This window comes from Scleropages formosus, chromosome 22 (assembly GCF_900964775.1).
Source record: "Scleropages formosus chromosome 22, fSclFor1.1, whole genome shotgun sequence".
Taxonomy (NCBI): domain Eukaryota; kingdom Metazoa; phylum Chordata; class Actinopteri; order Osteoglossiformes; family Osteoglossidae; genus Scleropages; species Scleropages formosus.
Genome location: NC_041827.1, coordinates 15,366,828 through 15,438,916, shown reverse-complemented (window position 1 = coordinate 15,438,916; position 72,089 = coordinate 15,366,828). Strand labels below are relative to the sequence as shown.

The window sequence follows — 72,089 nt, the reverse complement described above, 5'->3', positions numbered from 1 at the left end:
GTAAGTCACCTTGGATGAAAATATATCAGCTAAACTGTTTGTAAGGTGTTTTGGAGAAAAGTGCTAAACTGATAAATGTACATAGCAAGTTCCCTTGATGAAAGGACTCAAATAATGAATAATACCTTAGGTCAGTCTGTGCTTTTCAGTTTCTTCATTTTGTCAAGTACATGTGCAACGTGTTGTCAAAAATTCAGGATGATTATGATCCAAAGGTGGGGTCATACTTCTGTTTTTCTGATTTAAGAAGCTCTAGGCTCCAAATGTAATTCTTTGTCAAACACCTCCACCGTGTGGTCACACTGTGGGAAAATTGGAGTACAGTACTATATCGTATAACATACGTAACACGTTAGTTTCAATAGGTGTATCAGCCATATGGTTGGAAGCAGCAGTTTTGGATTTAAACAGCCCTGACTACGAAATGATGACTAGTTCAGTATTTATAGCAGAACAGAATGAAAATGTGTCGGTTGGGATGATCTAGAAGGGCGCAGTTTGTTGAACTCAAAGTTGCTAACTTGGAAACACAGCACCTGCAAGATACTTTTTAGTGTTGGCTGTGATGCATGTCTCTTTAGCAAAGGTATGAGCAACTACATTTCTACAGATCTGGACAAAAATTCTAGGTCATTAAAGGGGAGGAGCTTCAGTTATACAGACACATGGGAGTTAGTGTAGTGTGTTTCACTAATGAGAGTTATAGGTAGAGTAAAGCAGGGCAGGTTCTTTGTTTACCTGAGAAACTGGCTTTCTAACCATACTTCTGGCATCCTGATTCCCCCTTCCAGGGCTCTGAGTGACATACTTTGACTTGGGTTATTTGTACCAGTTATGGCGGCTTATAAAACATTTACAGCACAGCACATGAACTTTTACATGTACTGGAACTCTCCAGGGCTCAACAATGAGCAGGCAGAGGCTGGGACCAAAACCAACATCTGTGATGTTTCATTTTATTTGTAGATGGCATAGTTCCTTGTTGAATACATCTAAGATGAGTTATTTACATTTACTTAGCTGAGTCTTTTCTCAAGCAACTTACAATCATTACAAGTTTACAATTATTTACCCATTTATACAGCTAGGTAATTTTACTGGAACAATTTAAGGTAGGTACCTTGCTCAGGGGTACCACAGCTGGAGGTGGGTATTGAACCTGCGACCTTTCGATCCAAAGGCCATAACGCTACTGGCTGTCCTGTTATTTAAATTAAGAGCTATAATAAAAAGCAAAGTTAACCAAAAGACCAAACACTGCACTGTCCTAGCCTGAATTTATATATAAAAAAAAAAAAGCTGCAAAATTCCCCTTGAGACAGATGTTTAAATGGTCAGTGTTCAAGTTATTAATATTGAGGCAAACCCTAAGATACACACACCCCCCAAGTGACACACTAGTGCATAGGGATAAAGGGAACATGTACAACAGGTTTTTCCAGCATCTATCTGTGGTATGATTCCAGAGGGTCATTGTCATCAATCATTCTTAACTGAAAATTAAGACAGGGTTGCTTTTAACACCTGAAGAAACTAAAAGTTATTTTCTTCCTTCCTTTCAATTTTATAGTCTCACCATAAGCACAAGTTTTTTGTTCAATAAACAGGCACATTTACTGTTTTGCCTGAATATAACAACACATTTAAACAAACTGTACTTTAAATGTACTACATGTCCTTTGCTGCTGTTGCAGACTGGTCCTTTTAATTTGGTATATCAAAAATGATCCAAGTGAGCCTTTATCATTAAGGATTTTCAGTTTCACATCCCAGAGAAAAGTTTTAGTCAAGTGCCTTATGAGGATGATTGTAAAGAAAATAATCACTCAAAATACACTTCAAAGTCTTGCCTTTTTTTTTTTTGACAAAAAAAAAAAAATCTTCAGAAGATAAAATAGAGCTTTTGCTTTTTTTTTTTTGCTTTGACAATCCAAAGCATTAGTGATTTTACCATCTATAAAAGCCTTAAACATGCAAATAGAGGAATGAAAACAGCACACATTTATGAAAAACTGTTAGAATTCATCCTGAGAATCAGTTTGGTGTAGGTTTTCCACTCCTGACGCTGGAACACATGTAGAGAAGCAGTTAAGATGACACATCAGCGAGGCACTACTAGCACAGACAGGTCTGCCAGTGGGCTGGGGCAGCGCAACGGTCAAGGTGTGGATGCCGGAGGCTTGAAGAAGCCAGTCTTTCGGAAGTAGCGCACAAGTAGCGGCACAGATACCAGTGTGATGCTAATGCGCACGGGTGCAAAAAGCTTGTGCACTGCATACGCCAAGACGAAAGTGCTGGTGCCTGCTGCCATTTTGGACTGGACCACAGTCTCGCTGAAGCCCACCTTGAACAGCAGCGCTGTCATGTCGATCCCACTGCAGAGAAATGCAGACATTTTACAATCTCTTCTGCAATACAGTAAAAATGTACATAAAACATGATAAAGATTTTATAACTATCAAGTCATTAATACTGTTAATTGCAATGTATCCATCAATGAGACCACCTGTAAATGTGTCATTCAACTGCTGTGGAATTATTCACTTAAACACAAGATGGCGCCCTTGTGCATTTCTTCCTCCCTTAAAATACAAAATAACCCTATTTCGACAATGTAAGATAAAAATGTCATCTCCTACCACATATTTTCTGTGACCTCTGGAAAATTAGCATTTCATCTTAGAATGCTCTACCCTGCCCACAGACTTCTTACATTCACTCATTTTTTGTCCCAAGCAACTTGTAAGATACCTACAATTATTTACCCATTTAAACAGCTGAGTAATTTTACTAGAGCAATTTAGGGAAAGTACCTTGCTCAGGCACACTAGAGCTGGAGGTGAGATTCAAACCTTCAGCCTTTGGGTTCAAAGGCAGCAGCCACTAATTACAACATTAATTACAAAAACTTTTCTTGTACTTTACTCCGCTTCTAAAGGTATTTCATGTCAAGGTACAATTCAAATAGAAATATAATTTTAGAAAACTTAACATGCAAAACACGAATATACCTTGTGTATGTTTCTGTAAAGGCATAATTATAACTTTTGAAACTGGAGTTGAAAATATTAAGCACTCAGTGGACACCATTAATATTTGATGGCTTACAAGTTTGTGTGCTCATATAGATTTATGCTTTGAATGAAGAGTGCACATACTTTGTACTCATCTAGAAATAAGTATGAGTTTTAATCATTGTCTGCAGCATCAATAGTTCTTGTCAACCATCATTTCAGAGAGGGGACAAATGTTTTACTTGATAAGCAATGGTGCACTCTTCTTGGGATGCTTTTAAACTGCACTTGTGGCATTTTCCCCGAGAAAGCTGTTAAGGCTGGGTCTGTGCAATTGAGGGTGGGCTGTTTACCTCAAAGGGAAAGGCAAGGCACAGCTGTTTTAACAGCAGGGGGAAAACCTTGAGTTCAACTTACATTTTACACATCAGTGATTCAACTCTCCCAGTACTTTCCATGCTTAAGCATATTATTTGTTATACAAGTGAAATGCAATGCAAAAGTGAACTGTGAACCTAGGCACATTTACAGAAATGCGGTTTGTGGCAAACAACAATCACTGTAGTTCTACAGCAGACTGATTCAACACGGAAGAGATGCGAAACCACTACATTTATAACTGGGGGGAAAAATGAACACATAACTATTTACACAACATCCAGCTGCAGGACCAAATTCCTAAAATGAAAGCTACAGGAACAATACTTTACTACATGTTTTGGCCTCGGTTCTCCAGTTGCATTTTCCCCAGAAAATGCAAAATATTACTGTAGACATTCAATATACAAGACAATAACTGAACTGCAAATATTTTTCCCTTTGACAGAAGTTCATTTGTATTTATGTGTGAAGTAAGGAAGGCAAACACCATGAAAGTATACTTAAATAAATTAAAAAAAAAAAAAAAAAAAAAAAAACAGGTGTCAAAATGAATTCTTGCCAAACTAGGACCCCCTTCTATATTATGCCCTACTAATCTGACACTTAAAATAAAGTGCGTATGAAGACTATATCTATTCCATCACATTTAGGAAGTATACTGAAAACATTTTTGGTAGGGGGCTTTTTGCCAGTGTACAAGTTCTCTCTAGTATCTGAAGCATTAAGAAAAAGTCTTGCATTTCTGTAGCAGCTAGGCTCCAAAACTTAGAAGGGCAGGGGAATTAGAGCTTGTAAAATGTACGGATTGCTCCAATCTCCCATAACCCCAGCAGAGAACAAGGTGTCCCACCTACCTGGAGATGGCTGCATAGCACATTCCCAGTGACATCAAGGAGATGCTGATGTGGAACATCACTCCTACTGCTCCATACTCTTTAAATACCTTCTTCAGCTGCTGTCTCTTGTTAGGCTTTCCATTCTCTGGTTCCTGGGGGCTTTTGCTGGGTACTGTGTTTGTAGACTGAGCTCTCTAAGTAGTGGCAGAAGTAAAGGAGGACAAATTAACATCCGTTTAACTGATTAAAAATATTCACTAATGACTTGTACATTTTTCTTACAATAGTGTTTAGATAAATGTCAGTGGTTTAGAGGCTTGAGAGGTTTAAATTTGCTTTGAATGTAATCCTTTATTTTAGTAAGCTCAAAGATGGTCCAATAATAGCCACTGACAAATAAAAGCTTATTCAAAACAAATTTTCTGGAAATTAGTGAATCCACAGACTTACTTGACTCTCTTTCACAGCCACATTTTTTATTTTATATATAGGATATTTGGCATTTAGATAAGAGGTTCTTGACCCGGAATGAATGGACCCCTTAGGGGTGCGTAGATAGGCTGAGGGCCCATGAGGTACAGGCTTGTTTTGAAAATAGCACCACCTAAATAGAAAATTTAAAAATTTTATCTGGGTGAAGGTAAAATTCCAGTGAAATAAACTGAGTGCAGTAATTTCTCTGAGTTTTCTGGCATTTGTCTAAGGGTCAGGTCCTTAGCACTAAACAGTTACTTTAAGGATTTTGTGGTCTTGAAAAGGATAAACCAGGGGTTCTTACACCACTTCTCACCTGATTAAATGATACGAATTTAATCTGTTTTCTTGACATCTACATAAACATTATTTTACATTTTGAATTTGCAGATACAAATTGGCAACCAAATAATAGTATCTTTAGAAAGTGAAATCTATACCTGGTAAATGTGTTTTCATATTTTTATGTTAACTGGTAATGAATATAGATATAAATAGGTGTTGACTAACAGTGAGAAATCAATTTGCTTTTAACAGGATGTAAATATTAAGAGACTAGTTATAGCATAAAGATGTCAGTTAAACTAAGTGAGCTGCTTGATTTCAAGACTGATTATTTTGACAGCAAAGGGTTTTTTAAAAACCCCACACACACACACAAAACACAGAGACATGGAAAGGGTGCCCCTAGAACACTTGGTCTGTATTATATGGTAGGCTGCACCTGTGTATACATTTACACTGCTTCAGAGGCATCAGGTTTCATGGTGGTGGCAGCTCAAAATGGATTAGCCCTTCATTAGACAACAGATAACTCACTTACAGCGTGACAAGGACAAAGCTAAATAAGATTCTTTTTGGGCAGCAAAGCACTTAGCAGCCCCAATGCATTGATTAGTTCACCTTAAAACATTTGCTTTTGCCATGCTGCAGTCCCTGTAGGTTCCAGTTTTGATTTAAAATAAGCTGACTGGTGTCTTTTTTTTTTTGTATTTTATTAATTTCACTATGCAATAGGTGCATTTCACCGAGTAATAAAGTGCACACTTCTTGTAGTTCTTTCATTTCTCACGATACTTTGAATGGCACAACAATGACTCATTAACTTATTCAAATGTTCCTTTGGGGGGAAATCAAACATCTTAAAGAAAGTATTTTTAGACAATCTCATTTCTAAAGCATACAATAACAGCATAAAAATCACCTACACGATGTACAGTATTATAAGGTAAACAAGCTTCCAATGTGTCTGTCAAACACATGAATGCAAATGAAATGTAAATGAAGTGCTGGAACCCAGTCTGTTTTCTTGTGTTCTGGGAGGGGCACCAGTAACAGATGGAGTTTGTGTCCAGCGAAGGGCTCTTCCTCAATGGAGAGAGAGACACAACCCTCATGTGAACTCCAAAGAACTGTAGTGTGTGAAGGAAATTCCTGGGCATGGTACACACAGTTTAATTATAGAGTGATCCAAGGAGCCACACCCTCCCGAAAGCAAAGCAACACATTCCTATTCGCCAGTGCCCCTACCCTCCAAACACAGCGTCAGTGCCGCTCGCTGTGCGCAGATACGATCCCCACTGACACTGCTACCCCATCGCATGGAGTCCGGTTTGTTTTTGCTCCAGCATCATGGTGGACCTGGGGGACGCTGGCGTGACGACATACGAGCGAGCAACAATAGACAAAAAGCCAGAGAGCGGAGCTTTGCTTTCAAGAGAGAAACAGCCAGCAAGCAGACGTGGGGAGGGTCATGTGAGCATGCAGCTATGGGGATTTGTGCCAGACGGTGTGTGGGAACAGTGGGGCTGCTGTGCGAGATAACAGCCTTTCACTGGCCCTCGCCGGCAGACAAGCACCGAGGCCTAACGTTTAGCTACGCCGAGTGGGAGTGGAGGCGGAGAACCCATCAAGATTTCAACTCGGTCATATCATCATTACTTCAGCCACAGAAAAAAACATACGTGTTTTGCAGATATACTGGTGGAAGAGATTAAAATGGCTGCATTTTAAAAGCTTTCTTGTGAAAAACTAAAATACATCATACATTTGGTGTATTGTTGAAGTGACAGTATCGATACACTATGCCCTTAAATTTTCTAATAATCTGAAGAAATGTTTTTTTGGCTGTCAGGTGCAGGGGGAACATTAAATACAACAGTGTATATGATGGATGCTACATCATGTCAGAACATCTTTGGAACTGCAGGAAAACTAGCATTGAGAACAAACATCAGTAAAATACTTCTGTACTGGAATATGAAGAGGCTGAAAGACAACAGGTAAATACACTAAACTGGTGCATATTCAGTAACTTGTGAATCAACTGGCCATATATGTGCATTTGTGAGAGTGACAGATGTGTGTGTGTAAGGGGTGACTGGAGTTTAGTGTATCTAGTGCTGTAAATCACCTTTGATCAAGTTGTGGACTGAATACAACAATCATTGTACATCCTTTACAAAGCACCCACAAAAACAAACACTGTACAGCTTTTGTGACAACATGTTGAGAACACAGGAGGGAAGAGGAAGGAAGGAAGGAACTGGGATGTTTTACAGGAGCAGATGCAAGGAGGGAGGAGGAGGAGAAGGCAGGAGGCATCTTCAGCAGAAATGATCTTGAAAAGGAATAAATACATATCATCCGTCAACCACTCGAGCAGAAACTGTCATACAAATTTCCAGTTTGCGAAGAAAAAGCGCTCCAACGTCGAGCATCTTCGCAATACCGTTACAGTGCGACTTGTTGGAGGCGCATTCGGTAAATATATGATATTAATAGTCACGAGTGTCGTGTCACGGCTGTGGGACAGTGAGTCACTTTCGGCCCAGGCGCAAACTTCTTGGATTCTCGTCACAGCAGCGCTTATTACTATTTCGCTGTAGTAAAAAAGGTGGTCAGTGGTCGTAAGTCACAGTAAAAGTGGAGTACTGTGTGTGTGTACTGTGCCAGAAAGTGTCCGAGCTGCTCGGGAGAACTAGTAGAAACCGACCCGTGTGAAGCGCTTCGTCGGAACTGAGTCAGTGTCCAAACACGGAGACTATTTATGCTGGTAATTCATGGTACTGGCGCTTAGAAAAGTGTGCTTAAATAGAAAGCGCACCGAAAGACGTGAAAGGCGGGCTGAGCGCACACACTCCTCATGTATCATCATGTGTGTTCGGTACGTCACGTCACGTGTGTTACACCGGGAAAAGACGAACATTCTGGAGCCGCGGCCCCAGAAAAATGGCTTAATGTTGTTGCGTAACGGAGGTTTGTTTGCTAACCAACAGAAAGCAGTAATTGGAGAAGTTCATAGGGCTAGGGAACAAGGTTCTCTTACTCAGACCGGTCAGGACAGAGTAGGAGGACATACTACTCTACGCGTTATTTTACCTTAGAGAGAGAGAGAGCGAGAGAGAGAGAGAGAGAGAGCGCGCTCCGCCGCGGACGAACTCGTTCAGCGCGAACAACACACACTCTAGTCTGGCCTAAAGGATTTACCTCCGGACATTTTCCTGGGACAAAGTTCGGAGGGCGCGGCCTGCGACCCGCGGCTTCAGCTCGGACGATATTATTCCCTCTGAAACACCAGTTGCACCGATACCTTTTCGTTAGCCTGTCTGCTAACAGCCCCCCCCGGCCATCCTGTATAAATTGACATCATTGTTCCTTTCACCAGACACACACTGCTCTCCACCTGCTGCAGGAGTGTTTTCCCCACCAACATACATACATACATACGTACCTTTCCCGCGCTCAGCTCAGACGCCCTGGTTGCCAATCGTGTCGCTGGACACCAGAGCGCGCAGCGTCCGGCCTCGGGCCATAGGAACACGGCAGGTCCAGCAGCACCCGCGCTGCCGAGCCACGCGCTTCTACCAGGACCCGTATGAAGGAGAGTCAGAGTGAGCTTCGGCTCCGGCTGGAATCGGTGACGGCGCACAGCACCTGAGGCTGAGAGAGGAGCATCCCAGGGCTTCTGTCGTCCGCCCGCCGCCAGGCTCCCTAAGCCTAAGGCAGCGACAAAAGGAGCGGAGCCCCAGGTGTTCCCGTTACAGCCACCATGGCTCGTGGTTTCACCTCGAACCGAGGGAGAAGACAGGTCCGCGCGTTTGTTGGAAGAACCGCAGCTGACGCGCGAGCTGCCGAGCACATTGCTACGCGATGCCCAGGTAACGTCCTCGTGCAGCCTCTTCGGTGTAACTTGCAGCGCTCGATAGGAGTGCAAACATCGCGCTACGGGCACGAGTCTCCCGCAACGGAACGACATCGCTCCCGAGCCGCAATTAATGCACAGAACCGTCCGCCTCGCTCACCGAGCACGAGCAGACTTCCCGCGATATTATACAGCGGAGCGCCTAACGAGCACGAATCGCGCTGCGTGCCGCTCCACTCAACCGCCGGTCTGTGTTGTTTTGTGGTGGTGCTGAACGCTCCAGGAGAAAGACACGCCCCCTGTCGATGATTGGCAGGTCTTCGGGTTGCTGGGGGCTGAGAACAGCTTGACTAAAGGTCACAATACTGAGCGTTAGAGCGATACGCTGCTAACGTGACCTTGGCCTTCAGAGAGAATAGCAACAACTGCGAGCACCTGACGTCATCTGATCTCGAAATACGGCATCCCAACGGTGAGAGACGCGCCAGGACTCGTTTGTTTACAAAATATGTGAACGTAACGCCGGTCAGAAGGTGATTTATCAAGAAATTTATAACGTTCACTTTACGGACGACACTAGTTTTACACAGCAGCAGCTTTCCACGGTGACCCACAGCACAGTGCGCCACACCTCTTTTTTCAACCTTATTGCGCGCACTTCCAGTAGTATCTAGCCACATCGCTGACATGCCCAGGCCTCTATCTGATATGTAAGATATGGCCGCTCCTGTTTTCTTTTCTTGGCGGTGTGCGCAGGGTAAAGAGAAATAGTTTCATTTCAGTAGACCCCCCGAAGCCAATGTTTCAGAACCCAGTGGTGCGTTCGCTCTCTTGGTTCTCGCCTCGTTTGCCTCCGCGCGCTTCAGTGAGTCAGTCGGCTTTATGCTGCACTCAGCACTCCCGCGTGCCTCGTGCTCGCGGTGGCGGCGAGCGCGTTGATTGGCGAGAGTGGCGGCTTCGCGAGGAAGCTGGCGGAGCGCCATCCGAAAGAACGTAAGCCGCCTGAAAGCGCACGTCGCTGGTTGTGCTGTGTGTTGTAGAGGTGTCTCTCGAGGCTAAACGGTGACAGAAGTAACCTCTTCCTCCATTCTTTGACAACCTGGACCGGAACAATTCTTCATAATAAGCTGCTTCGTATTTCTGACTAATGCTGCACATGATGATCATAAAAATGCATCACGAACCGCTGAACGTGCGTTCAGATAATGTCAGATATGAACGTACAACAAACCACGAACCAAAACATTGCTGTTGTTGCTAACTTTTTTTTTTTTTTTTTTTTTGAAACTGCATTTTGGAACTGTTGCCTTAGTAACTCACACACACACACACAGAGACTGAAGCCGCTTGTGCCGGAGCCCAGTCCAGCAACACAGGGCGCAAGGGACACACCCAGGACGGGACGCCAGTCCATCACAAAGCACCTGAAGCAGGACTCGAACCCCAGGCCCGCCAGAGGCCAGGACCCAGCCAGACTCCTTAGTAACTAAGTTAGTTCGAATGTGTTCTTTGGAACACAAGACCAGTTTGTTAGTTAACTTTGTTCAGCTGACATGTAAACTGGGGTTTAATTTGGAATACGTTACACAATGGACGCAGACGTGGCTTTCTTCAAGTGTGTATGGTCATTACGGTTTGTGAAAGTCACGAACAAGGACTTTGAGGGACAAGACTGCTGACGGATGCCGTGTTTATATGGTAGAATGATGACAGCTTAGCTTCCTCAATTTGCTTAATCATTTCTGAAACAGGATGTTGAGATTTTAGAATTACTGTCTGTAGGTTACACCCACCAACAAAATACACACACACACACTTTCTGAGCCGCTTGTCCCATACGGGGTCGCGGGGAACCGGAGCCTAACCCGGCAACACAGGGCGTAAGGCCGGAGGGGGAGGGGACACACCCAGGACGGGACGCTAGTCCGTCGCAAGGCACCCCAAGCGGGACTCGAACCCCAGACCCACCGGAGAACAGGACCCGGTCTAACCCACTGCACCCCCCCAACAAAATACTGAATTTTCAAATTATATGCTGGCTATCACTAAACTGTTAACTTTGGCCATTGCAACACAATGCTATCAGCTGGAAAAGTTCATAATAATAATAATAATAATAATAATAAAGCAGTATTACATTTCCTGGACACTACAAGTTGACACTGAAAGATCTAAAAAGTTGTGATCATGATTGACAGCTGAGAATCATGAAGTTATTGTATTCATGTATTGGGATGAGTGCTTAGCTATTCATTACTTTTACTCAGAATGGTAAGTCTTGTACCGTATCACTGCAGCAGCGTGTATTGTTTGTCAACGTGGTCGGCCAGTTGCTCTGTCGCAGGCCCATTCGGCCGCGTTTCCCTGCGTGGCAGCTCAGCACTAAGCTCTCTGCATGGGGTGATGTCCGCAGAGGAGAAACCCTTACACCTCAGCGCCTTCCCACTCATCATGTCAGCTCACATTTCCTACTACAACCACGGTAATTCTCGCATGGAAACGTGCTGGTAAACGCGGTCTACAAGGAGAGCATTGTTCGCTCAGATGGAGGGCGCTCTGGTTGAATGTTGGCAGCTAAATAAGTTTATTACTTAATTTTCTAAATTAATCACAACATATTGGGGCCTAGCTGCCAAGTTAGCAAATTACAAGGTTATTTTTAGAAGAAATACTTTATTAGGATAGTAGGCTTTTGGATTGTTATGGCCTTTTAAAAAAAAAAAAATCAAATTGACAAATTAGATAGCATATATAGTAATATAGACCTTCGTAGCATCGTGTGGCATGGTGGTTAAATTTGCTGCCTCTGGAGTCAAGAGGTTGCAAGTTTGAATCCGACCCCCTGCTGTTGTACCCTTGACCAACGTATTTACCCTGCAGTGCGCCACTGAAAATTACCCAGTTGTGTAAATGGATAAATCACTCTGAGCTGCTTTGGAGGAAAGTGCCAGCTACATGAATATATGTAATATATACAATTTAAATTTCACAAAACTGTAATTCTGAGTTTAAAGAAAAAAAGTCCAAATTAATTTGTTTTTTAGAATTTCTTCTTTTGATAAAATGATATTGACTGTTACACTCAATAGAATACTTAGCATATCTGGCATGTTATAAAGTGTTACATTTTACCCTGTCTATAGCTGTACTGTAGTTGGTTTAAACATTTGAGGAAACAAGAAAAATGAGGAGAGACTGTAAATGAGGCACTGCTTTTCTCATGTATGGGCTAGTTTCTCCCGACAGACATTTATGCACGCTTAAGGAACTTGGAGATATAGTAATGGTTTTAAAACAAAATGTAACCATAATATGATAATGTACAACTCACAAGGGTATAGATCTTTACATAATGTAAAATAATGTTTTGAATGCAGTTTCCTTGCCCTTTGTTTTGAAAGGTTTAAATGACACAGAGGCTAAGCTGGAGTGCTCATGGACTAACAGAGGAGAGCTGAGAGATGCTGATTCACCTCCTTGCCTCACTGAGATGAGCAAAAGCGGGGCGCCTGCCAGCTGGCTGTGCCTGAATGCTCAGTGGGGGTGACGGGGGTCGCGGCTCTCAGCCGTCACAATAAGGATGGCAGGCTAAAGAAATGGGGGGGTGAAGGCAGTTCTCCCATCATGTGATTTATCATCATTGTGCAGCTCTGTCTGTCTGTCATGTGAGTGTTTGCTGCATCTGTCATCCAAATTCATGCACAAATAAAAGCCGCATTCATAAGATCCATTAAGCCCGTTTAGATGGCTTAATGATGCAGCAGGGTTTTTGTGTTTATACATAGAGATTCTGAATTAAAATTTCTATGAAAGCAATTGATCATTTAAAATGTATCCTTCACAACATCAGTTTGTATTTTTCCAGATCTATTTCCTAGTTACAGTAGAAACAGTAATCAATGCACAGCTTCCTTTTGAGTTGTATGGTGTCTTAGCTTACAGCTAATACATTTATTCATTTAGCTCATACTCTTCACCAATACAGCTTATAATGTTAAGCTGTGTACAGTTATGATCCTGTTTATACCAGTTGGCTTTTTCTTTTTTTTTCTTAACTGGAGCAATTGTGGCTGGGGAGCTTGCTCAAAGGTATTGAAGCAAGAGGCAAGATTTGACCCTGTAGCCTCTGAGCACAAAGGCAGCAGCTCTCACCACTACACTGTCTCCTGAGCCACAATATCCACTCCAAGTGGATCATCATGTGTAGGCAGGCTCCTGTAGTCAGGCATATTACGTAGGTAATAATTTAGCTACATACATTAAAACTGATGGTAAAGATTCCGTGATATTCCCTATGAATTCTATTGTAATATTGGTGACTGGACAAGTACTTCTGAAATCTTAATGTGTAAAAAAAAAAAAATCTTTAAAAGAAGATTAAGCGGATACCTTTAGCAGACATGCTTGTACAATAGTGTCATTTTCCTCCCAGTCCTGCTTACTGCGATTTTTACAGTCCCTGCCAAGTGTCAGGCGTGTTCCTCACACTGGCAACGTGCAACTTTTTAGTGTCCGACCCCACGACCCGTGTCCTCGGAACGTGCGTTTCTTTGAGCGGCGCAGCCAATAGAGCTTGATGGCTTCTGCCAACAGAGGGTCCTGCACAGCTGTTCAGTGATGGGGCTTCCATCTCCAGAGAGACACGCTGGGCATAGAACAGAATGGGAAAACAAGCACTTTCCTGTGATGATAAAAAAAGTGACTTGCCATTGCATAAATTACCGCATGCTGTAACGGAGGGCCATTTGAGAATTGATTTCATTACGTATGCACAAAAACATGAAATATTTTCAGCTTTATAATTTGACATTGACTTGCCAACTAGCAGCAGGGGGACACAGTGGGTAATGCTGATCTCTCGCATGGCCTGGGTTCTGCAGTCAGACGTGCATTTAAATGCAGCTCAGTCTATGAGGAGTCTGCATGTTTCTTGTGTTTGTGTGGGTGTCCTCCCGCGGTGCAATGATGCATTTCAAGAGAACTGGTGACTCAACTTCCCCATGTATGTATGTCTGAGTAAACAAGTATGTGTGTGAATCAATGATATATGTGTGACTGCTTTGCTATGGACTGGTGTCCCATCCAGGGTGTATCCTGACACATACTCTGTGCTTCCTGGAAAGGCTCTGGACAGCTGAAACCCTGCCTTAAGACAAGCAGTTATTGAGAAGAAATTAATGGATTTTGCCAACCATTCTAATATATAAAATGCAGAGTACGTAATATCCATTAATATAGAAAGATGTGGAGTACAGCACAACGTACTTTTGAGCTTGTTACACATAAAAGCCTTATTGTCGTGGACATAATTTATAGCATACCTTGTTAAAAACACAACATTTATCCATCAAAAATATTATTTTTCATATATATATATACACCTATATACCTGTGCAGTGTATACTGAGGTCTTGGGAGCCTAGTTCGATGCCTGTTAAAGCCCAACCACTTGCAAAATAATATAAAAACATTCTAACAAAAATACTGAGCAAAATATACAATTTATTCAAAATAGGTTAATACAACCATCAGTATTTTCCAATAATTACAAAATCAGTAGCTTTAATTTTTTTTTTTTTCTTGATAATAATACTAGCTGTATTACACAGTCAGGGGCCAGAAAAAAGTTCAGCAGTCAGGAGTTTGTCCTTCTGACACTTAATCCTCTGGTACACGTAAACAAGCCAAGGTTACAGTGGATAAAATGTGGAAGCAATCCTTTTGAGCCAATTATGCTGCCCAAACGTGTTGTTCCCCCCACCACCCCCCCCATTTCTCACTCGCATGGATTCGATCAACCTTTGGCAAACTCATGAACACGTACAGCCTGTGTGAAATATGCTACAGTGAGTGTGCAGAGCCCATAGTTCAGAGCCATGTTCTATACTTTTTCTACTTCTCTACCTCAGACTTTAGACAATTCCAGCCATAATCATATTTACATATACAAGGTTGTATTCATTTGAACCAGTGCAATCCTTCATTGGGGAGGAAAAAAAAAAAAAAAAAAATCCTAATACGCATTCTTATTTACATGGCAGCTAAATACTTCTAGTACTTATTGAATGTTGTGCATAGTCAGAGTTCAAATTCACCTCTGACATGGAAAAAATTTTCATTATATCAACAATATTAACTATATATAGAATTTCATTTAACAATAAACAGAAGAAATTAAATTTACAGAACTGTACACAGCTTTGACACCACACACAGAGAGAGAGAGGAAGTACAAGTGCAAAAGGGATGATATTGGACCAAGAAAGTTGCTTTTTTTGCCTGCTCTAACACCATCTTTACCCACTACGCAGTCCTTTTCCATTGGAAGACTGGTAAATCACGTACGTAATTCACATTATTCGGCAGCGTGGGACCAGCCTCGAGCTGTTGGCTGTCGGAACGAGAACACGCTGCTCACATGCATCCCACAAGGCCATTCTTTCCGAATGCGGATGGAATCAAGTCGACATTTAAACTGACTTTCAATCATTTTACATTTCACATTTATTCTGGTTGTCGGACTCGTGGATTGCAGTAAAGTACGATGGTCGTTTTAGAAGCACGACATGAATCGGTGGTTTCAGTAATACTGACGACTGTTGGAACGCTTGAAAGTTTTAAGAACTTTTAGCAACTCAAGAAAGAAAATTAGAAAAAGCTGCGGAAAAATGGTCCGTATGACGAGCACCGCCCCAGTAAAGAACCTTCCAGAAGAAAGAGGTGAGAATCACATACATTACAATTGTTCCTAACCAGCATATCACCTTTACTTAATAGTTCCAGTTGCATGAAGGGAAGTGATGGGTGTACTTGAAACAATACGTATGACCACCATCTACGTGTCGTACACAAGTGTAAGGTCCTCACCCATTTCCAACCAAACTCATCTCAAGATTCACCTAAACATATTAAATCACAAGTACTGCCGTGGTCCAGGTAAATGTAATCCCCGTCTGTGAAACGAAGGTAAAGTGATTTGTCCTGTGCACCCCAGGCTTTTACCCATCTTTCTTATTGCTTCTCGATCCTTAACTTTACACCTCTTCTTGAAATAGGCCGCGTTTAAAACTGAAGCATTAAAACAGACAATAAATAACGACTTTGGACCCTTATTCCAGAAATACTGGACAGTAGCCTCTATACATATCTTTTTTTATATATATAAATAACACTGTACAAGTTGAAACAAAGCTTTTTTTTTTTTTTTTTGTCCACTGTTTCTTGCAGTAATCAAAAGGTGCCATCCAAGGAGCTGAGATAAGGGACACAGAGCAGTTTGTTTTTCATACCAGTACGACATGATCTGCCTGAAGAAGCTGTGCTATTTGTTGTATGCGTTATCATATAAAAATAAACCAAGTGTAAAAAGTGGAGGCGCACAGTAGAATTTGATCATGCCACAGATCAGTGCTTCGCTAGTTCATTCATCTGAACTCACCCCAACCAGGATCCGTGCACCGAGAGCTGCGCTAACCTTTGACTCCCTCCCCCGACGCGAGCCCCGTACTTCCGCAGAAGTGAGGTTTCCTGCAGGCCGCCACCAAACACACCTTCCTAAAGGCCTTCGGTAGACACGTTCTTTGTAAACATGGTGTCCTAACACCCCGGCCTCGCTTGATCTGCCCCCCAGCCCCCTCCAGGACTTGCGTTTGTCACCGACTTCCCATGCAAACAGAACCAGTGGTTGAGACACAGCGCGGTTCGGCCTTCTAGGAAAATAATAGCCTGAGCGACTGGAGCTGAAGAGAAAATTAAACACTCCCCTTACGATGTGTGTAAATATTCTAGTCGACGGCTCTCAAAGGTACACATGGAATTGATTTGGTCTCCAAATGATGTGTGACCGCTGGCCCCCCCCCCGTCCCTTATCTGGTCCGATCTCCACAGAGCGCCACCTGCTGGGCCCGTTGCTGGGTTAGGTCACCCAGATATCTGGAGGGAGGGGCAAACCAGGCACACGCGACGGCATGCTGGGACCTCGTTCCTCTGGCCACCCTCTCTGGCGCCGTCCTGTTTCTTTCACGCTATGAGATGCAGCAGCACCCGTGGCCCTTTGGCTCCACCTCCTCTATAGGCTGCTTCAGTCTAAGCAGGGGTGGGTCCCCGCTGGCCGGGGTGTAGTAAACCGCACTGCCGTTGGAGGACACCAGGGGCATGCGGGGGTCCTCGGAACTCGACTTCGTCTCCGGGAGTCCCATGGAGCCGTTTCCCAGGTGGCCGTTCAGCAGGGGGTGGTTGAGGAACTTGGCCGCAGCCCTCTGTCGCTTGAGCTCCGACAACGTCTGGGCTCGATCCCTTGGCCAGGACTCCTCGGGGGGTTGGGAGGAAATCGCGTTCCGAGCCTCCGCCGTCGAAGGCTCTCCGTTGCAGGACGGTGGATCCGAAGCAGCTGTTCCCATGGCGACGGAACCATTCCGCTTCCCTCCCTCTGGAGCACGTGGGGTCCAGGGCTTCTCCTGGACTTTGGCCTGGCAATTAGATGTCAGCGGTCACTGACTGCACAGCTAAATAAACACTCAAGTGCTCATTTAAATACTCGTAGCTCCCACTATCCGTAGCATTTTCAGAATCGTTTCCAAGGCCTTATCCTTTGACATTGTGGATTACGATATTGTTCCTCCTTACCTTACAGCATGATACGACGAAGGAGCTGTTTTTACCCCCCAAAAAATTACACATCTTTTTTCCTTATACATTTTCTAAAATTTCAATTTGTTGCAGAACACACGTGACTTTCGAGTACCCGTGGAGCCGACAGATGGCAGTATAATGCAAGGAAACAGAAGAGGGCAGTAGGACAGCTTACTTCCATTCGCCACATTGTGTACAGCTTGTATTTGTTGTCTGTGAGCGTTCAGATCTCACCTCCTGTTAATACCCCTGTGTAAGGTGGTCACCTTGATTTACTCCAATAAAAGTCACCCAGCTGTATGTATGAATGGGTAAATCACTAAGTAGCACAGCATTATGAATGTCCTTGGAGAACAGTGTCAGCTAAATAAGTAAAATGAGATAAATAAGACCCTCAAAATTAAAAGGGAAAAAAAACAGCGCGGAAACTTCTCAGCTGACAGACACGTTCGCCGCGCTTCATTCGATATTGTTTACGTGGATATTTACTGCAGACGTTCAGGTTAAATATGCTGCTCGAAGGTGCAGCCTCACTACGCCTTCTGGGATTTCACTTCCGGTCGGTTCCTTAACCGCTACGACACCGGAGTGACACGTTCGAACACCGAAGACCTTACTCCCGTACCCCGTCCGTAGGGTTTACTCACCGGCTGACTGTTCTCCTGGTCCGATTCCTTCTCGTGTTCGTCGTCCTCCTCCCGCCCCCCCCTCCACACGATGGCCTCCGTCTCATACTCCTTGCGGTACAGATTATTCCTGTCCGACAGGCTGGCCCTCCGCACGACCTTGCTGCGGGTACACGGGCCACACGTGCGTCATGAGCTGTTCCGGACACACTGCATTTCATACCACCGCGGCGTTTCCGCATTTCGACCTCACGACCAACCGGGGGCGCTACTCACCCACGGCTGCCTGCGCTGGAGCTGCGGCGACACAGCGAGGTCTTGTGCTTGAGCTGCGACTTCATGATGATGTCGTGCTTGTGTTTGAGGTCGAGCAGCATGGCCCGGAACTCCTCGTCCTCGCACAGATCTGGGGTTGGCGAGGAGCGCAGTCAGTGGCAGCGCCGCACGCTGACCGCCGATACACTTGGTTGTACGAAACCAAACCACCCGGTTGCCCTCTATGTCCAAAATGGCAATTACGAAATAAATACGAATACGTCACCCTACGACGCTCACCTTTCTCTTCGATTCTATCAAAAGGAGCGAACCGTATATATTTATGCGCCTTTGGCCAAGAACAAATACCTTCTTTTTTGTTATGTTGCTTTGAATATAAATAAACCTGCTGGAAGCAAATTTTAAATCTCGAAAAATCTAAAATGCCAACACGGAAAATGAACACAGAGCCGCACGAATGCAAAAAACATTTGCCGAGGCATAACATCTAGATGCAGCCTGACCACACAAGCACTCGTTTTATTGGATTTGGAGCAATACTAATGCAAGGTTTGTTTGTTTTTTTTTTTTTTTTTTTTTTTATGGAAGGTAATGCGATAAAACATTATCGGATCATAACAGGGTGAATGACCTTTAGTATTTGCCAGAAACAAATCGACATCTATTTGGTTTTACCCAGACTAATATGTATATCGTATGTGTATTAGGGCTGGTATTCCTTTCTCAGCACACACAATACCTTCAAAACTCCATCTGAAATGTAATACATACGCAGCGGAGGGTAGCTAACATGTGCCACGGAGAAATGTACTGACTACCAGCTGCAGCAGGGTCTTGTGCGACTGAGGTCCACAGTCAGAGAGGGTATGTGATCTATGCCACACACTGCTATTCGGGACAGCGATGTGCGTTAAAGAGACGCAGCAGAACATCTTAGGACACACGTTTGCGCACACAACCGCTTGTTCGTTTCAGGGCAAGAGCATTTTAACCTCACAGCTGACGGACGTGAAAGACTCACCGATGGGGGTCTCGTCAAAGTGGGTCTTGGCAGCGAGACTGGCGCCGTGAGACACCAGCAGCTCGGCCACATGCATCTGCGGATGGAGAGAATGTTGGTCTCTGCGGTGTGGTAAGCAGTGCTTCTGTTAGTATATATATGTGTGTGTGTGTGTGTGTGTGTGTGTGTGTGTGTGTGTGTGTGTGTGTGTGTGTGTGTGTGTGCGCGCGTGTGTTACCTGGCCCCAGCAGGCAGCTGCGTGGAGAGGCTGCCAGCCGTCGGCATCTCGCAGGTCCAGCCGCGCGCCACCCTCCAGCAGGACCTCTGCCACCTGGACGTATCCGTTGGCTGCGGCGATGTGGAGCTGGTGGGGGGGAGGGGGGAGGGGGGAGGCAGGTTGGCCCGAGGTGTGACGGTGGTAGAGGAATTCACAGCAAGGCACCTCAATCAAGGCTCTAAATCAATCAAGATCCCCCCTTCACACTGACTCATACACTTAAAAACACTAATCAGTGTCACAAGTGCATATGCACTGCTCACATTTACATTCACTGCATTCGCATTGTTTAATTAAAATTGTCTGAGCTGCTGTTATATGCACTGGCTGCGAGGGCTGCGCCAACACGCGAACCTGCACAACACCGCCTTGTTTTGAGCCAACTCCGTTGGTCTCGGAAGGTCGCGGGTTCAAAACCCACCTCCTCCTGTTCTACCTTTGAGAAGGGTATTGGCCCTGAATTGCTCTAGTAAAAGCTGTATAAATGTGTACATAACTCAGCAGCTTAATGTAAGTCACTATGGACAGAAACATTAGGCTAGAAGGATAAATGTAAATGTTTCTGCAAAGCTATTTGACAGCATCATCCCTGGTCCATATCGAAGAGTTAAGGTAGCGCAGCTTTGCTGTAGTCCCTCTGTTGTCAACAACCGCTCGTCTCGAGCGGCGTCGCAGCGAGCCGGAGCCTTACCCGGCAGCACGGGGCCGAAGGGGAGGGGACGTACCCAGGATGAGACGCCAGTCCGTCGCGAGGCACCCCAAACAGGGTTCGAACCCGAGACCCGCCATACGGCGGGCACCGGCTAAACCCGCTGCGCCACCACGCCCCCCTGCTGTAGTCCCTTAAAGGTAATTCCGGTGCGGAAAAGCTTGACTAAGTGACTAAAGGTATGTCCCACGGAGGCGTCCAGTGGGTTTCGCAGCATGGGTAAATCCTCGCGTGCTGAACGCCAAAACGCTGGGAGCATCGCCACACCTTCGTCGGTATGGAGCCACCAGAAGGCGCTTAGCGAGATGCGGACGGAGGCGGGCGCATCCGCTCATCTCCCCGTTTGCTCTTAGAATTAGTCAAACTCGAGACGCGAAACAAACGTAAGCGTCCGAGGCACGCGAAACAGGATACGCTGCCAGCGGCGCGGAGGTTCGGCTTACCGGACTTGGACCCGTTCTGTTAGAAATGAAAACCGCGTCGGCGCCTTCGTCTACCGCCCATACCAGGCAGCTCCATTAGAGTCCGCAGACTGTTTTAACAGCTGGAAAACGTGCCAAAGCATCACGGCCGACGCAGGAAAAGAGATTAGGCACGCAAACATTTGGCTGGATGGATAAGGAAGGTAGGAAGCGGGCTGTTTATCTTCATAAGGGCACATTATGGGAGCGTTTATGACTTATGAGGCTCGCGGTCATTAAGCCTTTATTACTGTGCCGAGCTTAAAAACAATAAACAGGTGCTAGTGTGATGCTCCCAGGAGACAGACTGCAAATATTTCACATTTTCCTCACATGAACCTGCAATAGCCACTCTGTACGTTACACTGATCGATTAACAGCCAGCATCAGGTGCACATACTGAACTGTACGTTCTTCGAATTATATCTCCGTGGGACTAAGTGCGTATATTCCAGGCGCGATGCACCAGTCCGCCGCTTTCACGCAAACTTGCCCTTTATCACATCACGAAAACAACCGCCGAGTGTCTCACCAGCGTGGCCCCCTGCGAGTCCTGCTGGTTCACATCCACACAGTCCTGAAGCAGGTTCTGGATATCTCCCAGCATCCTCCTCTCCACGGACGCCCGGGTTTCGTTGATCATCTCTTGGGTGATGCCTGCCGGTCAAGCGCAGAGAGAGCGGGACACCCCGTCAGCGGCGCTGCGCCGGACAGGCCCGAATGCGTCTTCTCCGGGAGAGCACAGAAACGCGGCGCGAAAGGGCGGCAACGACGAGAAGGAAAGGAAGAAGGTCGCGTGCAGACACGCGCCGATGGACATCCTTAAAATACAACTCGGCTCTGACCTTGCAGCGCACCTCGGTGACCCTGAACGATAAGACGGAACGCGATGAGACAAAGGCAGCCTCCGGGAGCGAACGCAGGCTCCGCACGTGCCATCTGAGCGCTCGTTTCCCGTCTTGTACCTTCCTGTAAGCGGGCGTCCTTCTGTCTGGTCGTATAAAAATGTAGATCAATAAAATCTCAACTGTCAATAGCAGCAGGAAGCACCGACGCCTCGTACTTCCTAGGCTGCGGGTTCGGACGTGGGTTCGATTCCCGAAGCAGTCTGTGTGGGGTTTGTGCGTTTTCTCCGTGTTCGAAAAGGTTTCTTCCTGCAATCCACAGATGTGTGTGTGTGTGTGTGTGTGTGTGTGTGTGTGTGTGTGTGTGTGTGTGTGAGAGAAAGGGGGGGAGAGAGAGTGTTGATGAGCATATGATGCACTGATATCCCACTCATTGCGTACCCTTACTTGTACTCTGCGCTTCTGGAACATTCTGAACCGCAATGACCTTTCACTGGACAACTTGCAGTTGAAAATAGAAGAAAATCTCAACAGCAGCAGAGTATTTGTAGTAATTGAAGAAAAAAAGTCATTAACGCCACATCAAAAGTTTGTAATTATTAATTTCCTTAATCACTATACCTAATGACCTTGTTTACTTTTCCTTCCAGGTTTCCTGCTTCCTCGCTAAACGACCGCATCGCGTGAAAAGACAGACCTGGCAGCAGGGGGAGAATCGTTCATCTCGGAACAACCGGAGCACGTTATCATTTACCACTCGAGTTCTCCAGAGCCAGAGCTCCGCTCTGCTCCGCGTCACCCGTCGGTCACGGCAACATCTGCAGGAGCCCCACCCCGGCGACTCCCCGCTCACCGCGGTTAGCCATGGCAGTCTCGATGATGTCCAGCGTGGGGTCATCTTCGCAGAGGTCATAGGGCATGTTCCCGTCGGAGTTGACGGCCAGCAGATCCGCACCGCTGGACAGACAGAACGTGTGGAGATGAGGAGGAGAAAGAAAATGCCAAATCGACCCCCCGGAAACATCATTCCTATGTTCGCCGGATGTGCTTACAGGTACGCGAACCCAGCGAACGCTGTAACGATCGCGGATCGTCAACCGCAGAAGCAGAACCGCTTCTTACACACGAACCGGGCTGAGGGGAAACCGTCGGAAGGGACCGCACCCCGCGACTTACCGACCGATGAGGATTTTGACCAGTCCGGCATGGCCGCACGTGGCCGCGGCATGTAGGGGGGTCCACAGCTCGTTGTCCTGGGCGTTGACACAGGCCCCGCGGTCCAGCAGGATCCTCACAATGTCCTCGTAGTTATCGATGCAGCACTGCGAGGAACAAAGAACAGCGGGACTGTACTCCTCCCACCCGACGATTTATTCGGCATCGCCGCAGTCATTACGGCAAATTGCCATTTATTATAACTCCATCGCAGAATAATGCTGAATGGGAAGGTCTGGATCCAGAAACCCCAGCAGCAAGAGAAGACGACCGACACAGAGCTCCTTCACGCAGCAGCCCAGCCGGATCCCACCGAGTCACATGCCAAGTATAGAAGCCATCCTGTCATCTTACAGGTAAAATACACATAGCGGTAATAAATCTGAATGAGACAAAAAGAGGCCCTACGATGCAGAAGAGATTAATCATCACATGAATGTTAAGGTTTAAAAAAAAAAAAAAAAAAAAAACAAAGAATGCTGCTTCTCTTTAAGGAAGCAAACAGTAAATAATCTTGCAATAACAAAAGATCACAGGAATCATCATTTGGCGCCGTGAGCTTCGACGGCGTCTCATCATAAGGCTGCAGGATCACACCCAGAACTGAGAATGTAGGGGCAGAACGGTGATTTCGCAACCTCTTCGGTAGCAATTCTGGTTTAGTAGGGCATTTAACTTCACTTCTCTAACTGTTTACCGTCTCAGTGGTAAAAAAAAAAAAAAGGCAACAGAATAATCTGTACTGTTCACGTTGTGTCAAATATTAAGCTTCGCACAAGCGACGGCCAGTCTCTGTAAACAAATGTCTCTCTTCGAAATGTCAAAGTTCATAAACCCATATGCATGCAGGCCTCCCTCACCTGTTCCAGAAAAAATCTCTCTTACCATCACTTTAAATGGAAAAAATAAAGTGTTTCTCATCCATAAACGGATCACCAATTTTTTTCCCCCCCAACAAATATGTAAAATCCCTGTCTTTTTATGTCATAAAAGAGAGAAAATCCATTTCAAAACCAAGTTTATATCGGATATTAAAAATCAGAATGACACCGGAGACCTTTAAATCCAGGTTTAAGAACAATTATACGCAAAATATCCCCTTTTCAGCATTTACCGTGTTGTTAATTTTATTTATTCCTTTGTTCATAGTTGTATTTTTTTTTTTTTTTTTTTTTTAATGCTGGCATTTTTTGCTGCTTTATTCTGGTCTTTTTGTGTAATTATTTAAATTGTTTTGCAGTTTCTTTGTTTTAGGGCACCGAGGCAGCACAGCAGGTAGTGCAGGTGTCTCATAGTACCTGGGGTGTGCAACCGAGCATAGGTTTGATCCCCATTCAGTCTATGTGGAGTGCGGGTGTCCTCGGGGGGCTCCTGGCTTGGTGGCACAGCTGGTAGCACGTGTGCCTCTCAGTTCCTGAGCTGTGGGTTTGAATCCAGCTCGCCATTTGCACGCTCTCCTTGTGTGTGTGTGTGTGTGGGTTCATTCGTCATGCTCAGGTTTCCTCCCACAGTCAGAAGATATAAGGTGACTCAGAGTGCTTTAAGAGGCTGCTGTTAAAGGTGCTATATAAACAGATTATCATCAGAACACTATCTAGGCAACTCGTAATAAAACTATAACACTTGTAACCTTGCTGTGCTCAGCTATTTAAGTATTATTTTAAACCGTTTAAGTAGTATCTGTCATAAATTAATAGTACGACTTCAAACTGACAGGTTTTCCTTTGCAGGTCAATATCTTAAGTGATTCAAAACAGTTTTTGCTTTAGGGGATTTTATTATGACAGATGATGGTTTTACAGTGTGATAAAAACATTTATGAAAGCACATGGTTACAAGACAGCTGACATGTGCAGGAGAAGCCACTCCCCCCATGGGGTTTGGGGGGGGGGGGGGGGTTGCGCTCAACGTCAAGGTTTTGCAATTTTCCATTTCTGTTTTTGTAAGGTATTCCGCACCAGCGTCACCGATAGCTCAGCACACAAACCTTAGGGAACGAACGACGAGCCCGTAAATACAAATTCTCAGTGAAAAATTTTCCCGAAAATTGGAGGGGAAAAAAGTAATATTAGTAAATAATAAAAGTAACGTTACTGCCGTCAAATACTCTGTGAAAACGGAGCACCTCTGGATGCGGATGTTTGGTTTGGGAGTCAGGAAGACTGCTGGAAATAAGATTTCCAAGTATTGTGTTCCGAACGGATTAACCGGAGTAAGAGCCAAGTAACGTGCAGGACGGGGATAATAAACAACACTCCGGGTTCAAAGAAAAAGATGGGAACTTCGCCGAAGGCCGACAGACGCGCGCAACCGTGTCCAACGTGTCACGGTCACCCTTTGTGGCTGCAACGCTCCTTAATGTGAAGCACGAAGACCGAAAGCCAGCAGACCCACACGGCGCAGCCTACATGCCTGTCGCTAATCTGCCTGCCTCCCCGTAATCCCCTCCTCCTTACCCCCCCCCCACAAAACAACAACAATGAAACCAAGAAGTAAATAATGCTCCCCTTTCATAGCTCTCCTCAGCATGTATTCAGACATGCAGCCTTTGGAAAGGAGCGTCTTACGCCTTCATACGCGAGGAAACAACGCCAGCAGTGTTCCGTGCTCCGGACCGTGGGTCGATGGCGCGTGGGGTGGGGTGGGGGGGGGGTTGTTGGAGAATCCGTACTGATGAGCGAGTCCTGGTGGCGGGATATCAAAACGTGCGATCTTTCCACACTGGCGAAAGGGAAGAGTGGAACCCTTGTTTAACCATTCATTAACCAAACTGTTCCAGCATAAGGGCAGAAAACGCAGCCCTCCGTGGGGGGCGGAGAGGCGTTAACAGCAGTTCACCGTGGTAACGCCGGGTGTGGAACTCTGAACACAGGAGAAAGGTCAGCGCTACTGTCGGCATCCCAGTTGCACCCTCTGTGGGCATGGGCTGTTTTCCAGGACCTCAGACACAGGGGGCATGTATTCACACACACACACACACACACACACACACACAACTTTTAATTCACTCAAGATAACAGGATAATGAGACAAGTTTTTATTTAACCAGGGTAGATCCGCTGAGACTTCCAGCTGAGCCCTGACCAAGAAGGCAGCAGTTATTACATAGTCTTTAATAAAATAAAAATAAAAAATAATTTGCATCTTTGATGCAAAATAATCATCATCTAAACAAAATTCTAGTCAAAAACATGTCTTCAGCGTGCATGGTAGCTAAAGCCGCCATCTTCCAACAGAAGGGCCCGGGTTCGAGTCCCTACTCCCATTGCGGTTCCCTTGATTAAAGCACTCGCACCGAATTCCTACAATAAAAAATTACCCAGCAGTATAAATAAGTTAATAGCAATTAATAACTATATGTAACCTAGTATACAAATCTAACACTACGAAGTTTCTTTGGACAAAGACGTCAGTTAAATAACGGCCAAAAATAAATTTGCTGAAGTTTAAATGCCTTGAAAGCAGCGAACATGGAAGCTTTAGTTTTTTTTTTTTTTTTTTTTTTTTAAACGACATCTGAACCACTGCGCTGACACACCTGACAAACGGAAGCGAAGCACAGCGAGGACGGTGGCCTATGGGCGGGGAAGCGGTGCCATTTCGCCGGAGACGGGGACTCGCGACTCGGCGTGCGCCGCGGGAAATGCCACAGAGATCGCAAGAGGAAGGAGGGACCGCATTACTCATTCGCTGCATGTCCCTGCGAAGGCAATCAAAGCGCTTTCATGAAACATTAACTCCTCCATATCACGGCGAGGCAAAGGCTTCTCCGACCGGCCCGCTGCCAGGATAACTGCGGTTCGAAACGGTGGGGCGGGGCGACGGGGCATGGGGGGCCCAGAACCAATCTTTCACGTCCCAGATTATTACGAGATTGCAGTTTATTAAAGGTGACAGCATGACGAGCCTCCAGTCCTCCGCAAACGCAAAGCTCCAAAAGCAGCAGGCCCCTCCTTCCTAACGGAGAGTCACCGATCGCCGGTTCCAAACAGACACGGGTCGTCACGGAAACGGTTAAAGGACGGTTCGGTCGCGCCCTTCGGTCCAGTCTCGGATGCCGCGAGGTTGCGAGACGGCTCGGCCTTCCGGCCGCCAGGAGACGAAGCCGTCGGCTCTCGGCAACGAACGGCGAACACCGCGAGCCCGCAGAGGGGCGTCGCCAAAAGGGCGGGTGAAGAGCTCTTACCTGGTGGAGGGCGGTGAGGCCGTCCTCGTTGCAGAGGTCCGGGCTCACGTTGTTCTTCAGCAGGTATCGCACTGGAAGAGAGGAGAACAGCGGCTCACTGTCTGCACTCGATCGGCTCAGCGTCGCTCGTGGAAACGCCTTAGAGCGGGACGACCCTTCAACGAATTGACGAACGTTTCCAGAACCTTCCGCAGCCCCTCTGGGTTGAAGGCGCTGCCGGAGCTTTGTGCCAATACAGCTCCGTAGAGGTCCTCGTGGCCGTAGTTAGCGGACGGCCCTGGTCCGCACCCTTCCGTTCTACTTGTCTAACATCTGTCCCTTCTCCGTCCGCAATCACCTTCTGCCTGCTGCCGTCCTTCACTAAAACACACGCTTTCCTCTCATCCCGACCGGCTCCCTGCTTTGGCATCCTGCGCCGCGATGAGACCGTCACCCCACCCCCCATCTCCCCCTGCAGGACTGCATAAAAATTCAAAACATATTCATGAAATGCCATTAATTTAATTCATCCCCAGGGAAATGATTTAATAGTAATCAAACGAACGTGGACACGTTCCCAAACTGACCTCGGGGGGCAGCTGACCCGAGGTTTTCGGATTATCGTTTCCCATCCCCAACCTAAGCCCCTCTCTCGCCGCGCCTTAAGCGCTGGCAGCACGCAGAACGCACGAGTGCAGGGAAACGCATAAAGCCGCTCCTCCCGTGTCATTTTTAAACGCAGTTATCCTTGTTTTTGGCAGCACTGTTTAGGATGCTTTTATTACAAAAAAAAAAAACCCAACAAATGCACACAGACTCCATTCTCTTCCAGCTTTGTAATCTATGGGACTGAGCACAGGCGGGGAACAGAGATTTGGAAAGATCATTATTAGGCACAGTGTAATCCCCCCAACAAGCATCTGCCCCCGAAGAACAACAACAGCAACAAGAACCCTCCCCACCACCAACCCCAATCCCACCCCCTCCACTATAACAGGACTTTGTCTCTCCACCTTCATCTAAAAACAAAGCTAAAACAAAGGCAACTGGACTTGCTTGAGTTTTCCTGAAGACATTTCATATATAATATGAAATATAATATATAATATATATAGTTTTCTTGAAGACGTTCACCACTCATCCAAGTGGCTTCTTGAAAGCCACTTGGATGAGTGGTGAAATACAAGAAGCCACTTGGATGAGCGGTGAAACGTCTTCAAGAAAACTCGAGTCCAGTTGCCTTTGTTTCAGCTTTGTTTTCTTGAAGACGTTTCATATGTAATATGAAATATAATATATATAGTTTTCTTTAAGAGGTTTCAGCACTCATCCAAGTGCCTTCTTGAAGCCACTTGGATGAGTGGTGAAACGTCTTCAGGAAAACTCAAGCAAGCCCACTTGCCTTTGTTTCAGCTTTGTTTTAAGATATGTCGTCGTTTGCCCGTCGTAGTCGACGAGGACCATCTAGTCAGACTGGGGTTGGGGCGGGGCTGCGTTGTGCGTGCGCAGATGGCAGATTAGACCGAGTCGCGCATGAAATGATCTCTGACACTGCGGACATGCGATTGTGCCCTTTTGTTGGGAACGATCGCCTCGAGATTTCCGTTCCTGTCGCTTCTGCACGGCTAAAGTTGCTTCATTGGCTTCGTACAACATCGCGCCTTTGCGTGTGGAGGTGCGCCATCTCGTTCCGTTCTTTGCAGATTCTTCCCAGCTATCTGTGTCGATGCCAAACGCCTTCATGGACGATTTAAGCGTATCCTTGAATCGCTTCTTCCGACCTCCTCTAGACCGGTTGCCTTGGGATAGCTCGCCGTTGAAGAGTCGTTTGGGAAGCCGTTGGTCGGACATGCGTACCACGTGACCTGCCCATCTAAGCTGGGAGTGCATTAGGATAGCGTGAACACTTGGAAGGCCTGCGCGGGCGAGAACCTCCGTATCGGGAACCTTTTCTTCCCATTTAATAGCAAGCATTCTACGTAGGCACGTTGTGTGAAAGTGGTTCAGTTTCGGGCGTGACGACCGTAAACTGTCCACGTTTCGCTCGCATAGAGCAGTGTAGATAGTAGGACTGCCCGATACACAGCGAGTTTTGGCTGGAGATGCACGCCTCTTCTATTCCACACGTTTGAATGTAGTCTACCGAAGGCTCCGCTGGCTTTGGCGATTCTTGCGTTCACCTCGTCATCGATTACGACGTTTCGGGACATCGTGCTTCCAAGGCACGTGAACGTATTCACTGCACCGAGCCTTTTTCCGTTTATCGCGATGTTAGGTTCACTGTAAGGTTTACCTGGAGCAGGTTGGTGTTTTTAGATATACCGTGACCTGGATAAGTGAGAATCTTCACAGACATACTCTCCACCTTCACATCTTCCCACATGATTAACGTCGCACTCCGGTCACCTTAAAAGACGCACAGCGACTGGTGGCGCTTGTCACGTCAAGGGGACCCCCAAGGTGGTCTGGCAGCACGGTGGGACCTTTGACCCGTGTCCTTTTTATGCAGTCAACATATGAACATGCTAAAGCGGAGACCACAAACCAGCTCTGATCCTGCCGCCCCAAAACCGCGCCAAAGCTCCCGACTTAACCAATCAAAGGGCCCTTCTGGGCCAACATCAGAGGAAACCGTTTACCGGATCGCTCGCGATTTATTTCCCTTTAATTTGTAACTAGCTGGTGGCTCATCGTGCTTCTTGCATCAAGGTCTTTGATCAGAGTACCAACATCTTTATGGCACGATTTCAGCGGACGGCAACCGCGAGCGGCCGTACGAGGCTGCGTCTTAGCAAGAAAAACCGTACGACGCCAAAGGAAGCGAGGCTTTATAATAAGGGATATGTAGATTATACAAAGATACGGGGACAAGCAGAAGGAACTGGACATTTTCAGAGCGACGCTATACAAGCAATTGTGCTGATGCCAATCGTGATTAAAATACAAATGGTAAAAAAAACCCATTTATACAGCTGGGTAATTTTACTGGGGCAATTTAGGGTAAGTACCTTGCTCAAGGGTACTACAGCTGGAGGTGAGATTTGAACCTGTGACTTTTGGTTCCAAGAACAGCCACTTTAATAACTACTGTATGCTACCAGCTGCCCCTCTTTTGAATCAGGTTTACAATATTGACAAATTCAATTATGTTTTTGGTGCCCTAACAATTTCCTCAGATTTGCTACGACAAATGCTGTAATTTAGTGTTTTAAAATGTTGTGAATGCCCAAAATTCTTGGCTAAATTCACAAAAAAAAAAAAAAATTTAAAAAAAAATCCAGCAGTTTGGCCAAATCTCTCTGACCATTTGGTGCCAATGGGCAAAAAGTAGTTATTAAAAAAAAAAACATTAAACATGCCTCCATTATGTGAGCAGCAGTTCATTTCAAGCGTTTCATTTCCAACCGAAGGTGCAATGTGAGCTCCCGCCTGCCAATTACCCCGCTGTGTGAACCTGCCATTAATCCCTTTTAAAAGCACATTCGGCACTGAAATCCTACTTTTGGGATATAGACTGTCACGAAACAGCACATTTTTATTGTACTTCAGTGGAATTGCATTCAAACTCAGTCAGATGCTGGTCCTACATGACGACACAGGAACAGTTGCACATTTCCTCATCATACATTTATTTCTTTAGCAGACACTCTTCTCCAAACTGACTTCCAATGAAATCTATGTAGTGTTATGAGCCCACACACCTTATTCACCACGGTAACTTACACTGCTAGATACACTACTTACACTGGGTCACTCATCCATACATCAGTGGAACACACACACTCTCTCTGTCACTTACACATTATGGGTGAACCTGAACAGCAAGTCATCGGACTGTGGGAGGAAACCAGAGCACCCGAGGAAACCGACACAGAGAGAACACGCGAACTCCACACAGACTGAGCGGGGAATCGAACCCACGACCTCTCTGTCCTCTGAGAGACAACAGCGCTACTCGCTGTGCCACTGTGTCGCCATGGATGCGAGTTCAGTTGCGCCAAAGTGTTCAGTTACAGATCTTCAGAGATACAAACTTTCTGGTTATTTTCAACTACATTTTTTTTTTTTTTGCCTGTATATTTTCTAACATTTTGTTCCTCTGTGGCGGGAACACGATCTACGTCTACAAGCCCAGCCAGTGTCAGTAAAATGCACCCAAACAGAATAGGACAGCAGGACAATACTAATTCAACTCGTTTCCACGGCGTTTACATCTTGTGTCTGGTGATCAACAACATGACAAACCAACGTTTACAGGTCGAACCAGTAAACAACTGGCATTAAAGAGGAGTTTGTGGAACAAATGTATTTTTATTTTCAGTTATTTCACCGTAGCTGAAGTCAGTAAAAAAAAAAATCTTGCAAGGTTTTTTTTTTTTTTTTTGACAGAACCCAGCCCAGAAATAAACTGAAATGTGTTATTTTTAAGCTTTTATTGGTTGTGAGTTAGAGACAAAAGTGACAAAGTATGAAAAGACTTCCTGTCCCAGCTGTGTTTCTAAATTGAGGATCAAGAACTTGAAAGTGTATCAAGGAGGACATTTAATACAATAAGCATATTTTGGGACTAAAAACGCAGAGAGTATTTAAATAGCATACAATAAATAACTAAATATATTTTAAACGCTGCCGCGTTCTACCGTCACCGCACTTTGGGCACACCTTTAAGGAACCCCACCAAGGCCGCACAAGGGCGGCGTCGTCGTCGTCTCCTTTCAGCATCTCCCGCAGATTTACGCCACCCCTTCGAAAAAGGAGTCCAAACGCGTTTTTTCGGACTTTTACGGAGCCAAACGGAAAGGTGGCCACCCGCAGACGCCCGCTTAATGGCACGCGGCTTTCCGTCATCCGCCGTCAGAGCAGTCGGCCCCCTGCGTTTCAACGCCCGCCGTCAGCCTGACGGTTTCCTGAGCCGCACGTGGAGAAATTACGCAGGTAAACAACTCGCACGGCAGGTCGCGATGCGCCGCCCACGGCTCTCGCGAGGCCGGTTAAGGAAAAGGAGAGCGGACGCCCATCCGATGCTCGGCAGGTCGCGGGACGGGCGAAGACGCGGACGCTGGACGCCGTCCAAAGGTCAGCGCCACGTTCTGTTGGTTGTCATCCAGCGCTCATTTAGGAGGCACATTCGAGTCTTAATCGGCCCTGTACTTTTGCTCTGCCCGTGCCACCTGGACTAGGAGACACACCCAGAAATGAGAGGGAAAAACATCGGACGATGGGCCGCGTGGGGTCAGCCGAGGACAGACGCGAGCGGGGGGAGCGGACCGAGCGCGAGAGGATCGGACCGATCGAAGCAACGTCTCGGTTATTTACTCGAGCGACACAATTTCCGTCCAATGTAGGTTATTCCGAGGCGCACGTCCGCTTCCGCACAGGCTGTGCGCTCCTCTGCCATCCTCGCCCACCAGAGCTCCCCGAAACGAGCCGACTCCCACCGATGCTCGAACGGTCGCCCCCGAGCTAAAAATAGCCCCACGTACAAGAGAAAAGGGCAACAAGCAGTAAGAGCGCACGGGCAAAGGTTAAAGAGGCGAGTCCGAGGATGTGACCCTCGTCTCGGGAACGACTGCTATCTACAGCTAAGATAGACCGGCATCCCTGGGGAGGCACCGAATATCCAAACGATGACGGCAGTTATCATCGTCATTATAACCAACATAACCATATCCATGACCGAGGGTCATTACGCTTATAATCTGATCGCGAGCGGGTCTCGACATTTAGAAAGGAGGGGAGAAAAAAAAAGAAAAAGAATTTGTGGAATGGCTTCCTAGTTGGAATATACTGAGCAATTATTGTGGGTGGGGGGGAAGGGAAGGGCAGGGGGGCACATGATGTTCCTCCCAAGATAAAATGAAACATCAACAAGCAGAGGGAGGAAGGCTGAGGCACACCCTCCTCCCGAAGCCTTATCTGAGCTCGGAGGAGGAAAAGCCCCTTATACGCAAAGACGGAAGACGCCCGCGGGCCGGTCGTGCCCACCGCGCGAACCGATAACGGAGGGGAGCGCTCCTCGCAAAATCCGAAATCCAAATGGTCACGATGACGGGAGGAAAAGTGAGAATTGTGAAGGTATACAGAGTTTTTTAAAAAAAAAAAAAAAAAAAAGACAACGCGCGCCAGCGTCCGGGAAGATGCTTTATGGCACGCAAACGCACACACGGGGAGGGAGACGGAGGATGGCGATAATGCCCGAATTGGACGTTCCATCATTCCTGTGTTCAGACAGAAGTCTCTTGACGATGGATTACAAAGGGCAAGGTATTCAGGATGGCTTTTCTATTCTCCCTCACCCCCTCCCCCCGCACACAAAGTACGAACCCTCGAACCTCATAAGACGGTCGACGTAACGGGCAGCCCGCTACTGTAAACTGGTTTCAGTAGGACACCGAATGCGAGAAGATGACTTTTATAATTAGTTCCGAGCCCCAGCAGGAGTGACAGCTTAACGTTGCAGAGGAGAAGTGTTACGGATTTCACGTCTCTTACCAGAAAAACCTGATAAGGCACAGAAGCAGAAATTACTTCACACAGAACTTATTAACTTTCGGGGCAAAGAAAAAAAAAAAAAAAAAAACCCTCCAATTAGGAATAAAAACGCACACTCTTTAAAACATTACATATCAGTCTTTTTTTTTTTTTTTCCTTTTTTTTTACCCATTCAAACACCACCATGGGTGGGGGGGGAGGGGAGGAAAAAAGTGGCGTGTGTAATTGTGGCGAGCAGAAAGGCCTCGCAGTCCTCCAGCGCCCACCTTCCATTGTGCCTTTAACCACGGCGGAAAGGGACGGTTCCACTCGAGCAGCAGATATCGGGAGGAGAATCCTTGACCCGCTTTCCTGAGAAAGAAAGGATTTGATTTTAATTTCCGAGGAGCAAGAAGTTCAGGGTGACACCGAGTGTGTGATGAAGCAGACCTGCTCCACTGTGACATGTCTCTGAGGCTCGAACGGCCATCGGCTCGCTCTGCGTGTTGGAACGGTCGCCGGGAAGGTAACGTCGCGGCACCGACTGGGCGGTCCCTGGGGACGTAACGTCACGGCGCTGACTGGCAGTCGCTGGGAATAATGTCACAGCGCTGATTACACAATCACCGTACCGCTGCATCACCGTACTGCAAAATTACGTTCCGGCGACCGCGCAGACCCCAGTGTTACAGTACAGACCGCGGTCATGAATATAACTTTACCATAGTATTACAGTATTGACAGCACAGTCACTGTAATACATTGTTACAATGACGACTGGGCATTCTCTTGAAGACGGTGGTGCCGCGGCCACTGCGCAGGCGCTGGACCGCATGTGGCGTCACAGTCCTGACTGGGAAAAGGTGCGTATGAGTGTTTATTCTGGAGCCACACACTGAAATATCTCCAATCTTTTAGACTATTTTGACTTTACACCTCTGATGGAACATGCAATGGTAAACATTACTTTAGGCGATAAGAACGCAATCCGTATCCGTTGACTGGACCCCGTTGTAACGGTAACCGGAAGGTGCAAAGGCAGGGAAATGCTGAACGCACGAGCGCGGTAAACTAAACTATTTACACGCCGAGGGTTTGGCAGTTTCGGCTGCTTAGCAAAAATTTTAACACGTCTGGAGAGTGTAAAAAGTATCGGAAAACGTTTTTTTTTTTTTTTTTTTTTAACAAAAAGCATGGTATAAGAGCAAATGGTGCAAGCACTTTACTTTAAGGTCTCCGCAGACTCGGCAACACGAACGAGGAAGGTCAGGCGAGAGACGGTGAGGCGCGGCCCTGACCGCAGCCGCGGAGAACACAAAGAGCGGTCTGGAGAAACATTTACGGTCGTAACGCCAAACGCCGTTTTTTTCACCCCGTTTAGGCAGAGCAGTGTCCTCTGCGCACGAGACACTCTACCCTGGGTAGCGTTTCTGTCCTCCTCAACCACACAATGCACTAATGATCTTCATAAGTCACACAATGGTGGCACGTTACAGTTACAGTCACAGTCCAGCGGAGTGAAAGAGAAGCACAAAGAGGATTAACGAAGCTCCCGCACTGGTCTCTGCGGGCCCGTGCCAACAGCATGTAACGTGTGTGTGCGTGAGCGAGAGACACGAGTGCCGTTACAGCCTCCAGGTGAACTCTGCTCTTGGGGTGGCGGTACACCGCGGTCACCCCCAGAAGCAGCTGATGAGACGATGGCTGCCCACGCAAGGCAGCGTACGTCTCGCACCCCCAACCAGTCACGAGAGCGGCGCCACCGGCGTGAGATGCAGATGCGCGTAAAACGAGGGTGTTACCAGAATGCGAAGCCCTCTGAAGTGACCGGGGCGCAGCAGCGCGACGGTCAGTGTCGAGTGAGGCCATGTGACATAACGGTGCCCCGGCGGAGCAGAGCGCGGGCAGTTTAATCCCTCGCAGATAATCCCCCACGGCTCCTGGGGCTGCAGGCACAGCTCGGCGCCCCAGGGGGGTCTGAAAAACCCTGGGAGCGGGAAGATGGAGAAGGTTTGAGGCAGCCAAATGGACACAAATGACTGCTGTCCCCAGATGCCCCATTTTTACTCAAGGCAGGCCTCTACTGCCCCACACACACACACACACACACACACACACACACACAGTGCAGTCCTTGGGACCCGGAAAGGCAAAAATAACCCCTGAAGTTCCACAGCTTCGGCTGTCTGGCTCTCCGTGGAGCGCCAGCAGAAGATGCTCTCTAAAAAGTACTTGGGGAACTGTGGTGAAACATCTCTACGCTCACAAAACGTTCTTTTCAGGACTGGAAGGAGGAGGAATGAAAAGAATCGATACTTCAGCAAGCCGTAATCTCAAAGGTCTGAAACGCCATACGCCGTGACTCCAGTCAAGCATTTTCTATAGAGACATTTTTCTTTTTGACAATACCTTAGCCATTGCAGTCTGACACGGATTCTTCGCTGTCTGGTGTATGAACATGCCTGAACGTATCAGCAAATACACGTATATAACTGCAGTCTATGGATTTCAGAATGATGCCCTTACACCCCCAGAGGGATAATGGATGTGAGCTCCTGGAGAACTTCCCAGAGTAACACTGTACCCAGTATTGAGGATCAGGCCTCATTAAAGGAAAACTGTTGGGGGGGGTGCACACACCATCCTGGAAAAAAAAAAAAAATGGATCTGTTTTACTCTGCATGAGGCTCACGATACAAACACAAGGCGGTGCATCTGACATCCAATTTGGTGTCAGCATCCCTGGTTGCTGCAGCTGTAAGAGCTGAGTGAGGTTTCCCTCTAGGGAAGCGGTGACCATGCGGGTGGCCACCCCCGACCTCATCTTGGGGACCTTTCGACAGAGACAGCAGGTCCACGTGTTCCTCGCTCGGCAAATGCCAGCCCAGAGTGGGGTCACAGTGACCCGACCCTCGGACACATCGCGCCGTCCTCGGAGCCAAGCGCCACGCTAACGGAGCGGCACCCCGTGGGCCCGTTCGGAGCCGGGGACACGGAGCGGGGGCCGGACAAGACGGCAGAAGGTCATTTCCATGCGGTCAACGGTCTTGTGACTCATCCATTCGCCGATGGCCTTTCTGCAGCAGAGGGAGAAACAGCGGAGTCCAAGTAATCTCGACCGGGGGGGGGCGTGCAACAGCGGCTCATCGCTAACGCACGGGGACGGGAGGAAGCCGCCAGGTGGAACTGCATGACAAAGGGCCTCGTGTCCTAGGGGCCAAACAGAGCGCGGCGCTGATCTATCAGCTTAGCGGCTCCTCTCTACGCGCACATGCATTACTGGCTGTACTTGGCCAGGTTCTTGGCCAGGTTCTTCAGTATGACCAGGGTGTTCCTGCGGGGGCATTGCATCCACCCTGTAGCAAACCAGCCCAGGGCTCCGCAGCGGTGAGCTGTAAAACAGTGTCCAGACACCTTCAGCAACCCATCGGTTCCAGGAAGAGCTGTCACGCACAACCAAACAATGAAAACAGACATTGTTGAAATGAACAAACACTGAGAAGGAACCAAATTATGTTAAACATCTGCGAAGCATAACAATGCAGGATAAAAATGACAGCATTAATACGGAGCCTGCTTAAGACCTTTCTGATTAGAGGCCCAGCCCTAAATCACACGACTTCACTCACCGGCCATGCGAGTTACATTCAAAAGCCATTTTGAAAGATATTTTAAAACTGGATTTATTGCTGGGAAAGCTCCCAAATCCATTTCTTCCAGTAAGTCCATATGGAATTGTTGCCGTGCTGAAACTCCATCGCCACAAGCTTCAGAAGGCCAAACTGCAGGTTGTGGAGCTGAATGCATGACTAAAGAACAGTTATAGTTGCATTCGCTCCGTTTAAGATAAAAATCCCAAAAATGTAGAGTTTAACCCCCCGTGGTTCAGGATGACAGGTCATCCCAAGTCGATGCTTCCCCAGCTGGCTCAATGTACTTGCAGAAATACCTTGGGTTTACACATGGCATGTCAAAAGTGTTACTACCTTCAACTTCTCGTTTACGTAAACGGATTAGATAGAGAAAAGCTGCACACGGAACACTTACAAATGCAGAACAATTCAATGCTATGAATACTCAGCTTCACGTTTTTCTGTTTCCTCTTCCCCACTGCACTTCACGGAAGGTACGAGTACAGTGGGGAAGCAGATGAAGGGAGAGGCAATAATACCACCAGTTTGTATAAATGCCGGCGTCATGTGGGTCTGTGTTTTTTTCCCCCACAGCTAGCAGGTGGTGTTGAACTAGGAGCGATCTCTGAACAAAGATGGGAGAACAGGAGCCGTCCGGCGAGGCCTGGTCCCCGGAGCCAGGTCCGGCAGAGAGGTCCGAGAAGGTCCGAGTAGGTCACGCACCACATTCACACCGCATTCCCTCCACGAATCGCTGTAGAGCGATGCAGTGTCAGCGTTACAAATGGAAGACCATTCCAAAGAGGTCCCCAGAAGGCTTTGAAGCAGTAGCCACTCCTTAATTCCAGCCCAAACTAGTTGTTTGAATGAAAGCCATCGGGGAAAAAAAAAGCTACGGATTTTCCAACTGCGCACATCTGCAGCGCCTCGTCTTAAAATGAGCGCCACCAAGGTCTATCTCCGAGAACCGCCGGAGCTGGAAGCCGGAATGAGAAAAGCAATTTTGGTCTCTATTACAGGGCACGGAGCTGTACGAAGGAGTTGAAGACGTGAAGGCGGCTTCGGAGGAACGCGGATTCGCCACCGTTCAGTGCGATCGCACCCGAGACGCTGGGGGGGGGGTGCACTCTGGGGACGCTGCCGAGCTCCCCGGATGCAAGGCCATCTGGATCCAGACGTCACCTGACTGCCAGAAGGTCGGTAGATACCCGGTAAGAAGCTGGACACGAGGAGCGCGCACCAGAAACCCAACACTCCTTCACGGAGCCGCTTCTGGAGGACGACCCAGACGTGGGAAACGCCACGACCGAAGGATCATCAGACCCAGGATACAATGCTCCCGCGCCGCTGTATTTTTCCGAGAAAGATCACAGATTCAACGACTCCGTCGGCAACTTCTCTCCCGGCACGCCAGCTGCCGCCTGACCCCGGCAGTGTACAAGACCGGAGGGACCGAATGACGATTAACCGCATCCCAAGAGTCGCCAGCTGCCATCGTGACGAGGACGCATCCCGCCGCTGACCCCATGGGCTGTTTGTGCACTAGTTTCCACCACTGCTCGAGGGCCAAACAAGCGTTTGACCGAAAGCCACAACACACATGCTGCACACAGTAATAAGATATTAACCTCAAAGCGAATGTGTGTCAACAGCATCGAACGGTAAAGGTCACAGAAAAGAAACTGCCCAGAAACGACAAATAGGTGCGTCGAACGGTAGTAACTGGGGTACCGGACCTCTCTGCCTCTAGAACCAGTAGTCGACCGCGCTGCCGCGTACGTGTGCCGCGATCAGACGGCACGGCCGGGATCGTGGAGAACGCGGCACAAAGGCCGTGATGCTCCCCCGGGTGAACGAATGTCGATAGCAATTAATAGAACTCGACAGCAATAGCAGAGGGAGAAAAATGCAATTAACGGGCTGCAGTCAACGGCAGCGCAGGACTCGTTGCCGCGTTCAGAACGAAAGATGTACCTGGGAGCCGGTTCATTAAGAGGAAAGGAGCACCAGGTGCGGCTATTCAGCTCTTTCCGAGATTCAATTTTAAAAGGAGACTTCGGGACTGAATGAGGGAGGATTTTTCAGGAGACTGTTTGATTGCCGTGTGTTTCGCAAGGCCATTTGTGAGCCTGACTTTCTGAAATGCGTTTTCAACATTTCAGCTATGAGGGTGTAGTTGCCTGTAAAGCTTTTTCATTTTCTCTCTAATCGCACAGATAGACAATTTTGGGTTACACTGAAAAGTGGTTTTGTGTTTACCGTATTTATTTATTTTTTTTTTTTTTTTTAAATTATCGGAAGAAAACCTGCAGCGGGCCGGCACAGCAGGCAATGGTAGTGCCTCGCAACTCCTAGGCTGTGGGTTGAATACAGCTCAGTCTGTGTGGAGTTTACATTTTCTCTCTGTGTTTTTGTGGGTTTCAGATGCTCTGGTTTCCTCCCACAGCCCAAAGACATGCGTTTCAGGTGAACTGGTAACTGTAAATTTCATTTAGTGTGCGACTGGGTGCGGGAGGGAGTGCGTTACGTTGCTCTGCTCTATAAAGAAGTGAATGATTACAGGTATTTACACGAGTATACATATACAACATGAGTTGCTTTGAAGAAAAGCATGAGCTCAATGAATAACTGGAAGCGTAATGTGCAAAAACCCTTCAGCCCCCCTTATTGCTGGTCAGTCCTTAGACCAGAAACTTAGGCTTACCAACCAATTTACTGCAGGCTCTAGTGGATTTCAAGTAAATCTAAAAGGCATAAATTTCTAGTCTAGCCTAAAACTTGTTAAATCCAACTGTGATGCGGTGTGTCAATACTTTTAAAGGCTTTGGCGTCCAAACAGCAGGCTAAAAGTACACCTACAAAGAGCTGCAATGGCATATGACATTTAATCTGAAAGGCCCACATTAATCTAAATGACATTAATCTAAATACACCTGAAAATGGGCAGACAAAGAGCTGGTGAAAGCTTCATTCACTTTCTGGGATTCTACATGGCTCAGAAAAGGGAGGTCTAATGAAAAGACACTAAACCATTAAAGCCTCCGTCTTGAGGAAGAATGACGTGCCTGATATAAAAGATTACTTTTTGTCTGAGGTGAAAATGGATGCTAGTATTCATCGATGCTTATAGCTTCTGTCTAGCCACAGCGGAGCGGACTCGTCTAAAAATGTCCTCCTGCACCACTTATGACCTTCACCTCATCATAAGTCAACGCTGCATTAATACCCAAATTTTTACTCAATATTACGATACGCCTGCGTCTTTCCCACAGAGCCGAAGAGCTTTATTCATTCGCGTGCTCCCGTCTCCACAAACATCGCCAACACGGATAAACAAATTCACAGCACTGAGTGAGAGTAGGTGATCCACTTACTAATTAACTAACCCGCCGTCAACCGGCAACCTGGCGAACGTTCAGATGTGCGATGCGGCCGGTAGAGTAGCGGTTAGAGCTACGGCCTTTGGACCCAAAGGTTGCTGGTTTGAGGCTCATCTCCAGCTGTTGTACCCTTGAGCAAGGTACTTACCCTAAATTGCTCCAGTGAAATTACCCAGCTGTATAAATGGGTAAATAATTGTAACCTCAACGCTGTAAATCGCTTTGGAGAAAAGTGTCAGCTAACTGAGTAAATGTGGACTTTTTCTTGAGACGACTGTTCACGCCGACTAAAAATTCTGCAATCAAGGAAAAAGGTTGAAAAAAAATTGAGCCCCACAATTGAGACTTAATAAGAAAAAAGGTTTAATAGTGTTAAGTACCATAATACCGCACCATAATTGCAGCTGGTCTCCTTTTACCGATTAAAAAAAAGGAGAGCTGCCTTCCCAACAGAGAGGAACCCCACACACACACACAGGAAATGGGATAAAGCATGGCAGCAAGAGGTGAACGACCTCGGAATAACCCTCGTAACCTAGCTCGTTCGCAGGGGGTGGCTGCAACGTCAGCTTCACGCGCGTAACTCCGACACCGATTTCGTATCTCCGGGAAATTATCTTGCTCTCTTCTGCTTTTCCATGGGGGGGAAAAAGAAAGAATAATCCTTTTGTGTGAAATCCACACGTTACAGCTGCCATTATGCCAGTTTGAAACCGTCCCCATCACTGGGGGGGACATTACCACTTGCTTAGCTCATTTTCCAGGGCCTCCTTCGTAGAACAACTAGAAGAAAGACGGCACGCAGCAGAACTGATTCATACCCCACAGCGTCCGGAGCTGAGCAGCGATCCGACAAACAAATATAGATCGGGGGGGCCCCTTCCAGCCCTCCAAGGCCCAGGCAGGCAGGTATTAAGAGGAAAATTTAAATTAGCGGCCGAATTACACCAGACACACCAAGTACGAAGCTTTACTCTATATAAAGACTTCAATAGCGCAGTTAGGAGCTGAGGGACCACGAAAGCCAGTTGAGCCGATCGCCCCGCGGGACTGCAGGCGCTCACCCCGACGTAGACAGACAGCAACCGGGAGGTACGTGGCCAGCGTCGCGGCGCTCCGACACGCTTCATCCCCAGGCGGCGCTTGGGTCGAGGCCCCGGGAAACGGCTTACCTTCCTCGGAGTCGTTGCGCGCGGAAGCCTCCAGCAGGGCTACGCTGGCTGTGAAGGAGACGCGCTTGCGGGCCTCCCCGGCAGAGGCAGGGGCAAACGTCCCGCGGCGTTTGTCGGCTTTGCGTTTCTTGTTCTGCATCTCCTTCTCGTACACGGCCCATCGCTTGAGTTGCTGCGCACGCCGCTTCTGGGCCGCCCGCAGGCGCTCCAGGCTGGGTACCTTCTCCAGCTGCTGCAGCTCGCTCAGGAGCTCCAGGTGGTTGGCCATGGCTCCAGGAGCACTGATTGGTTGGCCAGTGGGCGGGGGTGTCCTATCGAGGTCTGCTCCTCCTTGACCGGTCACCTCCCATCGCTACTTCTGGTTTACTTCAACCCAGCACGCCTGCAGATGAGGGAAAGGAACCAGAATGAACACGCCAAGCTAGACAGCGAGACCCTCTGTTGGGCACCTCCCATAAGTGACCAAATAACTGAAAAGCACTGATTGAAGCTTGATCGTTAAAGATATACATCTTTGAAGGCCACTGTGGTGAAGCACGACGCCAAATGCGAACTCGGTGATGGAATTACTCCGAACGCCACCTCAAATGTCACAGGTGAACACTTGAGACCCTCATCGAAAAATTCTTTCCAGGCTTTATACATCCTTTTACACTGTGCCTCCGATATCTTTTAATTAGGGAGGCCGATACGATGAGCTGTTAACATTATTTTCTCTTCATAAGGCAACCATTCCATTCGTTCAAAACATGTAGGAGGGAAGCGAGTTTAACCCTATGAATTCCTCAGATTAACGGGAAATAACGCAAATCCCGCAATGTCAATTTACCAAACTAAACCGCAATGCTTCGCGAGATACTTTCAAGGAATTTTCTTAAGCTCGGGCTTTGATTTCAGCCCCTCGCCGCCGCGAAAAGCGTTGACTGAAAGTTCCTACCCGGAGAGGATCTAAACCGAAGCAAAAACCCCTTGACGTTGTTCGCGCGAGGAGAGAGCGCGGCACCGAAAGGGAACGGTCCTGTAACGCACATGGCTTCATCCGCACTTTCCATCTGATCAGCAAAAATGTTTTTCACCTGCTTTACATTTTGTTGAAAGCGGATGCAGTAAGTTGCGCACACGCTACCCTGACTAACCGCTTCCTGTAACCGCGGTGCGCGTTTGCTATGCGCAGTCAAGATATCTCGGCAGGAATCGTTCCCTCGCAGCTTTTGTGTCGACTCTGCCTGCAGGGCGTTCAATTAATTTCTGATGCCCCGTAAAGTTAGCCGCTTGTTGCAAGTGTTCATACCCACGTGGGTAGTCGTAGGTTAGCACTTTCCATCCTGGCCAACACGCCATGTGCTCGGGACAGAGAAGAAGAAATGTCTCTTTCGCATGGAAGCGGGGCGCGATGGTGCAGCGGGTTTGGCTGGGTCCTGCTCTCTGGTGGGTCTGGGGTTCGAGTCCCACTCGAACAGACTAGCATCCCATCCTGGGTGCGTCCCCTCCGACCTCGCACCCCGTGTTGCCGGGTAAGGCTCCGGCTCCCCGCGACCCCGCTCGGGACGAGCGGTTTCAGTCAATGCGTGTGTGCGAGTGTGTGTCTTTCGCACGGAACATTCCGCTGCGAATGCCTCGCCTTCACATCGTCCTCCTCCCCCGTGACCTACAAAAAAAATTACCTAAGTTACCAAGTAGACCGATCCTACTGGTATCATTAGAAAGACTCGGATCTCTTACGTTTAAAGCAATTGTTTAATTGAAGATGAAACCCCGACACGGGGCTTGTCGTAGCATGCACGGGCCTGCAACACGGATAAGAGCTCTGGATTTTGAGCAACAGCTCTGACAGGATGGAACACCAGAGCAGGTTCTATCTGATATGGGTGCCCAGTCAAGGGATATTTCTTCTGTTTTCAATAAGCCTTTTTTCCTTATCAAAAAAGAAGGAATGGGGAAGGAAAAAAAAATCCCCCAAGATGAAAGCCAGTTCGACCGCAACCTTCACCAGAACCGCTAACTAGCTTTCTAGAATGTGGGTAGGAAGGCAGCTGCCTTTTGACTTGCAATGTCAGAAGGTTTCCTTGTGAAGGGCCAACTGAAAACCAGAGAGGAGGAGGGGGAGCGTCAGAGCGGGGGCGGCAGTTCGAGCAGCTGCTTAGGGCCAATGGAGGCCTTGACGACACAAACTTCACCATGACATTGCGGGCATTCTTCACGAGCTGCTGCGTGGAATCCCCTCTCCACGAAATGCGCCCAACAGGTAGCTATATGAAAGCAAGCGTGGAACTGAGCCTGGCGACGATGGGCGAACGTCACGGCACCCATGAGCGGAATCTCAGACGAGCTGAGGAGAACAAACAGGTGAACAAAAAATGAACCCATGAGCGTGTGCCCTACACTGTAGGCTCTTCTAGTCATTGATGGCTGTGCTCAGGCCTTCAAAACATCTACAGGACCTCAAAACAAGCATCTCTTTCAGCACTCAAAAGTAAAATAACCCAAGGGCTTCATAACTAGAAAGATAATTTTGTAAACCGCTCATTGACATTTAGGTAGTTGCTTCTGCAATCTGGGGACCAAAACTGATTTTTTTCTAAGATGTGCGTAGATGTCTCAAAGCAGAGATTTATTCTTCTCACCCGAGATGTACACGCACTTGATACCAGCATGATATGATAAGATCCTGAAAAAAAAGCATTTTTTAAGCAACGATCTTTGGGAAAGCAAATGAAAATTGAATTTCAATCCCGATCATCTGTTTTGATTGTCAGTTAGCACTCAAGACTCAAAGGGAATAATCGGCTGCTTGTTTTCCTATATAAACCCAGTGCCTTTGACTCAGATATGACATTTCAAGACTCAATTGCGCATGCACACATACATTATTAAAAAAGAGGATGGAAAAAAAAAAGGCATTAATTAGAGCCACAATGTAGATCAAGGACTTTCTAACATCAGCCTTTGGAAATGTTCCCAGGAGAGGTTTCGTGCTCTCCTTAACTGTCTTTCTTTTTGTCCAGCAAATCCCGTTTCATTAGCAGCAAAACACCAGCACGGAGACTTGCTCTGAAAGTGAAACAATGCAAGAAACACAAGCTGCAGGAAAACACTCAACAGAGCAACATCTCCAAAACAAAATACAAATTAACCTACACACGCCGTCCGAAACCACTTGGACCCAAGCAGGGTCGGGAACCGGAACCTAACCCGGCAACACAGGGCGCGAGGCCGGAGGGAGGACGTCAGTCCACCGCAAGGCACCCCACGCGGGACTCGAACCCCCAGACCCACCGGAGAGCAGGCCCCGGACAAACCCGCTGCAGCACCGTGCCCCGACTCAAATTAACCAAGTTAAGCAAATATAAATGCTTTACTAGACAAATCTTACATCTAATCAGTACCGAGCCAGAAGATGCAGCCATTTATTTCTCACGGAGAAGGCAGACGGTGTCATGGCAGAGCATGGCAAACAAGGAGCAACCGCAATACCTAATGTGCACAAACTGAGCGAGAGAGCGTGTGTGTACGCTGCTTGCCCTTTCCCCGTTTCCACACCCCCAGCCGCCTTCCTCAATCCGTTAAATACACGCAAACCCCTCGCGCCGATGTGCCGCTTGATGCAGAATCCATCGCGACTGATGCTGCACTCGGAAACAGTAAAGCATGCGCCGCGCTTCTGTGTGGAGAGCGGCCGAACACAGGGCCGTTTGTGTTTTATATATATATATATATATATATATATAATATATATAATAAAACATGCATCTGCAGTCCCGTTCATTTCACCAGAGTGCTCAATTTGTGTGTTCCTGTGGAAAACAATGGCCAAAAATGCTGCCGGAAGAGATCTTATCACTGTCAGATCATAAGAGTTCAGCCTGTTTACTCTGCCATGCAAGATAGAAAGATTAGAGGAGGCAAAACATGGACAGCGCTTCTGTTACCGAACATTTCAAAGATCCTACGGCATGACTTCAGCTTCTTTTAAAAGCAAGGGTTAGTTGCATTTATGCTAAATGAATAATTTGTTGCGGTACTTTACACAAGTAAATTATTGCCAATATGTCACGTAATATGAAGGACTGAATGTCATTTACAAAGTAATTTTGGACCATCAAACAGATCTGGGAATGTTACAATGCTACAGACGCTTATTAACATAAAAGAAGCAGGGACATACTGTAGGGAAGCCTCAGCTACATACCAGACCCTTCGAAGGTCTACAAAAGTTGAGCGCGCAAGTCAGGTCCTTCAGCTGACCAAATTCCAGTTGATGAACCAGCCAAGTCCTTCCCTTAACCAAATTCTCAGTGAACTAGCCAAGACCCTCCGCCCCGACCAAATTTCCACGAGAGCCTAGCCAAGTCCTTCCGCATTCCCACAAGTCCCTCCCCGTCCCCAATGAGAAGCTAGCTAATTCTTTTCTGTGACCAAATTGCCATTGAAAAGATAGCCACCCGATCAGATATAACCCACTGAGCATAGAGTATTCAGTCCCCTTCGCTTCTTCCGCATTTTTTGTTGTAGACATTTCACAGTGGATTGACTCTTTGCCATCGGTCAACACATAATACCCAGGGATGGCACACTTTGATTACATCCGTTTCGAGAGTCCGCCGAAGACGACGTTGCCATTCAGAAGCCAAAATAAGAAACGCTCTCAGTCGTGACCCCGTCAGTCACGTTGTTTCCTAGAAGAAGCCACCACAGACTCTAAGAAGGACGCTGAACACAGGTCTGCGAAGCCAAGGCTCGTCGCAATGTGGAGGAACCCATTTTGAAAATAGCTCAGCACCGTTGGCTTAGCTCTTCTGTTCATGCTTTTCCATTCTCGTTGGCCGGTCTCCCAATCGAAACGAGAAGAACCGCAGAGACAAACTGTATGCCAGGGATCTGGAAGGAACCGAAGGAGAGGAGCACACAGCTGAATGCCCGGGGCCCATTCTACCTCTTGAAGTCTGACCTACACACTGGAGCACCTGGGGTCCGAACAATGGCAAAATGGCCATGAGGGTGTTGAGCAACCCTCCCCCAGTCTCTCCCTCCTAGTTTGTACCTCCACATCTCGCTAATTCATCTAATCACCTATTACTGACCCCAGGCCAAGCCGATTACAGCTCTGGAATCCCCGTGCCCTCATCAATTATTGCCAAGAGCGCTGATGGCAGCGGCAGCGTTGGGGGGCATTAGAGTCGAGGCTCCAAAGTCTGCTTAAACTCTTCCCTTTTGGACTGTGCAGTTGAGTTACACAAGGAGGTACAGACCCTTTTGACATCAAATTTTTAACGCGCTACTTATTTCGGCACACATTTATGCGAATAACTTCTCTAAGAGACAATTCAATACCCAAGAGTCACGAACACACATGGAAACAGATTTAATGGATAAATTATGTGGTTATGACAAGTGCATATTATATTCCAGCACATTATCACACTCTGACAACACTTGGTAGAGGTCATCATATTGAAGTGGGATCATCATCCAATCCACTCAAATTAATGTGTTATTTACAGGGCCTTTAAACAGTAGAAAGAATAATTTGTGGTTTAACCAGATTTCATTAGTGCAACATGAAGTTGCATGACGGATCTGGCGGAAATGCGGTTCCGCAACATGTGATCGCCGAACTTTACACGACGCTTCAAATGTTATCCATCGTTCGTACCCTAGACCGACACGGGAACACGGCTTCCTTTCAGAAACATGACACGTCTGTACTGCCTTGATTAACTACTAAAGTGTCCCATCGCCATATGGCGCACCATATGGGAGGAAGGCGAGAAACGCCCAAGCCCAACCAAAGATCCTAAGGTTTTCAAATCATTTCAGCATCTGAAAATGACATGAACTGTGTCAGAAAGCATCATTTAAATAAAACACTACCTTTAATGCATCTTCTTTCTACTGATCAGTATTTGCTCTACACTTTCACAGGCCTTGCGGTCTGCTGGGGGGCATTTTTTTTTTTTTTTTTTTTTTACACCACTTGGCTAACAAATGTAAGATTAAAAGGAGTGGCACTGCAGCTTTAAAACAAAATATATTACTCACATAGAGATGTTCTGCAGTTATATTTCAGTGACTATGAATACTGTACTGATGTCCCTGACACTTACAGGTCAAAACCTGTTTTCCATGAGAAAAAACAGGATTGTTGCCACTAAACCAACAAAAAGACTGGAAAACTGTTTCGTCCATCTGAAATTACACCGTTACATGGCGAATGGGTTAGAGCTGTTGCCTTTAGACACAAAGGTCGCAGGTTCGATTCCCACCTCCAACTGTAGTACCCTTGAGCAAGGTACTTACCCTGAATTGCTCCAATAAAATTACCCTGCTGCACACATAGGTAAATAATCGTACCTTAACACCAAGTTGCTTTAGAGAAAAGGGTTAGCTGAAATTAATAAACCTAAGTATTACATCCAGCTGAATCTAAGTCACTTTGGAGATCAGTGGCTGGTGTTTGCTTGCCTTACTTGTGTTTATCATCATGTTTGTGTGTACGGGAGGTATGTTTACTTTGTAGTACGGCACTACGCTCATTCGTTAGCCCCGAACCTGCACAAACCATATTTCATTTCTGCTGCACACCTGCATACAGCGAAAGGACAGCAACCCTGACTTTTACCCAACTCGGCAGTCGAAACAGCATCTCTCTTTACGGCAACATGCCCCCGCAACCCTTAAAACGACCGAAACGTCAACCCGGCTGCAGAGCAAAGCAGCTGGCAGAGGGGCTGCTTTTCATCCCTGGCCATCTCCTTGTGACCCCCAGCGCATCGCCCTCCCCCATTCTGCCGCGCTACACGGGTCTCCGGTTGAACATGGGAGATAAGCGCCCCTCCGTGCCCCGCCCTCATCCTGAAGGAAGACATTTTCTGCTCCCTGGAATGACTTGTCCTGGTGGTACAGAGACAAGCCACTGGCTGTGACTGAGAGCACAGGGCTGATTCTGGGCCACTGTCTCCCTCGCTGTTATTTCTAACCAGGGCAGCTATACAAAGGCACCACTATCAGAAGGAGAAAAAAAAAAAAACCCAGACATGTGAGCGCTACATCAGCGCCGGCTCCGTACCGCGGTAGCGTCGAGCACAGCCATAGCGGACAGCACGCTTCCGTCACCGGCCACGCGAACCCAGCGCAACGTACGAGAAGGGTGAGCGCAGCCCTTTCTGGGAGGAGATACATTTCACCCCTTAATGCACCGACAGATGCGCCGTGTCGGAAAGGCCGACGCACGCAGACACAAATCAAGGCAGAGGGGCACGGAGCAGCGCAGCCCCGAGGTCAAGGTGCGAGATCGTAAGTCTCGTCGTCGCGTCGGCCCGCTCTCCGACGGTCCGCGCGCGCGGGCCAGAGCTCCTTCCATCCCCGACTTGCCGCAGCGTGAACGCGGCCCCGTTTACCCTGGAACGCGGTCGCGGTTTATTTTTAAAAACGCCACAGCGTTCGGAGCCGCGAGCGGCGGTCGGCGTGGCCGCCGCTCCTGGCGCGTCTCGGGGCCGATCGCACGGGGCTGACCTCGCCGTGGCACTTTCCCTCTCCGGCCAACGTCCGCTCCCTCTTCCTGCCGGCGCCTGCTGTAAACAACACACAAGACGCCCTGGGGGAGATCCAAGGCCAGCGTTTCCATGCCAGAGCCCTCATCACCTGCCTCCACCCCATCCTCAAGCCAAACAAACACACACACACACACACACACACATCCCTTCGGTCTACACCTCAGTGCCACTTTCTGAACAGCTCAGCTCCGGTGAGCAGGCGCTTTATACATCCCCCGTCTTCCCACGAGGAGCTAATTTGTCAAATTCCACGTTGAAGTGTGTTTAAAGTCAGTTTTCCTCCGCAAAGGCTGGGGCTACACTCACTGTACGGCTTCAAATCCGCTCCCAGTCCTTCAGTCAATGAGCCCGTAACAAACCGCCCACGCCGTGTGTGCGTGCGCGCGTGCGTGCGTGCGCTGTCGGTGGCGGAAAGCAGATGCGAGGAGACGCCGTGAAAGCGCTCCGCTGCGAAGCGGACGACGTGCAGAAAGTGCCGCCGCCAAACTCCAACACGTGACATTCGTTCGTCTTCGGGGCCTCTGAAGATGCTTTACACCGCAGCGAAATTGTCCCGATTTGAGCAGGACATTTTATATGATAGGGAGACCTAGATTCAAAGGCACAGAGACACCAAATGTGTGAGCGAAGCAGTGCGTTTCGCGCTCTCTCTCACACACACACACACACACACACACACACACACACACACACACACACTTCCTGTCCCGCTGCTTTTTTAACAGTCACTGGAACAGTACTTCTGCACTTCGCGTCACAACACACTGCAAGAACGCAGGTGCCGGAGCCACACGCTTTGTGCTACGAGCCGCTATGCACAACACACACACACACACACACACACACACACACACACACACACAAACAGCTCAGCGCTGCTGTACCTTTAAAAACGCACAGCTTTCGGTCCAGCTATTTCTATGCCGTCTTTCCCCCTTCCTGAATTTTTCAGGAGATAAAGATGTCAGGTCTGTGGGGGTGTGGAAACTAGAAAAATATCATAATAAAGAACCACTCCCCAAAAAGTCAACAGAACGACTGATCTCGATAACATAACGAAGCCATATTTTTATGTTCTGAACAGTCAGGATGTGCCTGCTGAGGGATCATAAACTCTGTATAGACAGGGCATCCTGGCACCACGAAGCCCACTGCACAGCTTACTTTGGGAACAGGAACACACACACACACACACACACACACACACACACACACACACACACACACACACACACACACACACACACACAAGCTGACTGGCAGACTCCCTGGTACCACCAGACACCGAATGGCTCGGTGCTCCCCGGCGAGCGGGCCAGGCTCTGCGTGTCGTCTGCAGTCGGGGCCCCATCTCCGAACGTACGCAGGAAAGCTTTCGGAGCATTTCACCAAAACAAACAGACATTTTGAGGTTACTTCCTACCACACCATGTCTGTGAAAAGGAACAGATGTTGAGGTTTCTGTCACAGACAACTCCGGAGCCTTAAAGCTGCAATGTACACATATAAAAATAACCAGACGCGCGCACCCCTCTCACACACACACACACACACACACACACACACACACACACACACTGAAATCACTTGTCCTGAGCGGGGGGTCGCAGCGAGTCGGAGCCTAACCCGGCAACACAGGGCACAAGGCTGGAGGGGGAGGGGACGCACCCAGGACGGGACGCCAGTCCATCGCAAGGCACCCCAAGCGGGACTCGAACCCCAGACCCGACCGAGAGCAGGCACAGGCCAAACCTGCTGCGCCAACGGGCCCCCCTACTTTAGTATATCGCAACCCTAAAGTTACACTGAGATACTCTAGTCTAGAGGTGGCAGGTTGGCTACAACCGTCACCTTGTCCTTGAAGGGTTAGGGTTGGAAACCCACCTCCTGCTGCAAGTCACTTACCCTGAATTGATGCAGTAAAAATTACCCAGCTGTGAAAATAGTTAAATCACTGGTAAGTAGGTTAACACTGTAAATTGCTTTGGAGGAAAAGCATCAGCGAAATGAATTATTATAATTAATGAATTATTAATTATAAATAGTAAGTTGCTTATGAGCGGCGGAGGAGGTAAGCGGAATGCATTTATGCGTACGGCACGTTTTCTGGTACGCGAGACCGCAGCGTCGACAAGTTTATGCGAGGCACGACCCCGTTCGGGTCGACTTCCCCGTAACGCACGAGGTTTGGACTGGACCGCTCTCGGAGTCAAAACTGTTCTCCGCCGCCACAATGCAGGGAAGGAGTCCGACAATGGCCTTCCCGGCAGCGGAGTCGACGCGGGCGGGCCCGTGAGGTCACTTCCTGTGCGCGGCGGCCCACGGGCACGGGCCGGGGCGCGGCGCACACGTCCGGGGAAACGTACCGCGCAGCGAGATCCCAGCAACGGATGTAGACGTGGGCATGCGGCGCACTGGGTCAGCAAAACACACATTCTACTTGGTAGCGAGAGAACTGTTGCAACACCAAACACGCACAAACACAGACATGTAGACGTTCGTATGGCAGGCAAGAGTGACGTGTGGACACACACACACACACACACACACACACACACACACACACACGCTCAGGAGCAAGAAGAGAAGCACCGATCAAACCACATGCAAGGATGCATTCAGACACCCAGGCGTGCGCCCTACGGGAGCCCCATCAGCTACTGCGGGACCCACATCGCCGGTCCTCCGTAGGACAACCGGACCGCGGAAACGCTCCAGGGTCCCGCTGGTGCGCCGCGTCCGCTCACGTCGACCGCTCCGCGGAGAAGCGGACGCCCGTGCTCCCCGAAGGATCGCTCCCAATCAGCCGCGTCGCTAAGCCTCCCGATTACAGGCGCGGGCTGCTTACATCCTTCCTCGAGGCAGCGCTAAGAATTAAGAGAACAGGTGCGGGAACGGCTTAGGACAGACAATGGAGTCAGGAGCTGCGTTCCGCACGGCACACCGCGGTAACGCACGCAGAGCAGTATAAACACCGGGGACTTGTTACACCGCAATTGATGTCAATCACTCCGACACAGCGCTCGCACCCATTAAAAATTAAATCTCCCATCTTTTCGGCAGACTTATCGGCATGAATATTTAAAGCACGGCAGCAGAATTATGTCTGAACTGCTTAATGGCAATCGGGATGAAAAATAACATTTTACGAACACAATACAAATCGAGCTCATTATTGGAACAACCCAAATGTGAGCTCTCGCTGCCCTGGAGAGGAAATAATAGGAGGGAGACGACGGCGTTCGGCGACTAAACGGAACGGAAAATATGGTATATAACTCTGATGGGTCAAGCTGCGTTTCCTGTTAGACACACGTTACATTTCCTGCTCAAGGTCTGCTCTTTGTGATCGTCCCTCCGCCTGCGTGTGTGGGAGGGGGGAGATGCCCAACGACCGCCTGTCTATAAGCAGTTTCGACAGCCCACGCGGTCGACCGCAGGCGCAGCAGCAGCACCCTCTTGCCGTTCTTCATACTTCATAAAACATTTAGAAGCGCACCACGCTGCCGTGGGGCGCGTGCACGGGCATCTTAGCGCGGGCCGTCGACCCTCAGCCGCACTCGCTCGCGCATCGGGGTACGGCCCTCCCCCACGAAACCCATCCCGGCTACAGACGCCCGACTGCATCTGCAGTACACGCCTGGCGTGGACGTCAGCACTCCCTTCCGCCCCGCATTCGTTTGCTTATTTAACATCATCGCAATCGAGTTACTCCGATTTCGCCTTAATTTACTTCTCCAGCAGCGGCCTGACCCACCTTAACCATTACAAGGAGCCATTTATTCCCGACAGCCCTCGCCGGCAGCGCCCTCGGAAACGATGCATTTCCACCGATGCTGCCGGTGACTTAAAATTAACTGCCGGTCATTTCCCGCCTCTCGCAAAACAACGGTGACCTCCACACATCTCAAAGGGGTTCGGGTAAAAACTGAGAAGGTGCTTCTCTAAAGCGGAGCCAGAGAGGCTCAGTGGCGGCGTGACTGTCCACCCTGTTCAGCATCCCGGGACTCGGCGTCCGTCCCACCACCAGGGCTCCGCACAGGCCCAGCACAAGTTTAGTAATCCATTCATCTGTCTGTGTGTGTGTGTGTGTGTGTGTGTGTGTGTGTGTGTGTGTGTGTTCGAACCGCACACACAGGGAGAGAGATGAGAACCCACCCTGGAGGCTGCATGGGCAGAGTTTGCAATTCTTCAGTCTGATTGGCTGGGCATTCGGCTGATCATTCAGTCATTCATTCATCCATCACCCAGTGCACTCTGATTGTGGCAGGAGTGTCCTCATGTCATCGTGTCATCCACCCCCTTTCTCCAGAAGACACCCCCCCCCCCCCCCACACACACACACACACACACACACACACACACACACACACACAGTGTCTTTCCAGCAGAGTAAAGTTACCACTTCCTCGCCCAGCTGAGCTAACGGTGCGGCTCGAGATCCGCACGAGGGCGGCGGGCAGAAAATTCCCCCCCGAGCCCCGTATTTAAAGCAGCAGGTGAACGAAACGGAGAAGAAAAAGGAGAAACGGACGGGAAAAAGGGGCACGATCGCCAGGGGGAGGAAACAGTGACACACGGCCAGCAGCAACCCGCCATGGGTCGAACGGGGGGCTCCTTAAGTCTCCATATTTAAGGACCGGAGCACAAAGGCAGAGAGACGCACATCTGCCAAACTTGCCTTTTTTTTTTACACCGTCCGATCCCTTCATTCTCATGTGCGCGCGATCATTTATAGGAGGGAGACAGAGACGCCTGATTGCGGCGCAGGACCGTCCCGCACTCTGCGCTCACACTCCGCGCGTAGCTGGCGCGCGCGCGCGCGTGTGTGTGTGTGTGAGAGGGAGAGAGAGGGAGAGAGAGAGAGAGACTGACACATCACGGATCACACTCCACACGAAAACATACACAGGCTTGAGCGTATACCTCGCAAAGAAGGGCCTCTACGACCCCCGCGCGCGGAGCCCCGCTTTCAATTCGAATCGGGAGCATTGATGAGGAGGAAGAGGACCCCCCCCTTTCAAAGCCTTTCAAAGCCTTTCAAACTAGCCTCCTCACCGCGCACCGTCCGCCTCGCTCACTTACTTACAGGGTCGTGTGTGAGTCTCCGGGTCGCTCATGCTCCTCGAGGCCCCAAGAGCCGAAGCCGTCGCCGCCGCCGCCGCCGCCGCCGCCGCAGCCCGACGAGCCAAGATCCAGCGAGCCGTCCTGCGCGGCGAGCGCGTGAAGAGCGGAGCTCCTGCAGCGGTGTGCGGCGCTCGCCAATGGGCGCCGAGGCGCTCCTCCCCCGGCTGGGCGGGGCTGGGAGGGGCGGGGCGGGGCGGCCGAGGAAGCCGGGGGAGGAGCCTGTAGCGCCACTGCAGACATAACGGCGGGAACGTTATTCGCCGCATCCGCTCTGCTGTTTTCTGCGGCTGAACGCGCACAAAACACACATACGCACATTTTCACCTTTCTTCTTCCGTGTTGTGTTTTCTGCCAGGCAATTTAGAACGTCACGAATATAAAAGCGCGACACACGCAGACGGCGGACTCGCTACTTTCTTCTTGGACTATTTTTTGGAAAATCAGCTTATTTTTAGAGCTGAAAGAAAGAGCTCCACTGAACGCCCCTCCTTTCTGAGGCCTTAAAAATAAACCCATACAATAGTTATCATATCTCTCAAACGAGGAAGAAGTAATTTCATCTACACAAATACAAGCCGAATGTCAATGTGCAGCCAGTGTTGTTCACAGTGTTTTTTACCACCTCAAAGTTTACAAGGTGCTACAGTCACATCCGTTGTGTAGCTTATTTACAATACACTATAATATACAGTACCACTAATTCAGTGTAAAACAGTGTACACAACTAGTTTGGGACACAGCTGCCGGAAGGGCCCTGCTCTCGTACCCTTTAAGGGTATACTTTACCAGCATTACCGCAGTAAATGATCCAACAGCATAAATGGGTACAACGGTACATTCACATTTATCCATTTAGCTGACGCTCTTCTCCAAAGCAACTCACAATTTTAAGCTACTTTGAATTATTTACCCATTTAAACCCATTTAAACAGCTGGGAAATTTTACTGAAGCAATTTAGAGTAAATACCTTGTTCAAGGGTACTACATCCAGAGGTGGGTCTTGAACCTGCAACCTTTGGCTACCAGCTTGTCCCAGTAAACAGCAAGTTGTTTCGAATAAGCAAACTAAAGCAAGTAAAATTATCAGTTCACGGAATCTTAATTTTGAAATGTTAACTGTTCTAATGAAAAACTCATGCGAACGGGTAGGATGATGTTCAAGACCACGTAAAGAACATACAGACACCTAAGACATAAACGGGCGAGTAAAGGCAGAACAACACAAATACTGAGAAATGCTTGGGGATATAAGTGACATTCTAGGATCATGCTGTGAAAGCCTTTGGAATTTCATAAGTCTCAGAAGATCCATCCTGCTCAGACCTGGGATAAGAGCAGTTAAAATGATACCCATCCCCCTCCGCCCATGCTGAAGGGCTGCTGCGGTACTTTACCGGAAGCGGTCCACCGTTCCCGTGGCCCAGTGAGGTTAGTGTCTCGGCAATGTGCTACATCAGGGCACCAACGCCTGCGATGCATTGGGACCTGATGGCCAGCCGAATGGCATCTTCAGCTCAGACGTTGTCCAGACTTCTGCTGGGAATGTGATATAATGCAGAGATTTTATTTATCTTTATTTTTAATAAGTAACAAACTGTTTCAAAAGGCACGGCTGGCAAGAAAAATTGTTGGACTGTTGCCAAGCATATGATTCTTTTTGGCACCTCGGTGCTAAGCCTACGAATGTCGGGATTTTGCTTTAATTCAATAATCCGAGGTATTCTGTATAAATGCAAAATCGTTGCCTTGATATCTCACCAATTCTGACTTAACAAAAAAACTAGGTCAGCCGTGCAGCACAACAGAGTACTCTATATGCACCCCCTCCTCCCCACCTCCCCTCCTCCCCTCCTCCCCACCCCATCAACTGCATCCCGGTTCTTAGTACCATTCCCAAGGCATCACTCGAAGAGCGCGGATTCTGCCCGTCTAGAGCCCTGTACATATTTCATATACATCATAGATACTCCTTCTTCATGCTCAAGAATCCAAACATTTTTAACACTGTCATTTTTAAATCGGCAGTAAACAGCCATATGCAGAAATAATCTGAGAGGAGAGAACTGAAATGCTTCTCTTTCGCTGGGTTTGTCTCACACAAATACAGGACTGAGAAAATACTGGCAGTAATATTAACGAGTATCTTCTGACAAAATTGGTACACAAAATTATATTCCCAAAGCATGTTTGCTTCCTTAATTCTGACCTTGTTTGCAACAATTTGAACATCAGATCTGAAATGTTATTCAGTGTTCTGCCATTAACCAAAAATTATTACTGAGCATTTTGTTAAAAAAAAAAAAAAAAAAAGAATCCAGTGAATAAAACAATCAAATTTCTGGTGCTGAAAAATACCTCATTATTTCCAACATCAAAAACAACATACATATAGGCTGATACAGATCAGACAGGATATAAGCAAATATGATCTTATAACAAACAAATAAGAACAACTGAAATTAAATTTTGACTTTGAATTTTAGACAATCAGATATACAAATCACTGGATATTTATGAACTGGCAATTTTCAATAAAATCCAAGACAGTATTTCTGATTCTTTTAATAACTATGTTATAGTATCATTAAAATGGGCATTTTAACAGAATGACAATGAGCCAGTTAATATCAGAATCCCTAAAAATGTCTGCTTTGCCAACAATGACAATATAACCTTGAAAATCACCAGTGGGGAAAATGAGAGGGAACAGCAGGAGAATTATATATACAGCTCGAGTGAAACACCATAAATATAGCAGTGAGCCAAAGTCAGTGGTAAATCCCCTTCTCCGTTTGACTGACAGCAGATGAACCTAATCCACTTCATTTTTATTCTTGCGGAGAGTAGATGAGCATGAGAAAAGGAACGTATGAACCACCCGCACCCAGCCGACGGCTTCCATACGAGGGCCACACACGCAACACGGCGCGTTATGTCTGACAGCATCGGAATCTCGATGTTTCGAGACAGCGGCACATCATTTCTACCAAACGCACAAGATAAATTGTTTTTACCCAGCCGCATGGTTCTGATCCAACGGTGCACAAGTTATCTGACTGACTAATGCTACTACACTGGATCAGTCAGCGAGCTCCTCGGCAATCAGCCTCCCTTAGAGGATGAAAGAGAGTCACCCAAACGCTGACCACAAAAACTACTTGTCACACCCTGTTATCCAGCAGGGCGTACTGTAAACAAGCCCTCTCATAATGCCAGCGGTTTTACTACCAGGACTACAGTTAATGTTATTTTATTTGCCTGGGAACAGCATCCGTGTTATTTTATTTGCCTAGGAATAGCATCTCGAAGAGACAGTGTATGATTTCCAAAACCGGTGCTGGTTTTTGATTTGTTATGGGATACAACAGGGACTGTAAAGAAGGAAAAAAACTGTTTGATAGCGTAACATAAGTTCAGCATCTCTTCGCAGACATCTAACTGTACGAGGGCTCGCTGTAATTTGTTCTTAGTCTTATTGAACGTACTGTCCTGCAACACCTCAGTGCTCACAGCCCAGGGTTTGTGCCCAAATTCAGTTGTGTTTGTAGTTTACATGCAAACCTTGCATGTTCTCACTGTCTTTCTACCAGGTATTCATAGATAGATAGATAGATAGATAGTCAAGTTTATTTGTATAGCACATTTTCAGACATGATGGTCATTCAAAGTGCTTTAGAGAAATAAAGAGGTTAGATAAATAAAGTGCATAAAATAAAAGTAAACATAAGTAAAAGCATAAATTAGGAATAAACACAAAAATGAAAAAATAGATAGATAGATAGATAGATAGATAGATAGATAGATAGATAGATAGATAGATAGACAGTCAAGTTTATTTGTATAGCACATTTTCAGACATGATGGTCATTCAAAATGCTTTAGAGAAATAAAGAGGTTAGACAAATAAAGTGCATAAAATAAAAGTAAACATAAGTAAAAGCATAAATTAGGAATAAACACAAAAATGAAAAAATTGATAGATAGATAGATAGATAGATAGATAGATAGATAGATAGATAGACGCTTTATTAATCCTCAAGGAAATTGAGACAACAGCATACGTATAACAATGTAGGGTCAGAGACACTATAACAACACTTGAGTAAATATCACATTTATAAAAGTATAGGAATAAAAAGTGTGGCAAAGGAGTGATGATCCCTCTACAGTGTACCCTGCTTACCCTGTGCCCTTCCAGGGATTGGTTTTGGACACTGCGATCCTGGTTAAATAAACACTTACTGGAAATGAACATATACACTTATACGATTACAAAAATGTAGGTGTCTCAAGTATTAAATTGACTCTAACCCAATGCCAAACAGTATTAGGTGTTAAATTTAAAAGTATTAAGTAGGTAGAGAATACATAAGACAGCAGCATTTTCATGTTCATGTCACTTTAAAAACATACTGTATGTATTCCCATTACCTTAAAATTCCAGTAGTAATTACTGGAATTCATTCACGGTAATCATTTAACATTGCAAGAACTCTGAAGGGCTCACAAAAAAAATTGGGTTGCTTGTAATAGCCTTTTCTTGAGAAACTCTGTATCCACAAACAGTCATTTACGTAAGCTGGGCCCTCGGCGCCAAGAACAATTAGCCAATGCTTTGCTGTGAGCCCGGGCAATAGGCATTCGAGATTCCAACAAGATGACACAGTTTTCTACCAGGGCTTGACACTCGTGATGCTTAAATACAAGCGCCTCCTGATGCGTGAAACAATGGAGCTGGTGCAGGTACTCGTGGTCCCTGTGGGTCCGCTCTCCTCCGAGTTCCAGAGCGACATGACCCGCGCTGTTTTTCCTCGGAGCCCGTGGATCCACGCCAGGGGATGTCATTAGTCCACCTGATTAAACCTTAGCGTTCGGAAACTGGCAGGCCGGGCGGCAGATTAATTCCCACACAACAAAAACAAAACAGGACGCCATTTCATTTTAACATGAATGGCCTCTTGAGAGGACGGAGGGTCTGCAGGGACTTTGTGCATTCCTGCACTCTCGGCTGCGTAGGAACACATCCGACTAGACCTGGGAGATGCTGCCCTGGCTCAGGGTTACATTTATTCATTTAGCTGACACTTTTCTCCAAAGCTTGACCGGGTCCTGCTCTCCGGAGGGTCTGAGGTTCAAGTCCCGCCTGGGGTGCCTTGCAATGGACTGGCGTCCCGTCCTGGGTGTGTCCCCTCCCCCTCCAGCTTTGCACCCTGTGTTGCCGGGTTAGGCTCCAGTTCCCCGTGACCCCATATGGGACAAGCGGTTTCAGATGGTGTGTGTTTCCTCCAAAGCAACTTACATTGTCAATCTAACTACAGTTACTTATCCATTTGTGCAACTGGCTAATATTTACTGGAGCAATTTCTGGGTAACTACCTTGCTCAAGGGTACTACAGCTGGAGGTGAGATTCAAACCTGCCACTCTTGGGTCCAAATGCAGCAGCTCTAACCACTACGATGCCAGCTGCCCCACTTACGTCAAGAATTAGATGCTACTTAGGTATGCGCTGTGAGAGCCCTAAAGGAGAGCCCAAAGTGTGGCATTCACTCACAGAACTCTTCCTAGGTCCTCTTCACTGCTGGGACTAAACCTTCTTCCCCGTCACAAACTCACGAGCAGATGGGAAACGGAGGAATAAATAACCCGAGACAGGTGTTAAAAATCGCTAAAACAGTCTTCAGGGAAAGGAGAGCGAATGCCTGGAATACCAAAATGACAGTTTTCAAGATGAAGAAGCAAGTGTCTAGGGCACTGCTTGCTTATAGCAGGAATGCATCAGCATTCATCTGCACAGACCTGATCGGCCCCTAGGAGGGTTTCCTGGGAGGGGCCCTGCTGCCGTACCCTTGGGAAAGGTTCATCAAGCGAATTGCTGCGGAGGCCCTCTCCACAAGAATGGGCAAAAGTACAAGCTATTTGTAATAAAAGCAAAATTAATAACATGGTTGTCGTTTCACTCCCTTGAATAAACTGTTCATCAATCGCCAGAAAGTGTAGACGCTGCTGTGGATTCCACAGTGAAGGGAACATGAGGCTGCTACGCTGTCTAATGTATCCCACTTCTGCCCCTGAAACCGCTTGTCCCAAGCAGAGTCGCGGCGAGTCAGAGCCTAACCCAGCAACACAGGAGGGGGAGGGGACGCACCCAGGACGGGACACCAGTCCGTCACAAGGCACCCCGAGCGGGACTCGAACCCCAGACCCACCAGAGAGTGGGGCCCAGCCAAATCTGCTTGTGCCACCACACCCCCAGCAAAGTTTCACTTCAGCTGAAATATGAATATTGTTATATTTTACACACACCTAAAACATGTGGTATTCCAACAATAGGAGAAAATTAAAGTAATAAAGAAGTTACACTGCAGAAGGGCTTCAATGCCTATTAACTCAGTAGACTGTAAGCTGTGAATATTAAAGTCAGAAACGCGCCCCCTGGTGTTGACAGGGTGTACCTACAGCTTGAGGAAATAATGAGGAAAACTTGCCTTCAATCTTTCAGCAATTTGTACAGTAGAGCAGTCACACACACACTTATGCATTCACACACACACACTATGGGCAATTTGGAGTCACCAGCCCACCTGATACACATGTCTTTGGACGGCGGGAGAAAACTCATGGAAACACAGGCAGATGTAAACTCCACACAGACTGAACGGAGTTCAAACTCACACTGAATTGCACAACCCAGGTACTGCGATGCACCAGCGCTACTGTCTGCACCACCTATAATTTTCCATGCAACATCTTCTAGCTCTGAAGTCCTAAATAATAATTTACATTTTGCCGCTGCATTTAACTTAATGAATACAAAACTAAAACTGTGTATTTAAAATATATTTATCTATACAGCATGTTACGTGTTCGCTGATAATACCCAATATCTTTTCATACAGCACTAACAGCTATATATGTTTTTCTTTAGTAATATTTATTCTGTCAGAGCAAAATCCAAAGTAACTGAATGCTTGACCTCAGAGGTAGCCCTAAAAAGCCTAAAGACAGATGACCTGATGTGTTTGGCACCGGGTTAGAATCACTGCTAAAACTGTACCACTCGGACTTCTGTTTGTGTTATTAATCTATCAGGTTGCAATCCATAATTTCTTCTCAGATAAATAAGAAGCATAGTAAGGCCAGAAGCAACAGTTGGCAGGGTAAATGGTGCTTACCTTGAAAGAACGGCACCAAGCGCTTTCGTGTTTGAGCGGCAAGAGAAAAGCCCGGCAGTCAGCTGGGGGTGGTTTCTGGAAATAGTCCTGCAGTCCTGGCAGCACAGCTGTCAAATGAAACGTGAACAAACGGCCCACCTGAACATCAGCGGTGTCTACTAATGACAGTAATCAGCACGACAAAGCTTCTCTCAGCACGTCCTTCACTGCTCTAACTCACCTTTTCCAAGAGTTTTATGCTCTTACCAAAAAAACCTCACAACTGCTTCCGGCAAAATTATCCGCAAAATGTACAATTCTAAATGTACCAATACATAACACACGCGATCGATTGAGAGTGTGTCTGTAGGAACTTTATTTAACTAACAAATTATTATTTCAATTTCTGATTGACTGCACATTGGTTTACGCTGTCATTCCCTCCGTCCAAGTCTTGCTATGATCAGATCGATTCAAAGCGTTGAAAATCAACATTTAATCATAATGCAGCCATTTGGCATGCTTCGGTAACTGATCTCAATGCATATCATATATATATATTATACACACACACAAACACACACACACACTGTCTGAAACCACTTGTCCCAAGCGGGGTCGCGGTGGGGTTACAATCATGTAAGTGACAGCATGAACAGAAGAATTTGATCAATAAAGTTTGTTTCACAAATGCCATATTAATCATTGGCATAACATCTATTGTATAAGCTGTCTTGGCTAAATTTGATGTACTTATTGGCTCACTCGCTTCTGAAGGTCTCGCAAAGGCTGTCGCTACTGTCGTATCTCTCGCATAACATCCAGACCCCCAAATATACTTGCTCTGATTGGAAAGTTAAGGACATTCACAATGACCAAGATGATCGGTCTTTCATTGTGTTCAGCCCTATTTATTGAAATCCCCGACATTGAAACAATGATGCATTTTCACATTTTGCGCCCACTGGTGACAAAAGAAAATCAGGACCAGCCACCTGCGAACCGCAAATGTGTGTTCACTGCAGCAAGAGCTGACTCTTCCACACATGGCTTTCATTTCACCGAACATGTGCCTGACACACAAGTGCAGAATTCCAAGCAGGGAAGGGGTGAGGTTCCATACCTATGTAGCACACGCTTTGGAAATGTGGGTCATGCATCCCTTTTGGGTCCATCAGCCCATTAGTGCCGAGCTAGAACATTAGCCATGCTGAGAAGCAGAAGGAAGGGAGAGCCCGCTGGCGCTGAGCTCTTGCTTATCAACAGAGACATTCAGTTCACTAAGAGCAGCTGTCAGCATGATGCCAAGGTTAAACCAAGGCTTTTTCCACAGGCTGCAGGCCCCAGGCACGTTTCAGAAGACAAACACGAAGATGGCCGTGAAAAGGGCAGCAAGCCTCATCAATGCTGTGAAGGACACAGAGTTGTAACCCAAAGGTTCAAATTCCAGCTGCAGCACCCTTTGGCCAGGAACTTAGCTGAAAGTGCTCCAATAAGATATACAACTCTATTTAAAAAGAAGTTATGTAAAAGCGATGCAATAATGAACCCCAGTTAAGTTCACAGGACTCTTTGGACCATATGCCGAGGTGTCAGTCTCTCCCTTTTTTTAATGGTCCACATGGTCGTTGCCTTTGCTGCAGGTCCGGTCTGAATCTGAAGAAAATCTGGAAATGTGAGATATTTCACATTGCCTTCAACAGGTGTAACATTACTACTAATGTATAACAGTACATTCATTATACTGATGAGAATAAAGCACAGGAAACATTGCAATATAACTATTTTTAGCAATGAATGCTGCAACATGTGGAAACTTTCAATATTTGTTAAGTAGTGCAGAACTGTCAATGCGGTGTTGTTGTACCCTATTTTTACACTATTTTAAGAGCGGTCATTGTATGGCGCTGCTGCGGTTACAAGCAAGTGTACACGCGGCACAGCAATGCCACAAGGCGGCCAGTCTTAGAACTTATTGACTCCATCACGTATTTGAATTTTAATATGAATTAATGACAACATTTACATTGCATTTATTCATTTAATGTGTTATTTAATTAAACAACTGTTTTAGTCGCTTTGGAGAAATTGTCTATTAAATGAATATATGTAAATGTAATTTGTACTGTTTTTGCTCTTTCTGTTCAGGTGTTCGTTCTGTATGTGCCTCGCTGAGGACAGGAATAATGTCTCCCCCGAACTATTTCCAGTCATTGGAGCCTCTCTGGGATACGCAGATTGGGTTTGTCACAAAACCACGTCTGTGAAGCAGATCTTTCTAGAAGAACCGCACAATGGCTCGTTCCTCTGGAAATGACTTTTCACACTTTGCTTTTGTTTTCATGGAAGGGCAGCAGGTGGCGTAGTGGCTATGACCCTTACCTTGGAAAACAAAGGTTGTTGCATCGAATCCCACTTCTGCTGCCATACCCTGATCAGGCTTCTTACTCTGAATTTATAGTTAGAACACCCTGCTGTTTAAATGGGAAAATCATGGTAAACTTGTTTTCTAACATTTAAAGTTGCCTTGGAGAAAGTTGTCAGTTAAAGAAAGTTTAATACAATGTTTTTTTTTTTTTTTCGGAAATTTGGCGACATTTCAACAGTCGCACGCCGTTAATTCGAAGGGAAGAGCGGAAGAACCAAGGACGCGACACAGACACGCGGAGGCAGACAGTGCGGTTTCCGCGCGGCCGCCCTCGTGCGTCACTGTGGCCGAGCTAGAGGTGGGGCGCGTGATGGGGGGTGTCGGGGGGCGGGGGGGGTGTGAGGGTTTCGGGCGGGTCACGCTGGGGGGGGGGGTTGGGGGTTGGGGGTTTTCGCGGGGTGCGGAGCCCTGAACAACGAAGGAAACCGGCACGCGGCACGCCCCGCAGACACGCTCATCCCCGCGCGCACAGAACACCCAGACGTATAACCGCGTGTGCGCATGCGCCACTCTTGGAGCATGACCTAATCGTTATGATGGACGGTTTATACGACTCAAAGATGTGACATGAAAGTGCTTTTGCTTTTCACTGCGATGACCGAACAGTTTCCCGTAGAGTGCAGAACCACTTTTCAGTTATACGGTAATTTCGGCGTACAACTTAATTTGATGGCATCCCGCGGAAATATTTTAATATAACGATTTGCAATTAAAGAATTTAAGCGTTGAAGATGTGGCTTTTAAAGTATGACGTAAAAGTAGGACTCCGTTGAACTGTACTTTGAGTCAAGAGCACAACCTAGTGGTGGGTTTATGAAGTGCAAACGTCTTGGGTCAGATAATCAATGTCAGTTCTGTACAATGTTGGAAAATACAACTTAAAACGAAAACATGCTTTTACAAATACACTGTAGTCTCGAGTACTAGAGCATATGGTATATAATGCCATCATTTAATGAGAGTCCCACAGTTTAAATATATTTCATTTTTGTATGGAGTTTGTTTTACTTGATGTAATGTGGTGGCGCACTGAGTTTGGCTGGGTCCTGCTCTGTAGTGGTCTGGGGTTCGAGTCCTGCTTGGGGTGCCTTCTGATGGACTGGTGTCCCGTCCGGGGTGTGTCCTCTCAGCCCCGCGTCCTGTGTTGCCGGCTTGGGCTCCGGCTTGCCTCGACCCCACTCGGGACAAGCGGCTGTTGACAGTGTGTGTGTGTGGCGTCCTATCGGTGGACTTTTCTCTTCATGGGGTGGTCCCATGCGCAACAAACGGTCCCGTATCGAAAGCACGAGGGTTTCCGCCTCTGACTCCACAGCGCTGGAATGACCTCCCCCGCTCTCTCAGAACTGCTGAATCTTCCTCTACATTTAAGAAGGGCGTGAAAACTCACCTCTTTCAAAGGGACTTCTCCCCTGAGCTCCTCTGCGCTTTTTTCTTTGTTTAAACAATTTCACAAGCAGCTACACATGTATTGTACACTGTTTCTGTTACGGTGGAATAAGACAAACTGATTGTACAAGAACCACGTGTCCGCATCCAAATCTAAAAGTCTCTGCCCTTAGTTACTCAAATTCCGCTTAAGAGCGGCCTGAAGATTTGTGCAACCTACCCATGTGCCTTTACTGAGTCAAAGAACTGTGGGAGGGAGACGTTGTGTTAATCGGTATTGGCGTGTCATTTAGCCCGTCCCTGCGGCCGCCCCGCAGTAAGTGTTCGCCACTGCTTTCCATGCCTGTGTGGCTGTTGACTCTTTCATGAGTTTTCTGCAGCCTCGAGGACCGCGGGACCTTCAGGACACACAGGCTGAGCAGCAGGGGGACCCCGTTCCCTCCGAGCGCTCCTCGGTGCGCTAATGTGAAAACGTGCAGGCGGAGCTGAGGGACGGAGAGGCCCGCGGAGTATCGATGCGGCGCCGCAGTCCTCCAGAAAAAATTCCTCACCGCGAACTGAAACTCCTCTGCTGAGCACACGCTCACCTTTGCTGCATTTCTCTGGAATTTCTGCAACAATGCCAACTCACACCCACACTCCCGTACCTCCCTACACACGCTTCCTAAACCGGAAAGGTGACACACTCTCCTAAGAATGGCTAAGTAAACAACCAAGGTATGGCGATCATATAAAGCAGTAATCTGTTAATGCGGCGTATTGTTTCTGGAAGTCAGATGTAAGGCTGACCAAAAATAGAGTGACATTACAAAATGCACACCTTCAAATAACAAAATGTATAGAAACTCCCTAAGGGTTTTAGACCCTTTGCAAAAGCGCAACAATCTCAGATTTAATCATCATTATTATAATTCTTTTCATTTCTTTGCCATTCCAAGAAGAGCAGTGCTTAGGGTTATTGCTGTGTAATCTGAAGGTTCTTGGTTCAATCCCACTCCTGCTGTTGTACCCTAGATCGAGGTCCTTACTCTGGACTGATAAGGTAAGAATACCCTGGTGCATAACGGAAAATCATAGTGAAGGTGATTATCTACCATGGTTTGTCTCCTTGATCAATGATGTAAGCTGAGGAAAGGTTACAGTTCTAACTGTGATACCTTTTAAATTCCTTCCAAGAATGACATGCGGGTCTTACTACAGGATGGCGTATGCCACGTGTCGTCTTGTGTTGAACACTAAACACAGGGTCAGATCTCCCGCTATTTTAAATAAATGCTGAAGAAAAGCTGAGTCCATCAAAATGAGGAACTCGTGTCTGAAATCGCAGCTCCTAATAAATGTTAGATCCCCATTTTAAAGAATAATGGAAGAAAGAACCGATAACATTTAAAAGCATGAAACTGAATGAGAGAGGAAGAGGAAGAGATAATTTACATGATAAAACTAAGGGGGTGTGGTTTTTCTGATTTACTGCCAACTGAATGATGCTTTTACAGATGAGCTGAACTCACGTTTTATCAACATACCCAGACCTTCAAACTGCTGTTTTATTATGTATGGTTTTAAGCCTTGGGGTACGTTTTTTAGTGTTTTAAAGGTTCTGCCATGCGGTTTTTATTAGTTGATCTTACTGATTTTATTATTATTTTATTTTAAATTTTATTATTGGCATGGCAGTTTTAGGATTAATTTATTTATTGAATAAAGATTTTAATTACCGGAAATGATGACTGGAGAAATTTATTCCTGTCGAGTTAGACTGTGTGGAGCCAGACACCTTTGGGCGGGCTGGTGATCCATGCTGATCCGTAAGAAAAAAAAAAAAAAAAAAATTCATTTTGCTATTAAAAATGAACTGGCTTAGTTTCAAATGGAAGTTTTGCTGATAATTGGTTTTTTACAGACCTGAGTCTTTTCCCTCGGAAATTATAAGCCAGAGTCCTGAACAGTTCCAATGAAATGACACTGAGAAATTAGTTTATTACTTTAATAACAGCTTTCTAATACACATTCTTTGCTTCTCCATCCATTATTATTTTTATTTATCTAGCTAATGCTCCTGCTCCAGGTAACATCCACTGTTAGGTCTGTACAATGCACAAGTGGCTACGTAACATACAAACAAACACACACACACATTTTCAGAACCGCTTGTCCCATACGGGGTCACGGAGCCAACCCGGGGCATAAGGCTGGAGGGGGAGGGGACACACCCAGGATGGGACGCCAGTCCACCACAAGGCACCCCAAGCGGGACTCGAACCCCAGACCCACCGGAGAGCAGGACTGTGGTCCAACCCACTGCGCCACCGCACCCCCTCTAACATACAAACAATAACACCGAATAATAGACTAAGGAATAAATCTCTTCTAAACTTACAGAAACAAGAGTATGTAGCGTGTACTACGGTACATCAGTTCATATTACAGTTCACAATGCAGTTGTGTTTGTCATTCTGACTCGCTCCTCTGGAACTGCTTCTTTACACACGTGTGTCAGAAGTAGGATGTGCAGAGAGGCATTCAGCAGACTGTGGGGTAAATGTCAGACTTTAAGAGCTGGGTAATGAATCCAGCTTAATGAACACATGTCAGGATGCCATCCAACTGAAGCCTGAGCAGCTTTCCAGCGCAAACAAACTTTCTGTCTTCACCTGAGCTTAAGCAGGTGACATGAGCACATTTTTGAAAGGCTTCCAAAACTGCCTGGAACCTAACAAGACCACATTCCCTTCAAACCTGAAACAAGATTTGATACAAGGTAAAGAGATAAGGTAAGGTAAGGTAAAGGGATACAAATCAAAGAATATCTGCATTTCAATACTGGAAATATTTACCTGGTCAGATGGGATTTTACATTTGAAGGAAAAGTAATTGTTCCAATGGGGTTTAACAAAGTTGACCTGCAAATAAAGTTTCACCATAATTTTATTGTATTGCTTCTAACCCTAACCCACCCAGTCAACTTCCATTTTTATGTACCAACTCGGAACACGTTCTTAAAAACTAATAAGGAAAAAATAATAGTAGAGCTTTAAAACACTTTTGTAGTCAATGAGGATCTCATATCAATGAGACAAACTAATTTGGATTAATGTTATTTCTTGTCGAATTTGGCATGGAAATAAGCGTTGCTATTGCTAATCATGGGATGCTGCACAATCACAGTCAGACACACACAACGTGTAATAGGTAACCGCTGGTCTCTCATTTTTTCGGCTGACACGCTGAGCTCTCTACAACAGGGTCTCCCATCCACTGCAGAAAGGACTGGAATGCACACTGTATCCATAGAAACTATTAAAAAAGTAGTCTCAATGAGTGCGTCGAAGCTGTGGGCGCAGCTTTAACCCTCATCTGAGTTTCTGATGGAACAATAGCAGGAAACAAGGGCCTTGTTTTACTACCCTCTGTACGAACGCACCACTCAGGGTTTAGTGGATTGTCTTGCAGAGAAGAAAAAGAAAACAAAAACAGGAAGACTGTTACAGCTTTATCTCCCTCGTTGAAAATCTTCCCGATACAGCACATTTTTCCATGCGAACAGAGGCACATTTCTGAAGCTGCAATACACGCAATACAAACATGCAATGAGAAGACAAGTCGCTGTAAAGGCAACATACAAACATTAGTACATGATTAATAACGTGGTAATTTTTAATTATATATCTTATATGTATCATATATATCATTTCTATCTCTCATATATATATATATATATACAGTGTATTCTATATATACAGTATATATATATATATATATATATATATATATATATATTATATAAGAGGGTGCAGTGGGTTGGACCGGGTCCTGCTCTCCGGTGGGTCTGGGGTTCGAGTCCCGCTTGGGGTGCCTTGCGACGGACTGACGTCCTGTCCTGGGTGTGTCCCCTCCCCCTCTGGCCTTACGCCCTGTGTTGCTGCAACCCTGCTTGGGACAAGTGGTTTCAGTCAATGTGTGTGTGTGTGTGTATATACATACTATATATACATACATACATACACCATAGAGCATATCACAGTATTGGTGTCTCACAGCACCTGGACTGTGCAATTAGACTTGGGTTCGATGCCAAATTAGTCTATGCTGCTTGTTCTCCCCACATTTCCCTGAGTTTTCTCTCACAGTCTAAAGATAAGGGTTCCAGGTGAGTTTACATAAATGTAAATGTATTTCAGGTGAAATGGTAACTCTAAAATTGCCCTTTGTGTATCACATGGTTTTGGTTTATAGATGGGTGCATGACTGTGGGGTGTTTAGGGCAGTTTCTCTAGTATTTTAACTTGGCACCTTGAGGTGTCAGCTAAATTCTACATAGCAATCATTTGGAGAAAAGGCCTCTGCTAGTTGCATAAATATAAATATTTAAATAATATACAGTATGCGAGGGTAAGTATTTGCAATAATTTGCGTTTGCAGTACGGATATTTTTTTTTACTATCCTCGTAGTATTTATATATATTAATATATAGACCTATGTTTTCTTGAGGATAGCAATTGCAATATTAACAGCAGTAGCGGGACTCATAATGGAATATTGCAAAAGGCCGTGCAGCAAAAAATCAATACAAAAGCTGTCAGCTGTTCATAATTTATTCACGGTTAAGCTACTCCAATATTTTTGGGAGGAAAATTGCTTAACACAGAGAAAGGATTATCGATTAGAATGTTTTAATTGGATGGGAATCAACATTTCTCAAATTATATCTTGCTTTCCCTTAAATTCAGTTCCAGTTATTATATAGCAGGTTAAAAACGTAGATCACCGCACTTTATACTGGACACTGTAGATGATGTTTTCTTCCTCAAACATGATTAATACGTTTTTCTCGTATTTTTCCCATCATGCTGCCAAAAACTAGAACGTACAGGCCGACTTTGATTGAATAGAAGTACTAGGTGATAAGTGGTCATTTCGTTTTGTGTGTCAGTCTATTTGGAAACAGTGTCTGCACGAATTGAAGCATAGCCACATTCACTCACTGCACCTTATTTTGCGTGGATTAGATTTAGACAGATCTACACGCGTTTCCACTGAATACAATCATCATGTGACATTGATTGAATGATTTAAATTGGTTGTTTTGCACTTTATTTATTATTATTATTATTATTATTATTATTATTATTATTATTAGTGGTGGTGCTGCTGCTACTGTCGTTGCCAATCACCCGATTTCACCGCAGAAATGACACCGAGCGCGAGCACATTGTCCCGTTGGCCCGCTGGTGACGTCAGAGCGGAGTCAGGACAACGTGATGGCAGCTCGTGCCCATCTGGCGGCTGAGCGCTTTGTTACTAAAGGCTTCGCGCGGCGGGTAGCTCGCGCCACTGACACTACGGGTCCGCGCGTGCACATCTCGAGGCGAATGCACGTTCCTACAGTAAGTGGTTCTTTCCCGATACAGCCTCGCATCCACGGCTCGTGTGTGCGCGCGCGCGCGCGCGTGTAGTGCAGTGCTTTTGTCGCTGCTTCTTGCTGCTGCCGGCTGCAGCAGCCTGAGTTGCTCGGTGCGTAGAATACTAGTCTAGAATCATGTGCTTCTCTTGTACCACAACATTGCTTGTGAATTTGCATGTTACAGGCGCTTATTTTTAACTGTCAAATTTGATTTCGAACCGTATTCTGACAAGTTAAAAAAAACACTCATTTATGGTTAGTCTGCGAGCAAATGTTGTGCGCTGTGTTTAAAGCGTTGTGCGTTGCTAAGGGCTGCAGACCTGTTGCTATGGCCACCTTTCCTTTGTGGAGGAGGCGCGGGGCGGCGGGGATGCGGCTCTTTTCTGGGCATTCATTGTCATTAGCACGACCTGTTCTGTTCTTCACGACTGTTTCAGTTAGGGGTAAACGCGGTAAACGCGGTAAACACAGTACAGTCATTACTGCCGACCGATTTATACGGAATAAAGTCACCATTCACACACAGCTTTCCATTCGGACAATGCGTGACACTAGAACCTAATCTACACACTAAATATAAATATACTTACACTCTGTTAGGGTTCTGAAATAATTTCAGATATAATGTGTTTAAAAAATAATTTCATTATTAATTTTATGTGCGAGACAATCACTTATTCTGTTAATATATCACTTATAAAAATATATACAAAAGATAAAATTGCTATAATGATAAAAGAACTGCTAAGATTATGATATTTAATGATTTGCCATCTTATAATTCCAAGGTTCCCCTGAAACCGTGCATGAATCATGAATGTTCTTCCGAAATGTCGGTGGTTTAGAGAATTTCATTGTTTTTAAGCTACCAGTATATCTTGGCAGGTTGACTGAGGGAGGGTAGTAAATGTCCTAGGAAATTTGTGTTGTCCATTGTCTCATCTATCCTGCACATATATTCAGGCTATCCTACAATATTCATTTGTGGTAATAAAAGGTGTAAATAAATTCAGTCACTAAAATAGCTGGTTACATCAGTGTCAGTTCTTCCGAACAGAAAAAAAGTTAAATTGTTGAATATTGTTTTTACCACCTGATTTCAGAAAACTATTATTTATTGCTGTAATTTTTACAATTGTCTCCTTCAATTGCCTGGTGACCCCGTAATGCACAAAGAAATGAATCACCTATTCCTTAAAAATACTTTGATATTGCAAATTAGTATCAGTGGTATCCATCTCAAAATTACGTAATAATGTATACGCAAATTTGACAGAGCACATATTCACAGTGTATTATGAAGAACACTGATTCCAAAATTTAAGTGA

The 72,089-nt window shown here is 46.7% G+C and overlaps 3 protein-coding genes across 4 annotated transcripts in view; 1 reads left to right on the top strand and 2 right to left on the bottom strand.

The window, feature by feature from the left end:
* Nucleotides 1–1,856: 1,856 nt before the first annotated feature.
* fam210b (family with sequence similarity 210 member B) lies at nt 1,857–9,111 on the bottom strand. The gene is made up of 3 exons (XM_018742287.2): nt 8,439–9,111; nt 4,250–4,425; nt 1,857–2,375 (listed from the first exon to the last, which is right to left on the bottom strand). The coding sequence occupies exons 1-3, from the start codon at nt 8,961–8,963 to the stop codon at nt 2,159–2,161; spliced, it is 918 nt and encodes a 305-aa protein (XP_018597803.1). The 5' UTR covers nt 8,964–9,111; the 3' UTR covers nt 1,857–2,158.
* Nucleotides 9,112–14,348: 5,237 nt separating this feature from the next.
* On the bottom strand, nt 14,349–54,416 carry ppp1r16b (protein phosphatase 1, regulatory subunit 16B). Of its 2 annotated transcripts, none has more exons than XM_029247848.1 (11): nt 54,352–54,416; nt 41,710–42,091; nt 27,076–27,146; nt 22,851–22,996; nt 22,528–22,631; nt 21,362–21,486; nt 19,621–19,746; nt 19,404–19,479; nt 18,383–18,512; nt 18,128–18,269; nt 14,349–17,317 (listed from the first exon to the last, which is right to left on the bottom strand). In XM_029247848.1, the coding sequence occupies exons 2-11, from the start codon at nt 41,975–41,977 to the stop codon at nt 16,874–16,876; spliced, it is 1,632 nt and encodes a 543-aa protein (XP_029103681.1). In that variant the 5' UTR covers nt 41,978–42,091; nt 54,352–54,416; the 3' UTR covers nt 14,349–16,873. The 2 variants fall into 2 exon arrangements, with proteins under 2 accessions (XP_029103681.1, XP_029103682.1); XM_029247849.1 differs by having other exon boundaries at nt 54,348–54,371.
* A 16,196-nt stretch (nt 54,417–70,612) lies between these two features.
* arhgap40 (Rho GTPase activating protein 40) overlaps nt 70,613–72,089 on the top strand; it is a 21,232-nt gene continuing 19,755 nt past the window's right edge. Inside the window, exon 1 of the mRNA XM_029248013.1 lies at nt 70,613–70,744. The gene's annotated coding sequence lies outside the window, so the exon portion shown is untranslated. The remainder of the gene's footprint in view (nt 70,745–72,089) is intronic.

Excerpts from the sequence above, each read along its gene's own strand:
- fam210b (XM_018742287.2), bottom strand. The coding sequence starts at position 8,963 with ATGTCGTTCCGTTGCGGGAGACTCGTGCCCGTAGCGCGATGTTTGCAC. Across the intron at positions 4,426-8,438 it reads CTGAGCTGAGCGCGGGAAAG|AGAGCTCAGTCTACAAACAC; the intron begins GTACGTATGTAT and ends GCCACTACTTAG. Across the intron at positions 2,376-4,249 it reads TGCTATGCAGCCATCTCCAG|TGGGATCGACATGACAGCGC; the intron begins GTAGGTGGGACA and ends ATTTCTCTGCAG.
- ppp1r16b (XM_029247848.1), bottom strand. The coding sequence starts at position 41,977 with ATGGCCAACCACCTGGAGCTCCTGAGCGAGCTGCAGCAGCTGGAGAAG. Across the intron at positions 22,997-27,075 it reads GCCTCACCGCCCTCCACCAG|TGCTGCATCGATAACTACGA; the intron begins GTAAGAGCTCTT and ends TGTTCCTCGCAG. Across the intron at positions 21,487-22,527 it reads GACTGCCATGGCTAACCGCG|GCATCACCCAAGAGATGATC; the intron begins GTGAGCGGGGAG and ends CTTGACCGGCAG.